Source organism: Chenopodium quinoa, unplaced genomic scaffold, assembly GCF_001683475.1.
Source record: "Chenopodium quinoa cultivar QQ74 unplaced genomic scaffold, ASM168347v1, whole genome shotgun sequence".
Taxonomy (NCBI): Eukaryota; Viridiplantae; Streptophyta; class Magnoliopsida; order Caryophyllales; family Amaranthaceae; genus Chenopodium; species Chenopodium quinoa.
In genome coordinates this window covers 1516442-1582944 of record NW_018744151.1, presented here as the reverse complement: position 1 = coordinate 1582944, position 66503 = coordinate 1516442, and the positions used below count along the sequence as shown (strand labels likewise).

At 35.4% G+C, this 66503-nt stretch overlaps 4 protein-coding genes across 5 annotated transcripts in view; all 4 read left to right on the top strand.

Moving 5' to 3' along the window:
* The first annotated feature begins 16369 nt into the window (after window positions 1-16369).
* Window positions 16370-23600, top strand: LOC110693526 (heterogeneous nuclear ribonucleoprotein U-like protein 1). Of its 2 annotated transcripts, none has more exons than XM_021870645.1 (10): window positions 16370-16845; window positions 19739-20499; window positions 20589-20786; window positions 20857-20965; window positions 21058-21116; window positions 21277-21487; window positions 21598-21659; window positions 21756-21821; window positions 22371-22644; window positions 23239-23600. In XM_021870645.1, exons 1-10 carry the CDS (start codon window positions 16734-16736, stop codon window positions 23331-23333), a joined length of 1947 nt encoding a protein of 648 aa, XP_021726337.1. In that variant the 5' UTR covers window positions 16370-16733; the 3' UTR covers window positions 23334-23600. The 2 variants fall into 2 exon arrangements, with proteins under 2 accessions (XP_021726337.1, XP_021726338.1); XM_021870646.1 differs by having other exon boundaries at window positions 16371-16845; window positions 20589-20777.
* A 5738-nt stretch (window positions 23601-29338) lies between these two features.
* On the top strand, window positions 29339-30759 carry LOC110693525. Its single transcript, XM_021870644.1, has one exon. It carries the CDS (start codon window positions 29417-29419, stop codon window positions 30671-30673), a length of 1257 nt encoding a protein of 418 aa, XP_021726336.1. The 5' UTR covers window positions 29339-29416; the 3' UTR covers window positions 30674-30759.
* A 16482-nt stretch (window positions 30760-47241) lies between these two features.
* LOC110693524 (external alternative NAD(P)H-ubiquinone oxidoreductase B2, mitochondrial-like) lies at window positions 47242-53895 on the top strand. Its single transcript, XM_021870643.1, has 10 exons — window positions 47242-47668; window positions 49830-50115; window positions 50196-50402; window positions 50551-50801; window positions 51261-51483; window positions 51645-51749; window positions 51929-52201; window positions 52296-52417; window positions 53117-53236; window positions 53350-53895. The coding sequence occupies exons 1-10, from the start codon at window positions 47589-47591 to the stop codon at window positions 53435-53437; spliced, it is 1755 nt and encodes a 584-aa protein (XP_021726335.1). The 5' UTR covers window positions 47242-47588; the 3' UTR covers window positions 53438-53895.
* An 8477-nt stretch (window positions 53896-62372) lies between these two features.
* The window catches only part of LOC110693523 (protein TRANSPORT INHIBITOR RESPONSE 1-like), a 6544-nt gene continuing 2413 nt past the window's right edge, over window positions 62373-66503 (top strand). The window contains exons 1-2 of the mRNA XM_021870642.1: window positions 62373-63756; window positions 65739-66231. Coding sequence (XP_021726334.1) covers window positions 63260-63756; window positions 65739-66231 — 990 coding nt within the window. The 5' untranslated portion in view covers window positions 62373-63259. The remainder of the gene's footprint in view (window positions 63757-65738; window positions 66232-66503) is intronic.

Below are 66503 nucleotides of genomic sequence, written 5' to 3'. Positions count from 1 at the left end.
TAATAATCAAAGGTAAGGATTACAGACGATGGAATAAGCTCGCTAGGTTATTTAGAAGAGCTTTACTAGCTCCAATATAAAATATAGTACATATAAAACCTAAGTATAAATTCCTCACAAGAAAAAAGCCGGATTGAACACCCAAGTTGCCTTCGAACATGCTGTAGGAGATACCAAAATTTTCCTGTGTTGACTATGGATCCCTAATTTTGTTGATGTTGGGAAGCGAACAGAAAGGCAGAGAACACGCAGTTGTTGGCATACATTAACTCGGCCTTAAAAAGATACAAAGAGTCTTTAACATTAGATAAATTAAAGTGATGCAAAAATCTAATCTAATCTAATCTAATCTAATATATATATATATAAATAAAGTAGGCATTTTTCGGGAGCATATGGCGCGCCACATAAGAAAAAGTATTATTTTGTCCAATGAAAAATTAGATTAATAATTTATTTTAGAATTAAAAAATTTACTCGTCACCTAAGCAAAAGTGACAAATAAGATTTAATAATTTTGACACATAAGTAAAAATAAAAATAAAAAGTAATAATTATCTTTTTTACATATATGGATGCAAATTTTTAATCGCTAATATCTTTAATCTCTCCCTAGAAAATATGGTAAATGTTTGATTTTAATAATGTACTCATTGAGACGGATAAAACTAAATTTTATGTGACTAATTTCCCATAATATCTTATAGTGAAACAATTATAAATGAGACTAACATTTTGAACCGAACGAGTATATTAAATAAATGCATGGGCAAAAGACTTATTTTGATCAATAAAAAAACGAGATTTGTCATTTTTTTTTTAAATTAAAAATTTAAATTGTCACATAAGCAAAATTAGTGAATAAGGTTTGAGATTTTAAATTTAAGCTTCACATAAAATAAATAAAACAACAAAAGTTAACTTTAGTGTTAAAATTAAAAATCTTATGATATTAGGAATTTTATCTATATAATTAATGAATGATCTTTCTAAATATACACAATTTTAAATTAAATAAAATAATTACTAAAAACGTGCATCGCACGGGCTTACATCTAGTATGTCAATAAAGCTCAACTTTATTCATAGTCATTCAAACCCAAATTAAAAGTGATGCAAAAATATGTCAATGTTCTGTTCTTAAACTTTTTTAATCACATTATTATTCTAGAGAAATGAGGCCGGATAAAATTAAAGCATTGTTGTGTTGACAATTAAATTTTGAAGGTGTTTTCTATTAATCTTATTTTCACATATATGAAGTTATAAAACTTAATGTAGTTGTAAATTTAAGTTGAACAACTATTATTAACTCACTTTTTTTTTTGAGCTTGTGCAACTAACTAATTATTCAAAAACTACTAATTTTTAACGATATATTACATAGAAACACTAGAAATCTCGATAATATTCTCTCTTTTATCCAATTTCATCATTTTCCAATTAAACTAAATTTAGAGGAGACTCAAAAGTAAAAACGAGAACATTCCCGTACTTTTTTTTTTCTCTAATATAATAGAAAGGTGATACAACTTTTATAAGACACCAGTGTTATAAACGGAATTGCACAAATAAAATAGTAAGAACAATGTTACCGAGAATAAGACTGAGTCGCGGACTATGTCGCTCTCTTTAGAACATTCGCGGCACTGCCTCAAACTTGTGCAAGCAGCTCGTACCAAACCGGATGCCCCCAGGATAAAACAGTCTTTCACAAGTATAAAATACCGGCGGTTTTGCACCGAACCACCGGACAACGGAACACCAGAAAATCAGAAAGAAACTGCTCGACTGTTTTGAGAGGAAGAGAAAATATATTTTGCAAAATGGTTTTCTGTATTTTTTCGTGTATTTAAAAACAAAGCTGGAACCGTCCTTTTATAGGAAAGATACGTAACAGCTTAAGCATGAAAACGGGAGAAAGATTAGCAACGTTTACTGCAATTAGTGTATCCGTTAAGCAAGAATCAAGGCATTAAATCAGTGTAACGGTGCAATGTTTAGCAGTAAAACAGCAACGAGAATCAAGCAATGTAACGGAAAAATTTAAACCAAAACAGTAAAACGTTTTGTAACTGAATATTAATCAAACCGGTAACAAAAATTAAGTTTGTTTAATAACCCAAACCCAGCCCGGCTCGGTTCGGCGCGCGTGTGATATATGGTTTACCATATAGGTCCTCCCTCTCCACAAAATGTGGGTAGCCCAAGGGCCACACCCCTTTAGCCCACTCTCTATATTATAAAGAGAGTAAAACTCTCATTTCCCACCAATGTGGGACTTTGAGTTTTTCCACAAAATTCACACACTACACATTTGTTGTTCCAACAACCAGTAATTGCGCCCTACAAAAATAACTTTAACAACGAAGTACAAATATGAGTCGCATGACAACCCCATTTAGCCAGAAATTGATTGTCCTACAAATTTATGGCTGTTATTCCATTTTGACGCATAATTGACCCTTCACACCCCCACCATTTTCATTTATTCATCTTCTCATTTTTGTTCTTTTTATTTATTTTATATATTTTATATATTTATTCATTTACTTATTTTGGTTCTTTTCTTCAAAAACAAAAACAACAGCCGCCTTTTTCCACTATACCAAAAATCCCCGATTTCTGTATTTGACAAATAATGTTAGGGTTCACATTGGGTCAACCCCCTATTTATTTTAACTAACTTAGATCCAAATCTACCACTTTAATTACCCACCTATAAATTAGAAAATAAATAAATTAATAATACCACTATTGTACCACTATTAGTACTGATGATCATAATTCATACTACTAGTTGATAATAGTGTATTAATAATAAAGAAATTGATGTGTAATTATGAATGAAAGACATAATTGTGGCTTACATTATTGGGGTATGTGGTTTACTCTTACTATAATGTTATTTTAGATCCACTTATGAAAAAAGAAAGTTATTTCTGATTCTTTTGTGAATATATCTCTAATCCCAATGTCCTATATCCAAATCATCCAATTTGTAATTTATGTCTCATGATTCTGCATTTTCTATATTTTCTAATATAAGAGTGCATATTACATTATTACTCCGTATTCCAATAACCTAAACATATATACGAAGTACTGGTAGTATTTATTTTAGTTGAATATTAAATTTCACATACTCCTTAAGGCATGTTCACATTTACTTAATTTCAGTTCAATTCAGTTTAGTTCAGCTCCAATCAGTTCAGTTCAGCTCCTAATTTCCCTCTCTCATAAAATATTCATTTTAGCTCAGTTCAGTTCAGCTTCAATCAGTTCAGTTCAGCTCAACTCCAATCAGTTCAGCTCAGTTCAACTCCAATCAGTTCAGCTCAGTTCAGTAAATGTAAACATGCCCTTACTTGTACTATTTTTCAAAACTTAACTTTCTTATACTTGTATTATTTGAGCTTATCAGCACTTATACAAACTTTTTTTACAAAAGATTTGAATAGGGTTCAATCAGTTCATCTAGTTATTATTTATTTCGGATCACCTCAACCCTTACGGTTTTTTTTGGTTCAATATTTGCGGGTCAGATACTTTAAGGGTCTGTTCTATTACGTTGAAATTTAGTTCAGCTCAGTTTAGTTTAGTTCAACTCAGTTCAATTCAATTTAGTTTAGTTCAGTTCAACTCCTAATTTCCTTCTCTTATAAAATATTTATTTCAGTTCAGCTCCTAATTTCCTTCTCTATAAAATATTCATTTCAGTTCAGTTCAGTTCAGTTCAACTCAGTTCAGTTCAGCTCAATTCAGTCAAAGAGAACAGGCCCTAAGAGTGATGGGGGAAGGGTAAGGAATCCACACCCTGAAAGTGTCAATCCTTACCACTAGACCAAGCTTAGCTTGGTAAAACACACCCTATAATTGAAGTGGATATATAGAAGTCATTGAATAAAGCATAATAATCAATTCTAAATATGCCAATTTTAGGAAAATTAAGAAAAAAAAGTTTCGAATCAAATTGCCAAATGAATACAACAAATTATATAATAAACTCAAAGATATAGAAAGTGAGAAATTGGGGAACAAAATCAACAAATAATTCCTTAGATCCAAACCCACCACTTTACCATTAAAATTAGGGAAAAAAAAAAAGAATTACACCACTGTTGTACCACTACTACTAATAATCATAATTGATACGAGTAGTTCATAACAGTGTATAAACAATAAAGAATTAGAAGTGAAATAATGATTGAAAGAACACCAAATGTGGCTTACATTATTGGGGTATGTGGTTTACTCTTATTATATGCTATTCTATATGCTTTTCTGAAAAGAATATGATTCCCTAATCCCAATATCATATCCAAATCGTCTAGCTACTTTGTATTATGTGATTCGTAATTTTGCACTCACCTACGATATCCTCTAATAAATTGGAATAAAGGACTAATAAGAGTTGCATAAATTTAAATTTGGGTGTGTTTCATATAACTGATTTTCATTTATTTTATCTTATTTGAACTAATAAAATAACACTTAGTTATAATTTATTGAACTTATAAGACTTGACATAATAAGTAAAAATATGATAAATATAAGCTCTAATAGAGTGTAAATAATTTATATATTTAGATTAGAACACCCTTATACTTTGTATATTATAAGCCAACATGTATAGAATTCACAAGAATCACAAACATCACACATATTAATATACTTTATGCTTTTGTAAAAAAAAATATTAATATACTTTGTATTATACATGTCGCTTTATAGATGATATTCCAATTTTAAATAAGGGTCTGTTCACATTTACTGAACTGAACTGAATTGATTGGAGCTGAACTAAACTGATCGGAGCTGAACTGAATTGAATTGAAATGAGCTGAGTTAATATGAATATTTTATGAGAGAGGAAAATTAGGAGCTGAACTGAATTGAACTGAACTTATTAGAGCTGAACTGAACTGAACTGAATATTTTTTATAAGAGAAGGAAATTAGGAGCTGAGCTGAACTGAACTAAACTAAATTGAATTGAACTGAACTGAAAATAATCGTATCATCAAAATAGGCCCTAAGTCTAGGTGACAAAGTTAATCACATATATTTGTCAAAAAAAAAAAAAAAAAAAAAAAAAAAAAAAACCACTCTTATGCTTGGTAAATTATACCATTACATATATAGATCGAGTTACTATATTGTACATATTATACATGATTAACTTAAGCTTTACCGGATTATAGATCGATGATATTCCAATTTTATATAAGTCTAGATGACAAAGTTAATCACATATATTTGTCAAATTGAACAAATAAGAAATTCAAATATACCAAAGAAGTAGAAATTAAGTGAGAAATTAGAGATCCTTGAAAATATGGTACTTATTGTTGAATTAAACATTTCCATATCTTTTAGTACCTAACTAGGTAGACCTAAGAAATACTTAAATTGTTTTCTCATTCATACAAAACTAAATCAAATCAAAACAAAATGCACGTACACACATATAAGAATAATTTACACAAATATCGAAATATATATCACAAATAATCGAGCATTCCAATCGATCTAATATTATTATTCCATTAATAAATTGATTGAGGAACTAGTACACCTAATCCTTAATCATGAAGATAATACTTACACATGGGCATTATTTATTAACAATATAATTTGTACTTGCACCACAAAAAAAAATAATGATGCTAATTAAAAATAAATTATAATGAAAATATATATATTATGCACTTTATTTAAGCAAAATAGAAAACAACAAAAATAAAAAGGTGTAAAAACTAAAAAGTATGGGAATCAAAATTGGGGATTAGCGAAGTTCGGCTGGTTTACAGATTATGCTTATCTTCAATGCGGCTAAGCATATGGGATTAGTATTAGATTAGAGTAATGTATGAAGTAGGCATATTTATCGATTTTGTATTTGTATAGTTATTTTATTTGGATTGAGAGTACTAGTGCTTAATTATTGGTGCCTCCTCTCTTTAAGGGCTAAAGGCTATGTTCGGCAATAATACCTTCTCTATGTGGTATATGCTTCACTAATTTATTTTAAGTTTTTAACGTATTTCAAATCCAATAAGAATTGTTGATGCTAAATGATAAAATCTTTACTACAGACACATTGGGTGGGGATCGGATTGTATTACCCTCCCCCCTTTTTATAGTACTTAGGCCGCTAACTTGGGTCGAAGGATTTAGTGTTTGTTCACATTTACTTAATTTCAGTTCAATTCAATTTAACTTCAATCAGTTCAGTTTGGTTCAGCTACTAATTTTCCTCTCTCATAAAATATTCATTTCAGCTCAGTTCAGTTCAATTCAGCTCCAATTAGGAATGACAATGGATCTGGACCCGACCCGGATCCGTGAATCCAGATCCGTTTTTCACGGATCTGGGTCTTAAAATTTTGGACCCGACGGATCCGGGTCGAATCCGCGTCCGATTGACAAAAATGGATCTGGATCTGGGTCTGGACCCTAGACCCGGATCCAGATCCGTGGACCCGTTTTTTTTTTTCCTATTTAAAAAAAAAACTAAAATTGTTTTTTCTTTATTAAAAATGTTGATAATGTTAGTAATGATAAAGACTAACCCTTTCAAGAGATGAATTTTGAATGCTCATATTATATACATCATCGTTGTTTTTTCACTAGCTCATATGTAACATCGTATTATAAGTTGGTTAATTTGGGGTTGAACTTAATAACCAACAACATAAGTTTGAAATAAATTTTTTGACCCGAACATTACATTTATTGCAAAAAATTAGGCAAAACATATTGGACCCGTTTTGGACCCGGATCCGTTGGACCCGATGGATCCGGATCCGGGTCTTCATTTTCTAGACCCGACGGATCCGGGTCGGATCTGGATCCTATATACAAAAACGGATCCGGATCCGGGTCCATCCGGACCCGGCCCAGATCCGACATGTTGCCATCCCTACCTCCAATCAGTTCAGTTCAATTCGGTTCAGCTCCTAAGAGCAACTTCAATGGTAAGCTAATTGTTAAATTAGCTTGTCATGCCACATATGATTTCAAGCTAACTTTCTTTATAATTATTTTGTGCTCCAAAGGTTAGCTACTACTCCGTAGCTTTCTAATTAAATAAGCTTGACTTTCTCAATCAGCCCTAGAAATTTAATTATTTTAATATATAAATCTCCAATCATTTTGGAAACTTTTTTATCATAAGCTAATTTACTTGGCCAAGCTAATTGTATTTTTTAGCTCTAATGGTCAAGCTAGTAGCTAGAGACTTTTAAAAATTGCAAGCAAATCCCTAGCTACAATCATTGGAGTTGCTCTAATTTCCCTCTCTCATAAAATATTCATTTCAGCTCAGTTCAGTTCAGCTCCAATCAATTCAGTTCAGTAAATGTGAACAGACCCTTATAAGAGGTTCCGACCTAATAAGACCCTTATCTTTATAAAAAAATAGAAAAAAAAAACAATTTAATTTATAATGTCATATAATTGGAAATAAGTTTAACTAATGTTGAAATGAGTTCACATATATAACGTGAGTTTTTTTTTTAATAATATAACATGAGTTTAAATAAGATTAAGGCGTTGTTCACTTCACTTTACAAAAAAAAATATTTAATAAAATAATTTCACTTCAATAAAAATAAGTTTAGTTCAGAAAATATAATTTCAGTTCAACAAAAATAAGATGAAGTGAACGGGGCCTAAATTGGTTAAAGTCAATTTAGTGGAACCAAAAAAAAAAAAAAAAAAAAAGTTTCCAATAATTTAAGAGAAGTTCACAAAAGTGAAAATGAAGTTATACATGTTATATACCATGCCTTTAATATTTTAGACAAATTTCTCAAATTAATTAGTTTTTGGTGTAAAGTAGCTTTTGGTATTTTGGAGAGGTAGATCATTAGATCATAGTACGTTGTATTGATTCTTTTGCCGATCGATCCATGCTCTTTAGTACTGTATTGATTCAACAATTGAAACGCAAAGTTTTTTTTAAGGTAATAAGTCAATCTAACTCTATATAAAAGCCAAATTAAACCGATTAACAAATATATCTGCCAAACATACTGTGGAAGTAATTAGAAATTTAGAACAGTGTCTTGATGTATTGGCTAGATTCCAAAATTAGAGCCTGAATAAAACTTCTAGGATACCTCTTACGCAGCAGTATTGTATTGTATTGTATTAAGATATACTAGAATTCCCTAATTTGCGTATCTGTATTAATTAAGGTTTAAAATGATGCGGCAAATGACAACATCAATCGAATCTAATTAATTAACTATGTAGTTTCAAATAATTAAAAAAAAAAAGTATGGTGATTTATAAACTTGATTAGAATTTGTGAGTGCACACCATTCATATGATCAATTTAGGGCATGTTTACATTTTTTTAATTTCAGTTTAGTTCAGTCCAGTTCAGCTCCTAATTTTCCTCTCTCTTAAAATATTCATTTCAGCTCCAATCAATTCAGACGGTTCAACTCAGTTCAGTAAATGTGAACAGACCCTTAGGACTTGTTCACATTTACTTAATTTCAGTTCAGTTCAGTTCAGTTCAGCTCTTAATTTCCCTTTCTCATAAAATATTCATTTCAGCTCATTTCAGTTCAGCTCTAATCAGTTCAGTTCAGTTCAATTCCAATTAGTTCAGTTCAGTTCAGCTCAGCTCAGATCAGTAAATGTGAATAGGCCCTTAGTCTATAAAGATAATTAATGTTAATTAATAGAGTTGATATTGCTTCATTGCATTATGTAATATTTGCAATTGCACCCCCAAAAAAATTGTATTATAACATTAGAGATCGACGATTTGGCTCATTTAGATGTAAATAGAGGATCATAATACACAAAATATTAATGTTAACTAGTTGAATTAAGGTGGATTAGAATAACAGTCTTAATACTAGTAGAGTAGTAGTGTCAAAATGAAGGTTGCTAATTTTGCTATTACAAATAAAATACTATACAAATACAAAATCGATTTACTGAATGAAAAAACTAAATTGAACTGATTGGGGCTGAATTGAATTGAATAGAACTGAAATGAATTGTTTTTGAGAAAAGGAAATTAAATTAGAAACTAAACTGAAATAATTGGAGCTGAACTGGAATAAAATTAAGCTGAACAGAACATGTCATAAATGTCTAGATTGACTTATGGAAGGACTCATATTTTCATTAGTTATAAAAAAATTTAGTTTAATTAATAGGAAAAAAAAAAACCAGTCAACTCAAAAGTCAACAATATTCCATTTATATCCAATATGACCCTATTAGAAATTTTTAAGTTCGAGTTAAAATATCCAATTAAATGTAAACTAGTATACCGCATACTTGTGTATATGATATTTGATTTGATTGATAATCCATCTCGAATCTAGTTCATCATTAATCCTCCCATAATCTCAATACGAGTAATAGAGTATAACTGTATAAGTTAAGTTAAGAAGTGAAATAAATAAATATAATTTACTCCAATGGACGTGGTACCAATTATCCATCATATAAACAGAGTTAAGACATTCTTAATTTAATTTTTAATTTAACACACAAAACTTAATACGCTTCACCTAGCCCACCAAATTTTACTCCTCAAATTTTTAAATAATTAAAAAAATAATAAAATAAAAAAGTCAGTTCACCTGTTTACCTAGAATGCCTTGAACTAGAACGAATCCGTGTATCAGAAGAGACCGACACAGCCGACCAACCTCCACGTCATCTTAACTCTCCCACGTTCTTTCCCCAACAAATCACCATCCTCCACGTGTTCTATAACGGCTAGTTTTTTTTTTCTCTTTTTAAATTCTCTCCTAAAAAATTCTAGACTTTTTTAGAAAACTGAAGAATTATAACCGCCATAGTAGAACAATATCTTTTTTTTTCCGAAATTTCTCGGTTCTTCACCACTAAGTTATAAAATTAAAAATAAATTAGAAAAATAAAAACACGTCTTTCTTTTTACTCATTTAAAATTAAAAAATAAATTGAGCATATCTTTTTCAATTCAGTTCAGCTCCAATCAGTTTAGTTCAGCTCTTAATTTCCCCCTCTCATAAAATATTCATTTCAGCTTAGTTCAGTTCAGTTCAGCTCCAATCAGTTCAGTTTAGTTTAGCTCTTAATTTCCCTCTCTCATAAAATATTCATTTCAGCTTAGTTCAGTTCAGTTCAGTTCCCAGCTCCAATCAGTTCAGTTCAGTAAATATGAACAGGCCCTTAGTCAAAGTGTGACAATTAAAAGTTAATGAAGGAAGTATAAGCTTGTTGGTAGTTTACCTCACAAAAAAAAAAAAAAAAAAAAAAAAAAGAAGCTTGTTGGTAATCCTCAACTTATATAGCTTAGAAATATCATTTTCAATAATATAAACTCAAACCAACAATTTAATTAGAGATAGAATGTTCAAGCTATTTGGATCATGTTTGTATTGATAACTACAAAGTCTCATTTGGCAAACCTTTCAAGGCTATTACTAGCAATTTCGAGTAATATGAGAGGTATTGTCAAAACATGACCAACCTACATGATTTGAACCGATCAAAAAAATACACAATGATTTAACATGACTGAAGTTTGAAAGTAGATCCGACCCAAACATCCAAATTGACACTTTTGGATATGACCGATCCTGCCCTTGGTGAAAACATTTAGATGACTGTCCTACAATTTTATTTTATTTTTTGGTGGACAAACAATGCATAATGGTCTCCCTACCTAACATAACCTACAATAACACAATCTTGATGTGCTTTAAATAGCCTTACATTTGGATTAAACATTTAAACATATAGCTGACAGTATATGTAAATGAAAGCTTTTGTTTGACAATGATACATAGCTAATTGTCTCCCAATTGAACATAACCTACAGAAACAAAACCTTAACGTACTCATATATATGGATTTTATGCTCATTTCGTAACAGGCACATAGAATAAAGACTCAAGAGAGCCCTACATACTTGCATAGTACTTGATAGTTACTACTTAGAAAACTAATCGATCCGTGGACTTATTTACTAATCTTTATATACTGGCTCACACGATACATATTGTTTTTGCTCCGGAAATCTTAAACTTGAGCAATATCGTTACTTTAATAATCTTGTATGTCTTGAGACCTCTTGACAAAGACAAATCGAGTTTTAGCAATAAAATAAATAAATAAAATAAATAAATAAATAAGGTTGCCTAGATTTTGTATATCTACTTTACTCTTCGAGCTTAGCCAATTAAATTACATGGCATTTAACAACAAACAACAAGTAGCTACTCTCAATTCCCTATGCAATCGGAAGGCACATCCCCCGAATACTAGTATCCACGAGAAACCGCCTTGTAGGAGTTATTGTTCACAAGTTCTTTTGAATTGCTATTTAAACTCAACTTATACTAAGGGTCTATTCTCATACGTTTATTTTCAGTTGATTCAGCTCAGTTCAATTTGATAGAGAATATCCATAGAATATTCTTATCTTAGGCTTAGGATATATTTTGTATAAAATTATCTTTGATATCTGTACATATCTTATGTTACCTAATATGATTAGGTTTCTCATTGTAACCCTATAAATATTGATCAATGGAAATCACTCTAATCAAGGAGTTTACATTATCTGACATGGTATCACAGCTTAGATGAGATCTTGGGATCATATACAAAAATTCTCACCCTGCCGGTGGGTTAGAAAATTAAACCCACCGGCGGGATATACACAAATTTTTTATGCTTCTGCAACCACACATATATAGATTTTTTTTTCTTTTCTCAAAGTTTTTTTTTAAAAAAAAAAAATCTTTATGTAGCCTTGCGCTTCCCACCAATAGTAGCAACCGCGAAAGCCGCCTCCATCATTGGTGGCAATCGCATACACTACCGCCTCCCACTACTGGCAGTAACCATATCTGCCAACCTACTCCATGTGCTACACTCTATTTCCACCTCCTCATGACCAACAATGATTCTTACATTGCCCCATTGGTTTTTCTACACATAATCACATAGATTTTGTTTTGGTGGTGGTATACCAGAATAACGTCAGCTTTTGCACATCTCTTTTGCTATCAAGTTGGCTCCTCTTATTGTTGCAGCACTTGGAATCTTTGTGGAGTATTGATTCTTGCTACCTAGGTTTCTCTTTTGAGAATTGATTAATTTCAAGCGGTGGAATTTAATCGTTTTCTTGCGCAATTTTATTTGTTTTTCTTCAACTGTGATTTCACGTAGTAGTGTAGTGTCTTCTTCCCGATGATGGTTTGATCCCTTAGCTTCTTCTTCTCTGGATCTGCAACTTAGCCCAAGTCTGTGTGCGGCTCTTCTCCTTCTCCTCCGGCCTAGCAGTGCTTATCTCTACTCTATGTGGGTCATGGCTGTTGCTTCTCTCGTCATCACCGGCACATGTCTACTACTTCCCTTTTGATCATGGGTTACCATACTATCCTTACCACTCGATGCGTGATTCAGATCCAGTCGTGAGCATCCGATTTTCTCCCACTCCGACTGCGGGGGTATGATAGAGAATATGCATAGAATATTCTTATCTTAGGTTTAGGATATATTTTGTATAAGATTATCTTTGATATCTGTACATATCTTATGTTACCTAATATGATTAGGTTTCTCATTGTAACCCTATAAATATTGATCAATGAAAATCACTCTAATCAAGGAGTTTACATTATCTGACACAATTCATCTTCTAATTTCTTTCTTTTATAAAATATTCAGTTCAATTCAGCTGAATTTAATCTATGAAAACAGGCCCTAAGACACTATATTATGTATTTATACAAAACATTATGTCATTTATACAAAACACTTCGATTAAAGAAGTAGTATTTGATTATAGTTGATAAGAATTTTATTTTACGACCTTAATAGTTAACTAACATGATTTCTATCTACTAATTTAACGCGTTTTATCTATAAGAGATATCGATTTTGTACGAGAGAATTCAAGAAGAATTTATGTTCAATTATACGAGAGATTGTGTTTGTTAATGTCGGACAACAAGATTTGGGGTTGAAATTTGAAAACCGGGGGTGTGTAACTGTGTACACATCTAGTACACGTGAACACGTCAAAGCAAGTAGAAGATGAGGCATATAATGGGCGGGCTGAGTTCTGATTATATGGGCTTCACCTATGGTGGAGAAGCACGAGAAGGGACCTTGGGCTTTATATGATGGTGCAGAACATGGGCTTTAATAATGGTAGATTTGTGTGTATAATGGTTAATTCAGCTTACTTTGATAATTAGGGCCTGTTCCGATTGACTGAACTCAGCTAAGCTGAATTGAACTGAGCTGAACTGAACTAAACTGAACTTATTAATTAGTGATTTTTAATTACGAATTAGTGATCTTTGATTATTTATTGATTATTTATTACTATACATATGTGTATATACAAATGTACATATTAATAATAATAATAATAATAATAATAATAATATTATTATTATTAATTATTGATTATTATTATTATTATTATTTATTGATTATTGTTACTATTATTATTATCTCAAAAACAAAAGTCATACAACCTACAATAAATTAGTGGGAAGCCGAGATACAATCTAGGCCCCCACTCCTCTAGCTATTGCAAATCCTACCCTACTGAAGATATGAGCTGCAGCACGAGCCCCAATGTCTTGCGTTGTCGAGAACCTCTGAATCCGCTTTAGTAACGCAACAACCTCTTTTTCTAATTCCCTAAGCGAAGAAAAGGAGAAGGGAATGAAACCATATCCAATCGCCTGACATCGAGCTTCATACTTAACCCGCTTTCGATGAGCTACATCAGCCACAACCCGCCCAGGAATGAAGTCAGATAGCCCTGACTGTGTCAAAGGAGAAGAACCTGTCAAATCAACACAGATATCGCGACCACGATCCCATGAATAAAGTAACACATCCGCGGGTCTGAGGGCCTCGTCGTTCCCTCCGGCCAACCCAATGTCAACCTCTTTTCTCGCTGAAATCCCAGAACGATAGCAAACATCAACAAGGTTATTATTATTATTATTGTTATTATTATTATTTATTGATGATTATTATTATTATTTATTGATTATTATTATTAGTATTATTATTTCAATTATTATTGTTGTTGTTATTATTATTATTATTATTATTATTATTTATTGATTATTATTATTATTATTATTATTATTTCAATTATTATTGTTGTTGTTGTTGTTATTATTATTATTATTTATTGATTATTATTATTATTATTATTATTATTTATTACTTATTGATTATTATTATTATTATTATTATTATTATTATTGTTATTGTTATTATTATTATTATTGTTGTTGTTGTTGTTGTTGTTGTTGTTGTCGTCGTCGTTGTAATAAAAGGTTAAAAGAATGAAATTTGGCTTTATATCATTAGCAATATCATTAGACGTAAATTAAGAGCTGAACTGAACTGAACCGAACCGAACTGAACAGAATTTCAACGGAAGAGAACAGGTCCTTACTCTCCCTAACCCTTTTCGATTGCTCCATAGACCAATGTTCAATGTCTTAGAAGTATTAGTTTAATTACGGAGTATTATTGAGTTCGTTTGCTAATGCATAGTTATGTTGATCATAAATACAGAGTATCATTTTTACAAAAGGATCTACTTTCCAAAAATATACTTCCTCCGTTTTCTTTTAGATACAACACACATTTTTTTACGGTATTTAAAGAATGTGGGGTTCACATGATATAATACACTTTAAAATGAGATGGGTGGTTGTTAGGAGTGTAATTTAGTGGGTCATGTGTTTTAAATAAGGGAAATAGTATAGTTTTTCCCTAAAGTAATTTTCCTTTTATAGTGTGTTGCAAGTATTGTGACATTTCTTTTTAGAAAAGTGTTGCAAGTAAAAGAAAACGGAGGAAGTATCATCATAGTTGCTAATAACGAGTAATATGAAGTAAATATACAATTACAGATCTTGATTAAATTAAATGTTACTACCTCCGTTTTTATTTAATTGACACGTTTTGACTTTAACACTATTCACACACCTCCCTTTGACCATGTTTTGTGCTTTATACGTAATGGGGATCTTGTAAGATTCGGCACGTTCGATACTTTCAAACTATCAACTTTTCATAATTTTTGCTTATCGATAATTAAATATATTAATGATTGAATAAGTGCATTTGCAAACGTGATTAAAGAAACGTGTCAATTAAAAAGAAACGGAGGAAGTAGTTAAGGAGTTATATCAAATGACACAAACACCCTTTCCCTTATATCAAGTTTAAATCGATTAAGAATATATACTACGTATATGAAATTATGAATGGGTAAATTTGATTGCTCCATAGAGCAAGGTTCAATTTACAAGGAGATTTCTTAATTAAAAAAGTTACTTCCAATATATTCGTGTAATTTTTGTTCTAAAACTGAATTATCATAGTAGTTGCTAACTACGAGTAACACAGAGCAAATATGCAGCCTCAGATCTTAATGTCATGATGATCAAGGAGTTATCTCAAACGTGCTTTACATACACCCTTCGTAACAAGTTCACATCAATGTTAAAAAAATCGTAACGAGAAAATTAAATTTGATTACTTGAAGTCAAATTTCGTACTCCCTCCGTCTCTAAATGATAGTCGGGTGAATTTTAGTCCCAAAATGTTCACCCAATTTGTTTTTTCAACAACTACTAATATTACTCCCTCCGTTCCAGAAAGAACGACCCATTTGGGTTGATTTCGCGGTTATTAAGAAAGTTAAATAAAAAAGATGTAAAAGTATATTGGAAAGATAAATTTACACGGAGTTTGTAAAAAAGTAGAGAGAAAAAGTAATAAAAGTATATAAAGAAACAAAATTTTATACGGGAAAGCTAATTTTGCACAAATATTATTGCAAATTGGTGGGCATTTTAATTCAAATGAGTCATTCTTTTTGGGACTAAAATTAGGCCAAATGGGTCGTTCTTTTGGGGACGGAGGTAGTAATTTTTTTACCAAAATTCCCTCCAATTTGCAACAATATTTGTACAAATTTAAATTTTCTATGTAAATTTTATTTTCCTATGTACTTTTATGGAGTATTATTTTCTCTTTCTACATTTTTGCATACCCAATGTCAATTTATTTTTTAAATGTACTTTTACTATTCTTATTCAAAAACTTTTGTATACACCCGGTTTACACTAATTTTACTGTGCATCGAGCAGTATAAAGGTAACTTTTACCTAATTTAAGGGTAATTTTTTGCTTTTTAGGTAACTTTTAACATAATACAATTTTTTATATAAATAGTCAATAAGAAAAGTTTTATAATGGTAATTTAATTACATTTAATCACAAATAATTGATTTTTTAGTCATTTAAAATGTGATTCTTTACTAATAATTTTTATTTGTATTGGATTACTTTTATGCGTATTAGGGTAACTTTTATTTATTTTAGGGGTAACTTTTGATCAATCTAGTCTGTCTTTGTAGTGGATATACAATACTTATTGTACACCCGATTTTTTTTTTAAAGTTTGTGATTCCTATTTGTGTTAATTAATTCCCGTAAAAAATGCCTATTAGAGACTATCAATAGTGGACAAAGTCCAATGTATATTTATCCTAAACTTTTTCAAAAAACAAAAATAAAAAAATAAAAAAATTCGGTAAGTCGGTTAAGACTTAAGAATCTCACTCTTTAACTTCCTTTCCCCTTTTCGTCCATTCCATTTACTCCGTACATTTCTTGGCTCTCGCAATAATAAGAAAGTAGAATTCTTTAATGGCGACGATGAAGCGCGAAAATCCAACAGCAAACGAACAAGAGCAACCCCATTCTAAGAGATTAAAGAACGATCTTCGTGTTGTCCTCAATCCAGCCGACTGTGATTTGGGTAATTTATCTTTTTAAACTCCATAATTCTTTGATTTCTGTATATTTTAATGTATTTTTTCATTATTTGTATGAAATTTTTGTTTTTGATTTGGAATTAATTTTTAATTTTGCCCCCAAAATTCCATCTTTTATTTTAAGTTAATTGTTGGGAATTTAGTGTTTATTTGTTTGGCTTTAGCCCTTGATTTCCCCCCTGAAAATCCTATGAATTGATTTGAACTTTTTTCTGGGGTTTTGATAAAATTTTAGTTAAAGAACATTATGCTAAAAGAATTTGATTAGTAATTGGACCTCTGAAAATTAGGTTGATTATACTGTTACAATCTTTTCTTGTTCTATGTTGAATTGAAGTTGAGATGGGAAATGTAAAAATGTAAAATGATACGGAGTATTAGTAGAGTATGGAATAGGTGCGCTGTAGAATTACATTTGGCTTTTTTGAGGGAGATGCTTTGCACTTGTCTTTAGAATGTGCTCTACACCTTATGAAGGTGCCATCGATGGCTGGGGTAGGGATTTTTTCTTTGAAAAGGGGTGTTTCCGTGCAAGATTTTTCGTAGTGTAGATGCTTCATTGCATAAAGTGGCTTGGTGGTATGGAGATGGTGCTGATATCTAGAGGCTGATTCATGTATGATCTTTATAGCATATTGATGGAGAGTTTTTGGTAATATGGTTGATTGTTTTGTGTATGAGGAAGTGGTTTTAAGTGTTGAAACAAATGATGGCTTGAGTTGTCAAAGTGTGGCATTATTCATGTAAGGTTTGGATGTTTTTGAGGGGGCATTATTATTCATAGATTTGGTGACGAGCCATAGACATCCTATCTTGAAAAAAGCTTATTTGAGGGTCATTATTATTCATGTAAGGTTTGGATGTTTTTGAGGGTCATTATTATTATTATTATTCATTGTTCGTGTATTTTTTTTGCCAAAGGGTTGTAGATTAGTGTGGGAAAGAGTAGATTTTTCTTTGAAGCTGGCGAGTGGCATTGGCTTTGAGGCACCTTACAAGCTGGGTTCATGACGGAATTCCCCAACCTACTTGGAAATAGGAGATTGTGAAGCTATGTGACAAAAAGGGTTGAATCATAATCTATATAGTTAAGAGACTGTTGTTACTTGTTGCGTAGATGAAGCAGCTTGAAACATCTCGTCTCGTAGAGGAGAATTTGAGTGAATTAGGTTATCAGGCTCTTAACGTTTTTTTTTTTTTTTTTTTTTTTTTTTTTTTGGAAATTATCAATGATACCCTCGTCGTTTTGACTTTTATCAATGATACCCTTCATTAAACTTTCATTATCAGCGGTACCCCTATAATTTTACATTAATTGCTACAGTAACCATGCCGTTAAACAAACGTTTAGTACAATCATTTGACATGTTTAATGGGGTGGGAAATGTCAAAAATAGTTAAATGCCCCTGTCATTCAATCTCTTTCCAAAACCCAAAAGTTTTCTCTCTTTTTTTTTTTCTTTAATTCCCTCTTTCCTGTATAACCTTTACCCCTTATATTTGCTCCTCCTAAAATCATACATTAGATCATTAAATGAAGTTGAATTCATAGTAGTACCAACTAAAATCTCATACACAACAACATTTGGACATGTCCTAAAGAACTTCATTAAGTCAACATCATCTATTGGCTAGTGTTTATCTCATCTATAAGCATAAGCAAAAATAGGGTTCAGTATAACTACTCCCTTTTTTTGTCACTTATCTTCAAATTCTATGATTAAATCCATTAAGTTACATTCATCAGGGTCCACTTCAATATCAATTCTATGCACCTTATACTTAAATCGAAACACAACCTTCTCATTCTCATTCTCATTCTCATTCATTCTGCAAAATCAGTATACAATCACTTTATTTAACCACACCAAAACATCACAATACAATTTCACACACAACACCAATTTTAATATCCGAAAAGATTAAAAATTTAGCAATTACTTTGCAAAATCAGAAATAACACTGTTACATGCAATCATAAACACAATTTCACACTCAAATGTATTTTAATATCAGAAAAAAAAAAAAAAAATTAGCAATCTAACATGATCATATGTAAATAACCATAATTCAGAGCTAAATTTAACGTTTGTTTAACGACATGGTTACTGTAGCAATTAAGGTAAAATTATAGGGGTACCGCTGATAATGAAAGTTTAATGAAGGGTATCATTGATAAAAGTCAAAACGACAAGGGTACCATTGATAATTTCCCTTTTTTTTTTTTTTTGGGGGGGGGGGGGGGTACACCAGCCTAGTCCTTCAAAAGTTCAAATGAAGTTTCCACAAAAATATTTTGTTGGTGTCTTGGTTAGAACCCTACTGAAAAGGTCTGGTTTATTTGCAATTGTTGATCAGATCAGAGAAATGATCTCATGATGCTTTTAGAATCCTTCCTCTACAAATGTAGTCTTGGGGTCTGGTGTATTTGCTATGTTGCTGTTGCTTGCTAATCTTGTGTTGGAGTGAATGTCGTGGAATTGGTGAAGAGGATAATTTTATAACCTGATGAGATTTGTCTCACGTGTTGGCTAAGTTAAAGAAATGTGATCTGGTAAGAGAAAAAATGGGGATAGATGCACTGATTTCATTAGGTTTATATCCTAATGTTACATTACCTACGTACTAGCTTTGAAATGTTGTGTTTATTTTCTATGTTTGAAATAATGTAACATTTAATTTTACCTTAATTTTCTAGACATATAAATGATGTCTCATGACTATGTACAATGCTTAATTGAAGAATTTTTGTTTTTATCTAATTAACTTGAGATTTCAGAAGATTGTGCTTTTTCTCCATACTTTCTTGGCTTCATGTTGTCTACTGGTTTATAAGTATGTTTGCTGTTGGTGTGGCCTTACATTTTTTTCTTCCAGCTTTCAACATTGAAGCTGATGGCCTCACAGGGCATGCTCTTTACGAGCAGGGATTTGCTTATTGTTGGTCTGGTGCTCGGGGAAATATTGGAATTACTGGAGGGAAGTACTATTTTGGATGCAGAATCATCTCTGATCAGCCTGTGATAATGGAAGAAACTCCTCTTGACCAACAACATGTTTCTCGCATTGGCGTTTCAAGAGGTGATGCTCCTGTTGGAAACCTTGGTGAAACTAAAGGTAGTTTTGGGTACGGTGGAACTGGGAAATTCTCAACTAATGCCAAGTTTGTGGATTATGGTGAGAGGTTTGGCATTGGTGATACGATTACTTGCTTAGTGGATCTTGAAAGTAAACCTTGTGCTTCAGTGGAGTTCTCTAAAAATGGGAAACGGTTAGGTATTGCAAAGTATCTTGATGAAGACCCTAAAAGTCCTGGAGCGGTTTCTCCAACTGGAAATTTATCATGGAAATCAGCCCTCTTTCCTCATGTTCTGCTGAAGAATACTGTGGTTAAGATGCAATTTAGCACAGAAGACGGACTAGTTCCTGAAGAAGGGTACAAGCCATGGGCCTCTGCTGTGAACGATGGAAATGCAGTGATTGGACCTGCTTTTTCCGACTCTCAAGCTTGTGAGGTGATAATGATGGTTGGATTACCTGCTTCAGGAAAGACTACCTGGGCAGAAAATTGGGTGAAAGAGCATCCAGAAAAACGTTACATTTTGCTTGGAACAAACTTGTCCCTTGATCAGATGAAGGTTCATTTGCTGTTTCTTTTACTTTTCGGATTCCTCTCTTTTTCCATGACTTTTGTTTAATGCTTGAATAACATAATAACATGCCACAGGTTCCAGGTTTGCAGCGAAAATCCAATTATGGTGAACGCTTTGATCGGTTAATGGATCGGGCAACTGGAATTTTTAACACATTATTGTCAAGGGCATGTAAAGTACCTAGGAACTACATCATTGATCAGACTAATGTTTACAAAAGTGCTCGAAGGCGGAAATTGAAGCCATTTGCAAACTTCCACAAGGTATCTATGGTAATTTTTTTCAGGCAATTGATGTATTTTGTTCTTCTTTCAAGTTGTTAATTTTCTTGTTTATCAATAGATTGCTGTAGTGGTCTTCCCAAGACAAGATGAGCTAAAGTTTCGTGCTGAAAAACGATTTAAAGAAATGGGTAAGGAAGTACCTCCTGAAGCAGTTAATGAGATGTTAGGTATGCCTATTTCTATTCATGTTGATTATTTTTATTCTTACCCCTTATATATGAGATGTAAACTTTATGATCCCTCTTTTTCATTTTGGCAGCTAATTATGTTTTGCCTATGAGCAAAGACATGCTTCATACGGAAGAGTATTTTGATGAGGTAAATGTGCATGCTGTACTTGGTGTGGATATTGAAGCTAATTGTAGCTGTATTAATGGTCAATTTAACCCTTTGGTGTTTGCTAAATGGCCAAGTATTTGCCTAATGTATTTAATAATATTCAAAAATCTTATTTTTGATGATGATATTACTGTACTAGGTCATCTTCACAGAGCTCAGTAGGGGTGAGGCACAGCAGCAGCTTGATGAGATGAAGCGTGCCCCTATATTGTCATCTAGCATGAAGTCCAAGGGTGATCATTCATCATATTCCCGTGAAAGTTCTGTCCATTCAAATTTTAGGTTGTCAGCTTGTGGTCCTGGACAACCCTACTCACAATATTCAAGCCCCTCGTTAGGACTTCAAACAGGTATTTTACTTCACTCGATTGCTATTTAATTGACATACTCGATACGTTTTTCCCCCTCCATTTTCTTCATACTGACATTATTTGTTTTCATGGATCTTGCTCCATCTAAGATTTTGGGACAGGCTCTTGGATTGGTCCTCCTGGACATGCTTTGCAGCCAAATCCTGCCAACGTGAGTTCTAAGGCCTGAATCATGCTAAACAAGTCTTACTCTGATTTTCTATTTTATGTTCTAGTTGGAAACTAACCTAATTTCTTCTTAACACAGGCAATTAGAGGATATACAGGGCAATCTGTCGCATTAGAGTCAGTGCAGCCTCGTCCCTTGAACTATGTGAGTAGAGAGATTCATGCATCTGTGGGTCTTTTTCTTTTCTTCTATGTTTTTCAATTCGAGTTTTGGCTTTATGTGAGGTGGTTGGGTTTCCTTTAAGTGTTTGGGATAGTGTCTAATCTATTATGATCTCTGTTCAAATTTTATTTACATCATTTTAGCTTCCTATTATTGATTTTGTGTTCTGCTTTACCAGTCCATGTTACTGGAAGGACACTTTATGAAGGTGAAGGCTTTTTATTGTGGAAACAAACTTTGAAAATTATGGAAACCACTTACTGTAATATGACCCTCTTTTAAATTATTCTCTTTTGAATTTTTTTATACTTCTAATTTTTTGCTTTTCCTTGCAATCTCTCTTTAAATAACCTAAAGGTGCCCAAAATTTATTACATGCCTTATTGACTACATGCATAATTACCCGTGTGCATTGCAAATTTTCCACATTTCTTACCCACCTGAAAATATATGTTTTCTTGTTACCTTTAATATGTATTCCAAATTTGACTCTACAACAATATATAAAAATGATATTTACTGTTGATGCAGGTAAATACCAGATATGAAAGCCCTGGATTTTCTGGCAGAATAGAAGCACCAGGGTCCTGCTCCTATCCTGGGAGTTTGAATTCAATGCCTCCCAGGAATTGTCATCCTGGAACATATTCAAGCTACAGTAGTCCTGCTCTCGGGAATAATTTCACGCAGCTTGACGGTGGAAACTATTTGTATGATCCTCATAGAATACATGAATCTGCCTGCTCTTATGGAACCAGATACGGAAATAGTGCAGAAGAAGCAATTTTAGCTAACCAATTTAATGGTTAGATTCCTCTTCTACTTACGTGATTGATGTTTTACCTCGCACCACCACTTTTTTACCAGTGAGATGGATATGTGATTTGCATCACTAGTTCTATAAAAAATTATATACACTCGGATGTAAGGTGCACCCAAGGGCATTTTCCACTGAATCAGCAAAAAAAACTACCTTTGGGTGCATCTGCGGCTTATATCTATGTGCACCCGAGTGTATATAAAAGGTGGTGTGTATGAGATAATTTGCTCTTGAAGGACCCAGACCTCTGTGACTAGCTTTACATCACTGTTATACTCATTTACACCTGTAAATTACCATAGTCGGCCACAGCATGATATTTAGCAAAGTATAGATTATCATTCAAGCAAATGTAGGTGGTGAAAAGTGAAAACACCTAGAAATAAAAGAGATCAAATTATTTGGGAAAGTCAAATTATTCAAATGGATTCCTGATTTCTTGCATGTAATCGTTGTGGACCTGTGTGATTATCTCAGCCTTTAGGCAACTCAGGCCCTTAGCAATGAAAAAGGTGGACATGTTATTTTCAGCATTGAACTTGAATTGAATATGTTTCTTATGTATATCTATATTTGCAGTTTCGCAAACCCCATACTCAAGGCCTCAGGGAAGTTACTCTGCTGATGTGCGGCATCCTGGAGCTGCACTATACCATCCTCCTAGATATTACTAATTGCTGGTGCTGCTCTCAGGAATCGAGATAATACTTAGCTTTGCTGATCATGGAGACTGATGTGTAAATGTTTTGTGGATAACTCTTTAAAGTGAGTACTATTGGCTTATGCGCCATTTGATCCTTTTTGTTCTTCCTATTTTGACTTTTTTTGTCTCGCAAAAGGATTCTAAATGGGAAGAACAAAAAGGATCAGAGGAAGTGACATATCTTGTCTTGTCACACAATTTTATTTTTGTCCCATAATAATAGTTGATTTTTCTTATAGTCCCCATTGAAATCTTATTAACACAGGGTTTTATCACAATCTTTTCATTTTTTGAGAAAGTGAAAGTCATTATCCTTTGGGAGTTTCATGTGGATTAAGAGTTTGTTTCACCAAGCTTTTAGAAGGTTTTCGTAACGTCTATTTCCTCGAAGTTCTCCAAAAATAATTTCTATAAAATGTAGGAACATCGAACACCTTCATGTAGTATTAAGTGTATTTTTTTAATGTTGGTTTACCCATTGTGTATAATATGATATTATAATAATATAATGTACTATTTTCTTTCCCAATTGTTTGAGTAGAGTTGATTAGGTCAAGAGAAAAGTAGTTGAACCTAAAATGTAGTTTTGTGAAAATATAATTGTGATCTTAATGGACATATATTTTAGGGAATAGGGACAACTTAATAAAAAATATGAGGCAATCTTTAAAAGACAGAGAAGTCTAAAGTTAAGGCCGTCATTCAATTAGTTGAACAAATTAGATGCGCAATCGTGTACATAGTTATTTCCATGTAAGCTTGAGTAACATACTAATATAGAAAAGAAACCATAGAAGACCTTTCTTACAGTTTCCTATAGAACTCAAAATAGAATTTCAGAATCTAATCATGATGGTGAAACATGTGCTAAATCCCACGCCCTAAATTAGAAGCTTTTCCCTAACTCCAACTAACTCAACATTTATGTGGTCAAACAACAATCTTGACTCTTGAGTTAGTCGTTACTAGTATCTAAACTCTAGATTCAAGTACAAACTTTCTAAAACTCTAAGCATAAAATTACTTTACCTTATATTTCTTGGAAATAAAGCTCTTTTTTTATGGTAGTTCAAATGTGGTTGACCCACTATTATGTTTCTTCATTGTTCCTACATCAGCAAATTGTACACCTAAAGTTCTTAGTAGACCCTATGTTTTGTTTAAAGTATTACACTTTATCATATCGATGCTTTTAAATTAACTACAGTATAACCTCGCTATTTTTTCTTAAAGTTTTTTATTACTTCATTAGCTTTCTTAACATTTTATTAAAGAGCAGTGGAGCACTTTATATGAAGTAGTAAATTCAAGTGTTCTACTCAACCTCTTTAAAAATTTGTATCGATTAAGCTGTAACACTTATTAAATAATATTATTATTATTATTATTATTATTATTATTATTATTATTATTATTATTATGAAGGCGTGCGACAGCTCATATTTTCACTAGGATAGGCTTTGCGATAGTTAGAAGAGTGGGGCTCAGATTGTATCTCGGCTTCCCACTAATTAATTGTAGGTTGTATGACTATTATTTTTGAGAAATAATAATAATAATAATAATAATAATAATAATAATAATAATAATATTTTTTTTAAAGAAAAAGTTGCTTTTTATATCTTTGCTAAGCTTTTCTCTCCTTTTGAACGAAAAACAATAAAAATGGGCACTTAGAAGAATGAAGACACCTAAGTTTCCATATGTAGGGAGGCCCAACCACGTGATTGGTTTTGGTTGGAAGAACTAATACATCATCATATCTCTACCTCTTTTCTTTTTCATCTTTCAATTGCATGCATCATGTTTCTTCATTTTTATTTTATTTTATTACAAGAGTATATAATATATAATGCGTTAATTTTTATATTATCGACCCAACTATATTATGTGTCTTGTTAGTTGATGTTTGACGTTGTATTATTTTGTTAAGATTACAAGTTTACATCTGTTGGAACTCTGGCCAAACACTATATCATAACAATAATAGCACTAATACAATAGTTAATTACAACGCACTGCACGTAAAATTCTCGATATTCTAATTATAAAATTACGTAGTACATACTCCATATAAAACAATATTACCACAAATAATTTGCTTTTTATGTTTGTAAAAATTGTGACAAACTACGAAGTAATGGTTATACTAAATCAAAACTAAGAAAAAAAAAAAAAAACCTAAGATAGTATTTAGTATATACAAAGTACAATATGTAAATTTTCATTAGGTTTTCTCGAAGTTATGTGAAAAAAATAATCACCAAGAATCTTTAGATGTAAACAAAGTCGTAAATAAAACAAAGATCATATGTCAAATTGCCAATGGCTAGGACAACATAAATAGGATTTTAAAATAGTTTGCTTTGTGCAAGTTTCAACACATATAAATAGAAGGAATAAGGGTTGTAAATTATATTGCTTTTTCAATTTACGGGCCTGTTTTGATTGACTAAATCGAGCTTAGCTGAACTGAAATGAAATGAACTAAACTCAACTGAACTTATTGAGCTGAACTGAACTGAGTATTTTATGAGAGAATGAAATTAAGAACTAAAGTGAACTGAATTGAACTGAACTTATTAGAGCTGTACTAAACTGAAATGAATTAAAATAATATAAAGAGAACAGGTCTTCATACGGACACAATAGGATATCAATCCATTATTTTTACTAGATAGCCTTTTTTCCCTAGAAAATTAGATAAAATTCTTTTGGAACTTGATCTCCAAAATAGGTCTTTTTACTCAAATACCAAGATCAAATTCTTGAGATATATGTTACATGTATCTAATTAATTTCATCTAGTATCTTACTACCAAACAAAGATCAACATAATTTGTTAGAAAAAACCTTTTAAAACAACTTTTTTGTTCAGAAAAACCTTATAAATTTTTTTTGGCAATTTAAAACCTGATTGTAAATTTTTTTTGTTGAAGACAACCAAAGGTCATTTTCCAGCATTTACTTCTTCTTTCCGGCATTGACTCCCATGTGACATGCACATGCTCATTTTTTTTTACTAATTCCACCCCCTTTTCTTCTTTGTTCCCTCTAATTTACCTCTAGTTCCCTCTTATTAAACCTTGTTTAATTATTAACCACCAGTCCACCACCATCGCTTCCACCACCACCAACTAACCCTCCCTTCTCCTGTCAGCAACCCCTCATCCCCTATTCCACATGCCGTCCAAAACTCCTCACCCTCCACTGCCGACCGACCTCCCACCGCGACTACCCAGACAAACCCTAACCCCCGACAACCCTCTTGCCTCCCTTCTCCCACCACGAATTTCAGAAGGGGAAAGGGGTTCGAGTTGAGAGAAGTTCAAAATAGTACCATTTGAAGAATCAAGGTCTTTGATTTCCCAAATTCTTTGGTTGAATTCGATGTTGAGGACATCTTTAATAGTATGATTATTGCCTTTCACGAATCGCCCAATTCGAACTTTAGAGTTGAGCAATAGGGTCGGTCGCCAGTGGACGCGACTCGCTAGGGGTGGGGAGATCTGACGGCCGGTGGGATGGGGGAGGGTTAGGGTGGTTGGATGGTGGTAGAGGTGGTCGTGGGGTTTTTTTTTCTTTTATTTATTTATAAATTAATTTATATGTTAAGTGAGTTAAATTAGAGGGAAATTAAAAGGTAATTAGAAGAAATGGGGTGGGAATAAGAAAAATAGACATGTGCAGGGCACATGAGGGAGTCAATGCCGGAAATAGTTTAGTCAACGCCGGAAAGTAATCTTTGGTTGTTTTCAACAAACAAAATTTACAATCAGATTTCAAATTACCAAGAAATTTTTATAAGGTTTTTCTGAACAAAAAAGTTACTTTAAAAGGTTTTTGCTGACAAATTTTCCTAATTTTTAATGACATTCCTTTCAATGAGTTCATCATATATACCCAATGCATAGATGTACTTGTCTCTGAATCGGAGAGATTGAGTGATTGACCATAACGTACTATCTACCCAATTAACTACATGTCTTATTTATTGATCATTTATGGAGTATTATTGTTTTGTAAAGACTCAGACATGTGTTCAACATTTGGTCAAATACTCAGTATTGCCAAAATAGTTGATACTTGCTAGTACTTCTATCTCAAAGCACTAGTCACTTTCGCTTTTCATTATTCATTATAATTTTAGGGTAATGCTACACATATATATAGCCCTTAAGGCTATATATAAGCATTAAAAAAATTCTTGTAAATTGTATAAAATTAGGAATTCACGACAAAAACACGCGTAGATCAGTGTAATTAGTGTGAATTTGTCATGATTTTCTAAATTTAAACAGTTTTTAAGAGTATTTTTAATGCTTATATGTAGCCCTAAGAGCTATGTATAACATTTTCCATAATTTTATTATCTTCTTCTCAAACTATATACAGTCACATATATCGTTCTAATTTTGAACATTAGCAAAAAATTAAAAACTTTACGAGTAAATTCTCATTAAATTAGTATGTATGAGAAATTAAAATCAAAAGTGAATCTTGTTGATTTCAGTCTCTATAAGCATTTTTTTAAAAAAATCTTCTAGTATGTAACAAATTAGTGCATTGGAGACCATGTATAGGGCCTGTTCATATTTAATGAACTGGGTTGAACTGAACTGAACTGAATTAATTGGAGCTGAACTGAACTGATTGGAAAAATTAAAATGCATAAATATATATGAAAACGTTTATGAAAATTAATGATAATATATATAGTGGATTGTGGAAAATATAAAAGTGTTATAAAAATAACTCTGTATTTTAAATTATTATATTTTAAATTATTAAATTTTGTTACATTATATTTTAAATATATATATAAATAAAAAGTATTCTTCAATATTTTACTGTAGTCAATCGCATATGCTGCAGTTTCTCAAAAAAAAAAAAAGCTACTTTCTTTAATTATTAAAAAATCGTTCAACTATATAAAAAAAATGTGACCATTTTGAACGATGAATATAATTTATAATAATAATAATAATAATTATTATTATTATTATTATTATTATTATTGTCGTTGTTATTGTAATATGCTAAAACATCTAAAACAAAAAAAATAAGAATTGAACTGAACTGATTAGAGCTAAACTGAAATGAATTGAACTGAACTGATTAGAGCTGAACTGAATTGACTTAAAATAAGTAAATATAAACAGTCCCTTAGATGCTAATAGTTCAATACAACGACGTCTACCCTACAAAGTTTATTTGAAAAAAATCTAAAAACATAGAGTAGCAATCTTATTACAATAATTATAACCTTTGTATAAACATCAAATTCTAACAACTATTTGAAGACACAATTCTTCAACATAACAATGAAATGACTGTTGTACAACTGAGTAAAAAAGGTGTCCATTAAATTGATGTATATGCCATTATATAGAGGTAGGACATGTTAATTAATTGAATGTAGTGGACAAGAAAGAAAGGACTTATCATTTGTGTCATCATAAATAAATATCTAAACTATTACTCTTTCGTAGTCTTAATTTCAATAATAACCAACCCTCAGAATATCAAAAGCTAATGTTTTCCAACATCTTTTTATCACAAGACAACGAACTTTAATTCATGTCATAGAAAGATATGTCTATCTACCAGATCACCAGATGGTTGAAAAGAACGCCAAAAGGACCAACTGATAAGATGTATTGTGTTGCCTAGGAATTAAATCGATCTACTGTACCAATAAAAGTTTGAGGTTTAAATGTTGGGATCAAAAGTGAAAATTAGATACTCGGTAATCACATAAGTTCAATATCATTTAAGGCTTAGCTTGCTCCGATTTACTGAAAACAACTGAATTGAACGGAGTTGAACTGAACTAATTTATAAGAGAAGGAAATTAGAAACAAAACTGAACTGATTGGGGCTGAACTGAAATGAAATTAAGCTGAACAAAACAGGTCCTTATGAGGAGGAGTTCTTAATGTTTTCTTTTTTCGTACCCTTAAAAAAACACTTATCAAAGTATATACTGTATAATATTAAATCTAATCTAATGACGATATACTAATTACGGAGTATTATTAACGCTTAATTAAGATGAATGTACAAAGTACCATAAATCTCCCATTTGGCACTAACTCTTTAGTCTTTACCATTCCATTTCCACATGCCTTTGCTCTCACGCATTGTATAATCCAAAAGCTGTCCCAAAACACTAAATCCAACTTCCACTATTCATCCCCCACTTCACTATATATTCCAATGCTCCCTCACTTTTTTCCTACTATCTTCTCCCACTTTCTTCTTTTGTGTTATGGGCCTTCTCCAACTTTCTTCTTTGCTAATTATGCTTCTTTCACCATTTTCTCTTACAAATATAATCATAATAACTTACAACCCATGACATTTATTCTTTTTCTTCATTTATTCACACCACCACCACCACTTATGGCAACTAATTCTTCTTATCACTCTCTCTTTTCTTGCATTGTCTCTCTTTACACCCTAATTTTTCTTTACTTCCCTTGTGTTTTCGTAAAATCGTTACTCTCTCCTCTCCTGGTCTCCACTCTAGTCCTCCTACTCACCCTGTTGCGACTAGGCACGTCGCAACAACTTAAGCAAGAACAACAGCAACAACAACAACAAAATATAGATTTTGCCGAGGGTGTAAAGACACCCCGGCAAGTTATAATTCAAAACGACTTGGAACCTAATCTTAAGCCCGAATCCGGCCCGATACAAGAAGAAAGAAATGTTGTCAAAGCCCGTTCTACAACTGAGCCCGGCCCGAAACCGGAACATCTCAAACATGTAACGTGTGATCCAGGTCGGTCAGTTGAGATTATTGATTCGTTTGAAAACCAGGAGCACAAGAAGGAAAAGGGTTGGGCCGGGCCGGAGAGTTTGGAATGGGCTGAGCCCGAACCCGAATACGGGCCGAAGGTTTTCCTAGATTGGGACGTGGGTGCGCCACTAGAGGTTATATATGAAGCGTATGAGGGGGAGGAAGAAGGAGAAGAATCACAAAACGACGTGTTTTGTAAGGCGGGAATAATAAAGAGGTACCCATCACTTTCCCGGTATTACCCGGAATCGGAATCGGATTCGGGTTCGGATTCGGATTCATATTCGTATAGTTCTTCGTCATTTGATGAAGAGGAAAGAGAGGGGCTAATTGAGATAGCTCTAGATGATTATGGGTATAATTATGGTGATAAGAAGATGATTAACATGCTAATCAAGCCTAAATCAGGAGATCAGAAGGCAGTTTATCATAATTTTGATGATGAGGATAATTTAATTGAGATTGAAATTAATCCCACAAAAAATATGTCTGATTTTCCTTGGTGAGTTTTAATTTTAATTTTTTGGTGGGTGTAGTTGTATAATTTATTAATTTTGGAGTTAAATTAAATTCTAGTACGGAAATGATGTTACATGTTTTGCATGTTTCTGTTAATATATGCTAATTATTAACTACTACATAATTAATAGCTTGTTGAACGTCAACACTCAATAGGGCTTCTAATTTAATTGAAAGGTATTGTGTTATTAGTAAATTAACTTGTACTTTCATTATCATAATTGATAAAGTAAGGATGTCCCATCATCAAATGAAATATAAGAAGTGTAATTTTCAATGATGATATTAGACACTTGTCACACTTTAGATTAGCTCCATCTAACCACGTTTGTATGAGTACCTATACAAGGGCCTGAATGTTCGTTAATGGTCGCATGTTACAATAATATGCGCCTTACGTTAGAGAGCAACAATTGAGAATGAGATTTGGCATAGAAGTTGTCCATGTACGTAATCCCTAGACTCAACATCATAACCTAATATTTGATATGCCGAGAAATGTATCTCATGTGCATAGAACTATAGGCGTATCAAGTAAGGGGCTTGAGTGACACTTTTCCGCCATTTTAGCTAGAACCTAAATTATAGTTGAATGAATAATTTAGGATCCTATGGGTATTATTTACGAACACAAAGAGCTAATACTCCGTAATCACCTAGCCATTATTTGAAAGGATTATTGCTAGACAACCCTCCTCCTTAATTCAAACAAAGACTCTTTCGAATGTAACCCCTCGAATAAAGCTTCCGTTTGTTTTGCTCGCATCACTAATAATGGGTTCAAGTGTTCAACGAATTTGATACTGTATTTAACTCCGAATAGAATTTATGAAGTTGTAAAAAACAATAGAAATTCCTTAGGGAACTCTAAAATCCAAGAGATAGTAACTTGGAGTAACAAACTTACAATCCAACACCAAATAAGTGAATAACCAATCTTTTATACATCGATAATGATATCAACACGTACCAATTTTAATTACCAACACAAACAATCAATTTGACCAAATAGTCCACAAAATGTTCCCTCTCCCGTCTTTAATGTTCTTCATTCTCATTTTGATTGTGCATGTTTGTCAATATATTAGTTTGACCATAAATATTTTTAGTTATTTAGTTATATATTAGTGAAAAAGTATAAAAGTTGAATATTAATAAATTGTTCATTGAGATGAATTAAAAAAAAACACAATATAACTACGTTTTGTTTATATATTAAGAGTAATTTTGAAAATTTTCTGATCTTGAAAATGTTGACAAGATTTCGAATGGAAAGAACAAAAAGAATCGAAAGGAGTACTAATAATTACCAAATGTGAGGCCAATAAAATCTAGTTTGCTAATGAAATGATGACCTATAACGCGATTATAAGAAGAAAAACCAAGTTGCTAGGGAATTAGGGGAAGATGTACATTATTATAGATCGATCATAATAATGCTACAATAATATGATTGTACTTGAGTCGACCAAATGGATAACACTTCCTGTTTGGGTCCAATTTAGTCCAATTGGGCCTAGGCATTAAATGATCCAATTAAAAGCCCAAGGTCAAGGTTCATCTCTCCAATTGTGCTAAAGTCAAAGATCAGTCCTCAAGGCAAGCCAATTGGGCTAAGGCCCAACTTCTTCATATATGCAAAGGTATAAAAACCATCAATATTACATTTGTACAGGGATTCAAGAAAAGCCTCAAGCAATTAATTCTCTTGCATAGTGTTCTCTTTCTACACACTGTACTGACTTTAGCATCGGAGGGGCCTTCCTCGGCAACACCCCCGAGGCTAGTTTACGTGTGTTTACTGTGCAGGAAACCTTCGGCCCAACATCACTTGGACCGAATCCAGTCTTCTCCATTTCATCGGACCTTCGACAAGGTCCCATTGTTTTCACCCGAAACAATTTGGCGCCGTCTGTGGGGAAGACTTTCAAAAATCTTTAAGCCAAATTCTAACCAAGATCATCTTGCAATTATCTTAGTAGCAATGGCTAAGAACCGCAAGAGCAAAGGCCTCCGTCAAGGAGCAGGCGAAAAGCCTAAAACCCCTACACCATCACCCTCGCCGGACCGGAACTCTCCCAAGGGGGCCAGCTCGGGGGGAGGATCATACAGGGAGGATTCCCTTTCTCCCGTAATTCATAACTCTCATCATAGGCCGAGTCACTCTCGGTCTAGCAGGGGTGAGTCCGATCATAGGACACATTCAGTGCCCCAAAGCCAACCATCGACTGTGCGCCCTCATTCCCATACTCGGCCGAGGACCCCTTTGACGGGGCTCAACTCGGAGGATGTGGCAAGAGCGCTGGCAGTGCTCATGGAGGCAATGAGGGCACAAAATATGCCACCACCTCGTGATCGAACTCCTCCGCATACCCGGCATCAACGGAGGAAGCTAGACCATGATGGTGGGAAGTTTCCTTCCTTCCGGGAACTGGAAGAGTGGGAAGAGGATACCTGGAAAACTGAAAAAGAGAGGAAAAAGAACCCTCAATTTTTCAAAGGATCCTCATCCTCCCGACCAGAAACGCATAAGAGCAGCAGCTCAGCTTCTCGGCCAGAATCTACTGACCGAGGACAACCTGAGACTGTTCGCCGAAGCGTCCTCGACCGACTCGGCGGCAAGGAACCGAGCGTGCACAGTCGCCTCTCGTTCCCTGCGGCCGAGGCCCAGACTTCCCAGCCAGGGACGAAAACCACTCCTACCTCTCTAAGAGGGCGGAGCGCGGTCCCTTCGGCCAGGAACAAGGGCAAGGCCGTTATGCTACCCGCCAGTTCGCCATTCGAGCAATGGATACTGGAAGAGCGCGTGCCCACGGTTAAAATACCGTCGCACATCACATATGATGGGACCTCGGATCCGAAGGACCACGTGGCCTCGTATGAGACTCATATGCATCTTTGCCCAAGATCCGAAGCGACTTGGTGCAAATATTTCCCAACCACTCTCAAGGGGGTCACGCAAGCGTGGATCTCCAAGGGAGTAAAGCAAGGCTCCATAACAGGGTGGGATGATCTGTCCTCCAAATTTAGGAGCAAGTTTTCCACGGCAAACCGCCGAGAGAAGACTACTGCAGAACTCATGAGTCTGCAACAGGGGGAAACCGAAAGCCTCCGAGACTATCTGACCCGTTTCAGTAACGAGTCATCCAGCGTCTCTCAGCTGGACCAGGGGCTAGCCGTTTTTGCAATGCAGAATGGCCTTCAGCCCGGGAAGTTCCTAGACTTCATGGTCATGCATACCCCGCAGACCTTGGAGGAAGCTCTGAATGCCTCGGATAAGTTCATCCGAGCCGAAGAATGGAACAAAGCGAAAACCCAACCTCAATTCGGGGGAGGGAAACAAAAACAAATACCCTTGTCTGAAGGCCAAGGCCATAAGGCAAAGGGAAAGTCAAAGGCCTCGGAGCAATCTTCGGCCAGCGACCCAAAGAAGGAAAAATCTGCCTCATACACAGGCAGATACGAGTCCTACACTCCGCTCTCTCTTCCACGCGCCAAAATTTACAGCGTGGCGAAGGAGGAGCAGAGTTACCGAAAGCCGAGACCACTCCCAGAGTGGTATCAGCGAAAAAATAAAAATCAGTGGTGCGAGTTCCACGAATCTCCGGGACACAACACTGAGGAGTGTATCCAACTGAAGGACCAGATAGAGGACATGGTCCGGAAGGGATACTTGAAAAAATACATCGCGGATCACCGCGAGAAAAAAGAGTTCGAGAAGTCAGCAAAGGACTCTCGGCAAGACCTCGACTTTCCCCGGAAGAACAGTAAAAAGCCAGAGGGGAAATTCTCTCCGATCAATGTTATCTCGGGAGGAATATGCTCTCGGAGGGAGCACAAGCGACACCTTAGGGCTTTGACTCACCAGGTGAACAACGCTGACATTCAGTCTCCCCAATCGCCGGTGCCGAACATGACGTTCACAGCCGCCGACTGCCGGGGGGTAACGTTCCCTCACGAGGATCCGTTGGTGATCATCGCCACGGTGGCCAACCACGACGTCAGTAAGGTCCTTGTTGACGGTGGCAGCGGAGCAAACATTCTGTTCCGAAAGGCCTACAATCAAATCAAGCTGAAGCCCAAGCACCTTACGCCGGTACCCTACCCGGTATCCGAGTTCAACGGGGCTTCAACTTATCCAGATGGGAAGGTGACACTTCCTATTACCATCGGCTGCGATGAGGCAGCCAGGAACGTCATGATTGATTTTTTGGTCATTGACGCTCCTTTAGTGTACAACGTGATTTTGGGGAGACCCATAATTCATGAGATCCAAGGGGTCGTCTCAACTTATCATCAGCTGATGATTTACGTCTCAGACGCTGGCTTCCCCGAAAGGATACAGGGCAACCAAAAGGACGCCCGAAGGTGCAACTACCTCAAGCCATCCAGTAGTCGCCCAAATGACGACAAGGATGAGGAGGAGAAAGAAAAAGAAAGAGAGCCAAGCACAAAAAAGCCGAAAGGCCTAAGTGCTTCGGCCCAAGGATCTGTACCCAGAGGTAAAGGGCCCAAAAGGGAAAAGGCTAACTCTTCAGCTGAACAGCAAGACTCAGAGAGTCAGCCGAAGAACAAAAAGACTGGGACACCTGCTGACATAGGCAGCAGGCCAGATTCTGAAGAGTCCAGTCCATCAGCAATGGACATGGACCAACAGACTGAAACAGTTGAGTTGGCCGAAGGAGACGTTGAGAAATGTGTAACAATCGGGATGGACCTTGATCCGAACACCCGTTGTGAACTTATTCAGCTCCTTCGGGACAACAGAGATGTGTTTGCTTTCTCGGCAGCTGATATGCCCGGGATAAGTCCAGACCTCATCTCCCATAAGCTTAATGTTGACCCAACGTGTCGACCAATTAAGCAAAAGAAGCGGAATTACTCCGCTAATAAGAACCGAGACATCGCAGCCGAGGTCAAAAAATTGCTGGAGGCAGGCTTCATCGAGCCTTGCCAATATCCAGAATGGCTGGCAAATGTGGTGATGGTTCAGAAGGCCAATGGTACCTGGAGGATGTGCGTTGACTTCACGGACCTAAATAAGGCTTGTCCGAAGGATTTCTATCCCTTGCCGAGGATCGATCAGCTAGTCGATTCGACAAGTGGCCATGCCTTGCTTAGTTTCATGGACGCATTCTCGGGGTATCATCAGATCTTCATGCACCCCGACGATCGAGCAAAGACGGCATTCGTCACGAACGCTGGGGTGTACAATTACAAAATGATGCCCTTCGGATTGAAAAATGCGGGGGCAACCTATCAAAGGCTGGTGGATCAAGTTTTTGCCGATCAAAAAGGCCGAAACATGGAAGTCTATGTCGACGATTCGATCGTCAAAAGCAAAAAATCTGAGGACCATGTTAAGGACCTGGCTGAAACTTTCGCCACCTTGAGAAAGCATCAAATGAAGCTGAATCCGAAGAAGTGTGTCTTCGGCGTGAAGTCAGGGAAATTCCTTGGGTTCATAGTCAGCAAGAGGGGGATTGATGCCAATCCCTCCAAAGTCAAAGCAGCGCTCGACCTTCCTGAGCCGAAAACAAAGCGGGATGTTTAGCGGCTCACCGGATAATGGCAGCCCTCTCGAGGTTCATTTCCAAAGCTTCGGATAAGGGGTTACCTTTCTTCAAAGCCCTGAAACTCCCGAAAACAAAAGAGCTCGTTTGGGAGGAAGAGCAAAAAGACGCCTTTAAACAGCTTCGGGAGCATCTGGCTCAACTCCCAACGCTGGCTAGCCCAGCAGAAGGAGAAACTTTGTACCTGTATGTGGCCGTTAGCCCAGCCACCATCAGTGCAGTACTGCTGAAGGAAGAAAGCAAAAGTCAGCAACCGATCTACTTTGTCAGTCATACACTGACGGATGCCGAGACTCGCTACCCTCTACTCGAGAAAGTCGCTTTCGCGGTAGTAGTAGCTGCTCGGAAGCTGAGGCCCTATTTTGATTTCCATCAGATAGTGGTCTTAACTGATCAGCCGTTGGAAAAAGTTCTCGGCAAAGTTGAAAAATCTGGTAGGCTAGCCAAGTGGGCATTTGAGCTCACCGAATTCAGCATTAGCTACCGTCCGAGGGCTTCCATTAAGGCTCAAGCTCTAGCGGATTTCTTGGCCGAATGCTCATACCAAGAAGCGCTAGACAATGAAAAGAAAGTCTGGACCGTGTTTACGGATGGATCTTCCACCGAAAACGGTTCGGGGGCAGGAGTAGTGATAACTTCTCCCGAAGGCAAATCCTTCGAGTATGCACTAAAATTTTCTTTTAAGGCCTCGAACAACAAAGCCGAATATGAGGCAGCAATCGCCGGCCTAGAATTGTGCATCTCCCTGGAAGCCGATCATGTCTGCCTGAAAACAGACTCTCAGCTAGTTGCATATCAGATTAGTGGCGGCTACGAGGCCAAAGAGCCCTCCATGATAGCTTATCTTGCCAAGACCAAATCAGTCATTGCAAAGCTGAAAACGTTTGAGGTTCAGCTGATCCCAAGGGGTCAGAATACTCAAGCCGATGCACTCTCCAAACTTGTCAGTTCAACTCTTACCGAGCTGAACAGATCTGTATATGTGGAAGTGCGTCGAGAGAGAAGTGTCGACGAAGCACCTGAAGTGTGCTGCGCTGACCCAGAGCCTAGTTGGATGGACCCCATCCTAGCTTTCAAACTTCGGGGAGAAACTCCCGAAGATAAAGCTTTGGCCTCCAAGATGAAGAGAACCAGCTCAAGGTTCATTGTCTTCAGGGGGGAACTTCTGAAAAAGTCCTTCTCAGCCCCATTGCTGAAATGCGTGGGACCAACAGATGCTGATTATATCCTACGGGAGATTCACCTCGTCATCTGTGGGAACCACATTGGGGGAAGGACCTTAGCCCACAAGGCATTGAGGGCTGGATATTACTGGCCCACCATGATCGCAGATGCTAAGGAGCTGGTCCGGAAATGCGAAAAATGTCAAAAATACGCTCCAGTTATCCACCATCCAGCAAGGGATCTTCAGCCGATCCTTAATCCACTCTCGTTTGCCCAATGGGGACTGGATATACTAGGACCATTTCCAGAGGCTGTGTACCAGAAAAAATGGCTGATAGTTGGTGTTGACTACTTCAGTAAATGGATCGAGGCCGAAGCAGCCCCGAACATTACAGAGCAAACTGTCAGAAAATTTATCTGGCAGAATATCATCACTCGTTTTGGCATCCCGAGAGTATTTGTCTTCGATCATGGGAGGCAATTTGATAAATTACCACTGAAGCGGTATACAGATCAGTTCGGCATCAAACTGGCATATTCAGCGGTATGCCACCCGCAAAGTAACGGACAAGCCGAAGCTGCAAATAAACAGATCCTAAATGCCCTTAAAAAGAGGGTGGAAGATCAAAAGTCCAAGTGGCTGGAGGAGCTCCCTGGAACCCTTTGGTCCCTTCGGACAACTGAAAAAGAGGCAACGGGCTATTCACCTTTTGAACTGGTGTATGGTGCCGAAGCCGTTCTTCCAGTGGAAATTGGCTCTGAGAGCCTACGAGTGCACCACTTCTCGGCTGAGAATGAGCGACTGATGAGGGAATCTCTCGATTTCCTCGTCGAAGTAAGAGACTCAGCCCGAGACAGAATGGTTGCTTATAAGCAGAGAATCAGCAAATTTTATAACCGAAGGGTCCATGCAAGGCCTCTTAAAGTTGGAGACCTTGTCCTTCGGAATGTTGCTGCAGTTCAGAAAGGCCGAATCCTTGGGAAACTCTCAGCTGCATGGGAAGGGCCTTATGAAATCTGTGATGAGCTTCAGCCAGGGACATACCGACTTCGGCAGTTGGATGGAACTGAGTTGAAAAATCACTGGAACACTGATGTACTGAAAAAATATCATGTGTAAACCCTTCGGGGCAGAACAATCTTTGTAAGTACATTTTGAACTAATGAAAGGCCTTAGAGCCGCCATTTATATAAATATTTGCAACTTTTTATCCTTTCAAATTTTTCCTGGTTCTATCTACTCTTTAAGGGTTTTTTATTCAGCCTCGTCTGAAACCTTCACCTTCGGGTAACTGGGTTTCAGATTGCTGACAAAACTCGTCTTTTTAAAGAACACTGGTCTTTCAGCTGAAGTCAAACTTTAGTAAGACTTGTTCTCCAAAGACATGAGTCCATGGACAATTCTGGGATATTGCCTTAACTGAGCCTTGTATCCCAGAAAGCCATTATCCGAAACATTGCCTTCAGTTGGCCCTGTGTTTCGGATATCCATTTTTCAATGATAAACAGAAAATCAAGGATAACAGCAACTGTTGGAAATTGTTTATTCAGCCTCGTCTAAAACCTTCGCCTTCGGGTAACTGGGTTTCAGATTGCTGACAAACTCGTCTTTTTAAAGAACTCTAGTCTTTCAGCTGAAGTCAAGCTTCAATAAGATTTGTTCTCCAAAGGCATGAGTCCATGGACAATTCTGGGATATTGCCTTAACTGAGCCTTGTATCCCAAAAAGCCATTATCCGAAGCATTGCCTTCAGTTGGCCCTGTGTTTCGAATACCCATTTTTAAGAAATAAAGAAATTGTTTATTCAGCTGAAGCCATACTTCAATTTCTGGGGGGGCAAGAAGCACTACCAGTGCAAGTTTATGTTCAGCAGAATTGAAGAAACAGTAAAGCATTTAAAAACAAAGCAGCTGAAGAAAAGCATCAAATTAATAATTCATGCTCAGAAATTGAGCTACAAGTTCAAATAAGTTAAAAAACTATATCGGCAGCCGCCCACAAGCGGAAAATAACAGCTGCCGAAATACGTACAGAAGCAAAAAAAATAAATTGTTTTGTATGACAAGGCAAGCTGAAGCAAAAAACAAACAAGGCAAAAATTCAGAAAGCGGCAAGTCTAAAGTTGAGCGCATGATGAACCGCAAGATTCTGAAGACGACTGCCCGAGTTCCTATGCTTCAGCCCGAGGATCAGACTGGTCAGCATTGTTGAGCCCCATGATGGTGTCAGCCCCAGCAGCAGAAGAAGCAGGCTTTGCACTCTGCCGAGCCTCCCTTTCCCTCTGTTCAGCCTCCAACTCCATTCTCTCAGCTTCTTCTTCGGCTTCCTCAGCCTTAAGAATTTCAGCTTCGACTGGAGTTGCATACTTCATATGAGGGTCTTCGGGATCCTGGACCCATTCAGCACATTTGGACCAGTCCAACTTCGGCTCAGCATGAAGGCAGACTCTTCGAAACACTCTGAACCCGTTTCTGAAACCCATTTCATATTCTTCCTGGGTATAGACACGGACTTTAAGTAGAGCCTCAGCATCAACCAACTTCTTCTTTGTCTCCTCCAAGTCTTCCTTGGATTTCTTCAGCTCATCGGCGAGCTTGGAGGAGGAACCTTTCAGCTCATTCAGCTCCTGCTGAACTTGGGAAGCCTCTGTCTGAGCTTGGGCCACTTCTTCCTTTTTGGCCATCAGCTGATCCTCAGCTTCTTGGAGCTTAGCTCTCTGAGCTTCAGCAGTAGCAGCACCCTCTGAGAGTTGGACATCCCTGGCTTGGAGTATCACTTCAGCAGCCATTCTGCTGGCTTCAAGAGCTTCTAGCTGTTGCTGCACTTCAGCTTGTGCAGCAGCTCCTTCCTGGATTCGGCTCTCAATGGTAGCCTTGAATTTGGAGATGTCCACTCCCATGTGCTCTTGGAGGAATTTTTCCCCTTCCATCAGTGGGGGAAAAACTTCCTTCTCCATAGCATCGCAGAAGGTTTTGAGGGCTTCAGCAGCTTTTTTCTCATATTCTTCACCCTTCTGCTGCTTCTCTTCAGCTGCTGCTTGCTTTAGCTTAGCAAGCTTTAACTCTTCTTCGGCTACCTTTTTGTCGTGCTCGGCAGCGTCCACCCTATCTTGTAGGGTATCTATCAGCTCTACAGTGAGAGTCTGATTGTGCACGAACTGAAAACAGGAGCACAAGTTAAAATAAAAAATAATAATAATAATGATAATTAAAGAGCTGAATTTTAAAGGAGATAAAGGCAAAGAAAATCACCTGCATCATCAGCAGTTGGTTAGACCTGGCTGGGTCAGGAACTGATCTGCTGGATTCGCCCATCCCAGCAGTGGCCTTCAGCGACCAGATTCTTGCCCTATCTACTTCGGACATGTCAGCAAAATCGCCGAAGTAGGCTGCAACACCTTCTCGGTTCTGACCCCATATGAGATCCCAGATGTGATCTGGGATTGGAATTCGGGGGGCCGAGAAACCAATTTCTCCAGATTGCAGAGTCTGGAAGGAAGGAAAGGATGACGATGGAGCTTCTTTAACTTTGGATGGCTCAGCATCCTCCTTCTTCTCAGAAGAGTCAATTATTATGACTTCTTCTTCTTCAGGGGTGAGGACGAAGGCCTCAACCTCTCTTGCAATGTCTGCCGTGAAACCCTCAGCACTGGGCATCACGACATCCTCATTCTTGTGCTCAGCAGCACTCTCTTGAACTTCTTCTTGGAACCCTCCCTTAGGTTCGGGAGTCTTCTGATCCACCTCCATCTCGGGAGGTGGCGGAGGGGTCTTTGGAGGTGATTGAGGTGGTGGCCGGGGAACCCTCGGCGATCCATTGCCTTCCTCGGGTTCCCTTATTTCGACGCCGATGGTCATCGGCCTCCGCTGAAAGTCATGGGGGCCGATGATGGCCATTCTTCGGCGCCTTTTCTGAAGCGGCTGCTCGTCCATGTCTGAGTCTGAGGACTCTTCTTGTATCTGGTCTTCGGGACGAACAGGGGCTTTCCCTTCTCTGTGTCTATTACTCTCTTCAGACTGTAAAAGACAGGGGGGGAGGAAGAATGTGAGTAAAAAAAAACAACAACAACAACAAAACAACAAACAGAAACAGACAAAATTAAGTCTGAAAGCTCACCGAGGTCTTCAGCAAAGCCTCGTCTTCTTCAGCTGCCCTAGCTGCAGCTTCTTCTTCAGCAGCCCTGGAGGACCCTTCTCCTCCTTCACAAGCTTCAATAACCCGTGCAACCTCTTCGGCCGTACGGGCAGCTTCAGCTTCTTCGTCCAGCAGCTGAAACCAGGGATCTCTCTTCTTCCACCAAGGCTTCTGCCTCTGATACAGAGCAACAACCTCAATTTGGAAGTGGGAAGAGTCTAGATGGACTTCTTTATGCCTCGGTTCAGTGATAGAGGGGGCCCGATCAGTTACAACTCGTTCTCGGTTGACACCAAGACGAGCGTAGTTAATGCCGACGTTGGTCTCGTCCCGCTCTGAAAAAGAAAAGGGGAAAGGTCAGTTCAGTTAGGTTGGCACAGCATAAAAAAGCGAAGTGAAAGAGGAGAAAAAGAGATAATTAAAAGGCCTCGGCCCCAGCCGAAGAAGCTTACCATCCTTAAACTTTCGGCTGAGGCCGACAGCTGCTAGCATGTTCTCTTGGAAAACATAATGCGTATCGGGGAGCCAAGTCTCCGGGATATGCTGCATTCGGCCGCTGCCCCCCCGGTTCGGCAGCTTGCCGAAGATATTCTGTTGATTAAGGTTCGGATCTGGGCCGTTATCTGCAGGGGGACCTAAACTTCCCATGTCGGGATCAGGCTCTGCAAGGTACCGGGGAGCGCTGAAGACGCAAGGGTGGCCCGGGTCCGTGGGTGCCCTAACCCAAATCCATTGACCTCTCCAGTCCTTTTCTGAAGAGTCGTTCGGCCACATGGTTAGGTACTGGGGCCGAGACTCAATCCGGTACCACCCAGAACCATGACTTCCGTGCCCACTTTGAATATTTGGCACTAGCCGATGAAGCTTTTTGAAGCAGTGCAGGTTCGGCACATACCTGAAGAACTTGCAGACCCATAAGTATGTCATCACCCTTCGGATGCTAATAGGAGTTAGCTGACATAGGGAAATATTGTAATGGATCAGCAAGTCTCGGACGAATACGTCCAAAGGGAACCTCAGCCCGTACTGAAGTTGTCTTGTGTACACCCCCACATACCCCGGGGGTGGACGATGGATTCTATCGGATGTTACGGGCATTCGGCACCAATACCCATCAGCTTCAAGGATGCCGTAATGCAACTCAATTTGTTCGGCAAACCGATACTGTTCGGCATTCTCCACCCACCATGAGTAGGGGCGGTTCTTTATCATGGCCGAAGCTACTTCGGCATTCTCTCACTCTGAAAACCCGGGAAGGATATCCCAAAGGACAGCGGGAACTTCATCGTCCCGCCCAGAAGCGCTCGGCCCCTCCGTTCTCTGAGGAGGAGCCGAGGAAATTGGAGTCGCCCTAATCCCTTCAGCAGGGTCAGACTCTGCTCTTTGTCCATTCCAGGTCCCAATCTTGTTCCTGGGATCGGGAATTGGCCTTGCTCTTCTTGGAGCACGGGCTCTACCCCTAACTCCTCGCGCCATTGATAATTTCGAAGAAAAAAGTCGAAAAAAGGGGAAGGAGTTCAAATTCGAAGAAAAATAAACTAAAATCAAAGGAATTTACCTTAATCTGAAGCGAAAGTTGCCGATTTACGAATTGGTAGCGGCGAGTCTCAGTTTCTAAACTTAATGCTCGAGGAATTTGCGAAGTTTTGATGCGGGTTCTTGGGTTCTCTCGAGAATTCTGGGTTTGTGTTGGTGAATAAGTGAGGAGAGATGACGCGCCTCTAATTATATCTCCAGAAATGGGAATACGGGGAGTCCGCGTTTCAATTTCTCTTAAATACCCCACTAAGTAACCGTTAAACATACGACCTTGCGATTAAACTGCCCATTATCCGTCCAACTTCCACAATTATCCGCCTTAACTGTTGTTATCTCATTAATTACGGATTAATTACGGTTTAAATTCAAATTTTTGGATTAATTAAATCATTCACTTCCCACCTTTTCTGATTAAATCAAACCCGACCCATCATCCTTCCAAATCGGGTCTGGGGGGCAAGTTGTTTGGGTCCAATTTAGTCCAATTGGGCCTAGGCATTAAATGATCCAATTAAAAGCCCAAGGTCAAGGTTCATCTCTCCAATTGTGCTAAAGTCAAAGATCAGTCCTCAAGGCAAGCCAATTGGGCTAAGGCCCAACTTCTTCATATATGCAAAGGTATAAAAACCATCAATATTACATTTGTACAGGGATTCAAGAAAAGCCTCAAGCAATTAATTCTCTTGCATAGTGTTCTCTTTCTACACACTGTACTGACTTTAGCATCGGAGGGGCCTTCCTCGGCAACACCCCCGAGGCTAGTTTACGTGTGTTTACTGTGCAGGAAACCTTCGGCCCAACATCACTTGGACCGAATCCAGTCTTCTCCATTTCATCGGACCTTCGACAAGGTCCCATTGTTTTCACCCGAAACACTTCCTTTTCTTCTTTGTCACTACCGCATTACTTGATAATGGAAGTATGATGTGTGGTTGAAAATAAGAATGGTGACAATTGTTTCAAAGTGGACAATACACAAGAAAGGCATGAAAAAATGGAGCAGTTCATATGTACAAGTATATTATTTGTCTAAATTTTCTCTTGGAAAGCGACTTTGTTGTGGAAACTTGCATTATTTGAGGATTTGAATACCTAATTATCCTTTTCTTGAATGTCTCTTCTAAATATAATCAACCATGCATGTGGACAACCCAAAACAAGGAGGAAGAGAGTTTGGTCTAGATCATTTGCAAACAAGGTTTGAGAGCTTCCATAATAAAACCAATTGGCAATAGCAGAATGTGCTCTTCTACCTTATAAAGTAACTATCGCTCATCTTTCTCCAATATGGGACACTCACAAGTGAGCTACAGTGGATTTCAACACATATTACTGGTAATAAGCTAGGATTTGTAATTAATCATAAGATGGAGGAGCATGTCGAAGCACTAAGTTAAAATTAATTTTGTTGTGCATAACTTTAAAAGTTGATAAGAAAAAGTCATTTATTCAGTATTTGTATGGAGTATAATAACATATATAACAAATACTACATATATTACAGGGCATCTCACTATTAAGTACTACGAGTACGAAATACATGTGCACACTGTTATCATACTTATCAAGTATTAACTACTTCCTCCGTCTATTAAAAATTACCGCACATGCTATTTTTAGGGTGCCCCTTTATATTTGACACATACGTTTTTAGGTATATATGCCTCTTATAGTCTTATTAGAGATGGATGAAGTATGGCTTAAACAACACAACATCATTACATCAAGTCATCAACACATAAAATATGAATGTTCTTCACCCGACTCACTATGTGTGCACTTCCCTACCAAATACACGCATTGGAATCCTCAAAGTTAACATAAAAAGGAAGTGACGACCCATTTCTCGTTCATCATCATCAAGCACGAGAGTCGGCCTAAATGATCAAAATCACGACCATCACCATATAGCTAGGGATATGACGGTTCCTTGATACAATTATTGGATTCTCCAAAACTCCCCCTTAAACCTTCTCAAAAATATTAGGCACTAAAATAGTCTAGATGAAATGAACAGAACAACTAGCGAACAAAATGAAAGGTAGGGATTTGTTTCCCACTTTTTAGGTTCGCTTCATGGGAAATTGTAATGCTTCTATTTGGCTAAGATGAATGTACATTTGGTATTTTCGAGAACCCTATTTTGGATTTGGCCCAACTTTTCATTTGGGCTATTAGCCATTCCTTTTTGTAAAAAACGTAGACAATGCTCAAACTGTCAAACTTGCTTCAAAACAACAACAAAAAAAAACCTCAAGCTTTAGTTAGTTCATCTTGACTTGTTGACAATGCTACTTAAATTTAACATCTAACTCTCAGATGTTCGGGCCTAGTGATTTATACCACCGCCTCCAATTTTTATTAGTTGCAATTTTGAAATATTTTATATCTTATAAATACTCGCAAGTTGCAACTAATAAAAATCGGAGGTAGTATCTAAGGTGCATATGTATTATATTTACCTTTTTCTTATATTTATCTATTTTTTGTTTACAAATGTTATTGGTTTTCATAGGGTACTCTTGAGATTAATCATTATTTTTAAATTACCCTTGTGTTTTAAAGAATTCCAACTTGGATTCCGCCCTTTCACTATTGTATCACTTTGACACTTTCTAGCCAAAACCATCCCATGAGGATATGTGACTTCGATTTATTCCCTTTTTCTTTTGTAACCACCATATTCTCCACCCCAGCCACGCCTTACTACTAACAAACCAGTCCATCACCATCCTGCCCTTGTCACCCACCACCATAGAACCGTCACACAAGTCGCAACTCCGCCGGCATTGTACACGGTGTAAAAGTACAATACACCCCATTGTATGACGTATAAAACTGGCATGAGTACATTATTACTTTAGCACATGAGAATCGTCATAGTTTAGAATATTCTATGACAATAATATAATTAAGCTTAACAATCAAAATTGACCAATTCTAATAAAATAATGGTACTAGTGCTAATTTATTTTAAAGAATCTAAAATAGTGAACGAGTAGATCTAGGTTGATGCTGAAGAATATGGCTTTAATACAAATTTGACACCCTCTATTTCCTGTCAAGTGTCAACGTATTCTTTTATTCTTTACGCCAACTTTTCCTTACCACTAAATTGGAGAACATCAACATTCTAGAAACTCCAAACTTAACTGGTCAAAAGGTCAAACACACAAACTGCTTACGTTATGTTTCAGCCGTTGGTTGGTCCGTCATTATTTAATCCTAGCCGTCTAATCAGACTGTTTGCTGGAAATAGATTTGATTTCATTATTTTTGCAATCATCGCCACCTTTGTAATTTGTTTCTCTTACTTAATAAACACATGGCATTTTTATGGCATGCAATGTGGATGGAGAAATATATGGGAGAGAATATGGGAGATTTGGGGCCCAACTCTTGATTACTCTAATTTTTTAGAATTATTTTAATTAATACTCCGTATAAAATTATGAATATTGTGTCATACCGAGTATTGTACATTGTATTACGGAGTATATGATATTTAGTATGGAGTAATACATTTTGAACTTATATTATGTCTACTAGTGCACGGGAACCTTGATTTTAAGCACATATCTACAGAATAATTTGCAACAAGTTGATCGTAAATCTTGTAATTATTTTTGTTATAGTTATGCTATACGATTAGAGAAATAGAGATTGGATCTCCTCCGCATGCTAATAGTTTAGTCAATTATGCTTCCTTTTTTTCACACGAGGAAACACCTGACGTATTTAAACAAATATAGTACACTTCTCACGATAGAGTTCCCACAATTATTAGGTACAAAGTACAATGTATATATAATCATAAATTTATTAACCAGTATAAAATAACTAATCAAATTAGTGTTTAGCCCGGGCGATGCTCCTGTCTATAAATTAAATATTATTATATTATAGTTTTCTTGTATATTATAATCTTTATACTAATAATATGTTTTAAAAAAAAATCATGGTCTATATTAAAATATTTAAGAAGAATAATTTTGTAAATGTATTAGATAGCAAAGATGATATGACTTTTTATTTATTTTCTAAAGGACCTAAGTTCAATTCTTGGCGTAAAACCGTGTATATTTCTAATTGTATGATGTGGCATCTTCTTGGTGAGGGTAGAATGTTCACAAATACGGAGTACACCATTTTTTTTATTTTTTTTGGAAGCTAGTACACCGTATTATCGTATATTGTATAATATACAGTGTATCTTTATTCTTTAACCGGCCAATGCCACGCGTAACCAATTGTCTTAAGCTCCAAGCCAAGGCTGATTTCAATGACCCTAAAAAAAATGGAAAAAGTAAAATAAAAAAGCGACTTCATCACGTTCATTTTACACCAAATTCCTTTTCCAATTTTATTGGTTGGCCTCTCTTCTCACGCTAAACGTCATTTTTTGCTCTCTCCTTCTACAAACTTCTGGTAGGAAACCTAAATCTCTCACTACTTTCTCTTACCTCCAATTTTCTCTCTCTACCTGTAACAATGGCGTTCTACGAAAAAGCTTCTAGAGCCTTCTACAATTATCCGTCGCTTTCCAAGCTCCTCGTCGTCGTAACCGTCAGGTATTGCGTCCTCTGTTCTTAAATTTTTGTTGCTTTTTTCTTGTGATTTGATTTCGTTACTGTTGTATTTTGACCGAAAATTCTGGTGAATTTGATGTATGTTGATTGAATATTGCAATTGTTGATGATTTCATCATAAATTTTTGGTGAATTCGCTTAGAAATATCGTTGAATTCATTTTGTGATGTGAACTCTGTGATTTTGCGAGATGTATGAATCAATTTTTTTTTGTTGTTGTATCTGTTTAACTTTTGAGAATTTTGTGGTGATCATACAGTTGATGTTGATTGTTTGTCGTATTCCTGTTTATTTTGATGATTTTGCTGTTAGTATGATTTACTTGATTTAATTCGTGTCTATATAAGACGTTTTAATTCTTTGTTTTGTGTGCGAAAAAATGTTAACCTTATAATATTGATTAACCTAATACTACTGATTTGGCAAGACTGCCGACTTCCAGCAAAACTTTTGAAATTTACTAATTTAAGCTCAAATTTTGGAGGAATTTGGAGATTTCGAGTTGAACCGTTAGATCGATGACCATATTGATCCTTTCTTAGCATTATATACTTTATCACTCTCAAGCTGATTTGTTAAATTATGCTTGGAAATGATCATAAATGGATATTAAAGCTCAAAATTTGGAAGACTAGGATATTTTTGAGATTAATCGTTGGAATAATGAAGATCATTGTTGCTAGTATTTGATAAGCCATGTATGATTGGTAGTGCTTGATACTTTGATCTTGTATCAAGCATTATGTGTAGTGTCGTAGTAAGGTGTTAAAATTAATTATAGTCCACTAAATAATTTTAGGTGAACTTTTTAAGATATTCTTCCTAGATGCACTCACTAAAGCATGGTGATATCACTTTGTAACGGAATGTCATTTTTAAAAGCGTACAAAGTAGGAGTTGAAAGTAACTTACAGTGCCAATTATTGGAAGAAATCAAACAGACAGAAAGTTAGACAAGAAAAGAAGCTCAACAGGCCATTGGGTATTAGGTTCAGGACTTCAGGCTAAAACAGCTCAATGATTATCCAGAGGACTCTTGGATGATATACTTTCATCTCCTGGAAGTCAAAGGAAGTAATAATTCAGCCTTGTGTTGGCTTATTTGCTTGGCTCTTAATTCTTGATATCTACTTGTATTATATAAGTTATAGATGATTTGGTGATATTGATTGATAGTGAAATGTGTTTTGAGTTACTTGTATATTGCTGGTGTGCTTGGTGAACTTAGATAGACAATTTGAGTTGTTTCAATGGGCTATCTTGCTGAACTGTTTTCTAATTTTAGAAGCTTGTGAATTAAGTTGAATCATGAGTCGTTCTTCCATAAATGCTCCGTGGTCCTTACTCTCACCTGTCATTTAATTTTTGATTTAAACAAGGTATGACAAATATTCATCCGTACTTTGTAAAAAGAAGATTTTTTGTGAACAAAAATAATTAGCAAGGATGTTTCATTAGGTTTATGTGAAATTATTCATGGTTTAGGGGCTAAAAAAAAAATTGCATACTGCACCAAGCTTATGCATAACCTGCAAGATTTGGTGTGTTTTAGATGAACAAGTCAAATATTTTTCTGTGTCTTTACTTTCTGTTTCGGGTGAAAACAATGGGACCTTGCCGAAGGTCCGATGATGCGGTGAAGACTAGATTCGGTCCAAGAAATGTTGGGCCGAAGGTTTCCTGCACAGTAAACACACGTAAACTAGCCTCGGGGGTGTTGCCGAGGAAGGCCCCTCCGATGCTAAAGTCAGTACAGTGTGTAGAAAGAGAACACTATGCAAGAGAATTAGTTGCTTGAGGCTTTTCTTGAATGAATGAGAATGAATGTAAAAATGTAATATTGATGGCTTTTTTACCTCTTCATACATGGAGAAGTTGGGCCTTAGCCCAATTGGCTTGCCTTGACGACTGATCTTTGACTTTAGCACAATTTGGAGAGATGAACCTTGACCTTGGGCTTTTAATTGGATCATTTAATGCCTAAGCCCAATTGGACTAAATTGGACCCAAACACTTTCTTTTACCTATTATGATTATTGAACTTGATTTTTCAGTAATTAAATCGTTGTATATATTATTATTTTTGTAATTTATTTTATCCTTGCTCACACATTTTCTTAATTGATGCTGTTCTCTCTGTTAGTGGAGGTGCTGGTGGGGGTCTTTTGGCTTATTCAGATTCAAAGCCACACAATGTTGAAAATGCTGTCATTTCCCCTGAAGCTGAGAAAAAGAAAAAGAAGGTGGTGGTACTCGGAACTGGTTGGGCTGGAACTAGTTTCTTGAAGAATCTGAAGAATCCTGATTATGATGTTCATGTCATAAGCCCTCGCAATTACTTTGCATTCACCCCTTTGCTACCTAGTGTCACTGTTGGTACAGTTGAAGCCCGTAGTATCTGTGAACCAATTCGTAAAATGGTTAAGAAGGTAAAGAAAACAGAATTTGAGATCGCCTGTCTGCTTAATTTCCAGATTTTTTGCCATGTCCTGATACTTTGATTTTCCAGAAAGATGTTAGCGTTAGCTACTGGGAAGCTGAATGTCTTAGTATAGATCCTGTAAGCAAGACAGTAAAATGTCGATCTACTCAAAATGCTGATTTGAATGGGAAGGCTGATTTTTCTGTGGACTATGACTACCTTGTAATTGCTATGGGAGCTCGTTCTAACACATTCAACACTCCAGGGGTAGAGGAGAATGCTCATTTCTTGAAGGTACATTATTAGATGATGCAATCTCTTATTGATAACTGTGCAGTATGAATATTTAGTATGCCCTGTTGTCTGAAGCAATTTGCCTTAGCAAGTCTAGTTTATCAGAAAACTGTTGAGGATCAGGAAAATAACTGTGTCTCGATTGCAGGAGGTGGAGGACGCTCAAAAGATCCGTCAGAGTATCATTGATTGCTTTGAGAAGGCTGCCCTCCCCACACTTAGTGATGAGGAGAGGAAGAGAATACTCCATTTTGTTGTTGTTGGCGGTGGTCCAACTGGTGTCGAGTTTGCTGCAGAACTTCATGATTTTGTCAATGAAGATTTAGTGAGATTGTATCCCAAGGTTAAAGACCTTGTGAAGATAACACTGTTGGAGGCAACAGATCATATATTGAACATGTGAGCTCATTCTCTTCCCATTTGGATGCAATACTGGTTTTTCTGTTATGTTACAGCTGCTGAGCACATGCCATTGCTTGTTATTAGAGAAGTTTTATCTGTAGTGTCTTTGATAATGACAGTTCTTTTTACACTTAAACAAGGTTGAGCTGAGCTTTCACATATCTAACTTATAATAACTAATTAGTTTAAGAGGATATCAAATATGGTAGAATTGAACATTGGACATGCATGTTAAAGCCATAGAAGACTACTGAATGCATTTGACTGTTGTGGTCGCAACTTAAGTTTGTTTCCCAAATGGATATTTTGTATAAAAAGTATAGATAAATTGTGGCTGATTACTGAAAGTGAACTTCCCTCTCTCTTGCCCCACATTATTTTCAGCTAAGTGAAATTGTACTGATCTGATTCCTTGTATATGTGTGCTGTTATAATGTTTTTATTTCTTTTTTGCAGGTTTGATAAGAGAATTACAGCATTTGCTGAGGATAAGTTTCACAGGGATGGTATCAATCTTCAAACTGGGTCAATGGTCGTGAATGTCACTAACAAAGAAATATCAACCAAAGCACTGAAGAATGGTGGGACAATATCCTCCATGCCCTATGGAATGCTGGTTTGGTCTACTGGCATTGGAGCTCGTCCAGTGATAATGGACTTCATGAAGCAAATTAATCAAGTATGTTTTCCTTAGGACTCCAACTATGTTTTTTTTTAGCAAACTAATCAAGTGTACAGAAATTTTCACTGGTGTGACCTAGAGCATCTTTCAAATTTGCACTTTCTGGGTCGTCTTTGGTCTATAGCACATGAAATTAAATTTCTATTTTGCATATGCAGGGCAAAAGGCGTGCCTTGGGAACTGATGAGTGGCTTAGAGTGGAAGGAACTGGCGAAATTTATGCATTGGGTGATTGTGCAACCATAGTCCAGCGCAAAGTCATGGTACAATTACTACAGCCATTATCTGCACTTTGATCTTATTCTTTAAGAAATTGTATTTGCCACCAGTTGTTATAGAATTGAATTGAGAAGATTATTGACACTGTAAAGTTTCTCGGTGATCTCCTTATGCACCATACTGTAATCTCCTATCTTAAAGTTGGTCGTTATATTTTTTACAGGAAGATATTGCAGATATATTCAAGAAGGCTGACAAGGATAATTCTGGAACTCTTACTGTAAAAGAGATGCAGGAACTGGTTGACGACATTCTAGAAAGATACCCCCAAATTGAACTTTACCTCAAGAACAGGAAACTGAAGAGTATTGTTGATTTGATGAAGGAAGCCAAAGGAGATGCAACCAAGGAATCCATTGAATTAAACATTGAAGAATTCAGATCAGCTCTCTCACAAGCTGATTCTCAAATGAAGAACCTTCCGGCAACTGCCCAGGTGCAACTTCGTCCATAAGATTTCAATAAATATACTGTAGATACTGTCTTGTTGCTGATTCTCATTTTATATTACTTTTGCGACTGCAATACAGGTTGCTGCTCAGCAAGGTACTTATCTAGCTGACTGCTTTAATCGTATGGAAGAGTGTGAAAAGAACCCTGAAGGCCCTATCAGAATCAGAGGAGAAGGTCAACATCGGTTCAAACCTTTCAGGTATGATATTTCTACACGATTTTCTTCTTTTCTCCATCTATATTGTTATCATTTTTCACCCATGCTTAAACACCCACACCTTGGCCATCCCACGGACTGTTACTAGCTAATGCTTGTGAGTAATCTATATATTAGTATTCTTAATCTTAGTTAGATAATACGGAGTACTTATTGGCCTGACTGGAGAACATTAAAGCTCACAAATGCTAATTTGCTTTTGGCACACAGTTCATACCCCACAGACTTTTAATAAATTGCGGGGTATTGATGTCTTGATTCAACACTTGCTGCTCCCTGGGCATTTTTGATGTTACCTCTGTCCAGTGTCCACTATATCATTGGTCTGAAATCTTACCTACAAGGCAACAACTAAAACATTTATTTGGGGAAGAAGACAAAAACTCAATTGCAGTTGTAAATATGAGCTGGAATAAAGGCTTTGACTCCGACTTTATGTGTTACTGTTACTGTCTTCTCTATGAGACAGTGATCTGGTTTTAATATCAATAATCTTGTTTATATATAATCTTCATGATATTAGCGTTCATGGTTTAGGGATGAGTTGTAAAGACTAAGGAAGTGACGGTTTATATGATCCCTCATGTCATTTAGACCTGAATTGGCATGATTTACTGCAAAAGGCAAAGCCTGTCATGAATTATGTACCGAGTTTGGTGCTGAAAATTTGTTTGCTCACAGGTATCGGCATTTTGGTCAATTTGCTCCACTGGGAGGAGAGCAAGCTGCAGCTCAACTTCCTGGAGATTGGGTGTCCATTGGACACAGCACTCAGTGGTTGTGGTACTCCGTGTACGCCAGGTACAAACATTTTTAAATTGCTTCCCTCTTGAACTCTATACATGCTGCCTATGTGCAAATTTCTTCCTATACTTATAATTAATAAACTGACATCATTTGTTCTGGAACTTCAGCAAACAAGTCAGCTGGCGTACAAGAGCTTTGGTGGTTGGAGACTGGTCGAGACGTTTCATGTTTGGTCGGGACTCAAGTCGTATTTAGATCTGCTAATGGTGGATTGCTCCAGGTTCTGATAGTGAACAATATTCGTATTAATACCAAAAACAATATTGTAATCACACGTGCATTCACGTGTCGCCATTGGAGGTGGCAAAATTTTGTCTAGATACCTTGATTCATATTTTTTGGCCCTCTTAGAACACTAGAACTTATACATTGATGATCGATACAAACTACCAACAACAAAGTGGTGAGATCAGATGCTCAAGCTGGTGTTTCTATGATAAAAAAACAGTCCTCGGCTTACACAATTTTTGGGTTAACAGAAAATTTTAGTTATTTTTCAACAGAATTTAAAGATATACTTGTATCTTGTTTGATTTTGAGATTCAAATTGCATTTTACTATGCTAGTGTGATGTAAATTGCACAGTTGCAAGAAGAGTGTTCATTCACTTCATCGGGCATTTGGGCTTAATAAAGTTACTACTCGTAGTACGGTATAATTTTTATGAAATAATAATAATAATTTCTGTATGTTTTTGTTCCTCATGTTATTAAGCTTCTTCAGGCATTGGCCCAATTGCGTGACAGTACTCTTATGGATGATTGATTATATAATTAATTAAAGTTGTGTATTGACAATTGACAAACATAAAATCTAAAAGCTGAAAGTTAATAATGGAGGAATTAACCCGTATGTGTTGTAATAAAATAGCAACATAAGTATTTATATGAGAAAATTTTTAATGGGGAATGTAGCTACATGGCCTACATAAACTCAAAGGATTCTTATATACATTCTGGTTAAATGGCTGATTGTAGATAACAATCTTTACATCAACTTCGGTAAAATTACGGTTTTAAAATTATTTGTTAGATGGTAATTTAGTTTCAAAGATGGACACTTTGCTCTATTATCAACAACCTTTATTTATGATATCTTGTCCTCAACAAATATCTCAAAAGATTATCTAGTCTCTTGAATACCTTTTAATCTTTTCCACACAAACGTTATAGACTTATAAATGGAAAGATCAATTTGATGAATTTCATGAAATTAAAAAAGTTACAATAGTTATTATTAGAGATTCATTCTTTTGACTCATCATAAAAGCCTTATTAGCTCAAGCAATAATATTTGAAAAATCCTCAAATCTACTATATTAATAATACTGGTCTTACTAGTTCATGCACTAAAGATAATATACAAGTGGTTCAATTCTCATTATTATTTTGCAAGGTACTTCTCAAATAATATGGAAGCATTACACTCTTGTCAACACGAAGACATCGAAAGCCTATTGGATCCTTGTCACGTCCTCAATATATATCAATAATGTTATGTCTATTATGAAATAATAGAGTTAACGGCTTTCTCATAACCATTCCTTAGCAAATTTCAAGCCGTTACTAATCAATTAAGGACATATAAGTGAAATCCTTTTATTTCAATATATATATACATCGTAATAAAAGAAGGTAATTTTAGATCTGCAGTATCCTATAAAATACGGGAGTTATAAATTTATTTATTTTTAAAAAAACTTGTTTTTACTTCATTTTTTTCGTAGAATCTAGAAAAAAAAAATACTCTGTAGTATACGTGTAAGTGTAAAATAACGACGTGGTTATTTTTTAATTTTAAAAAAAACAATAGCGACTCCGACGTGGTTTAAGAGTAGAGCGGATAGCCATCTTTAGTTGTCAATCATGTAAATCTTAGTGTTCCTATAATAGTCGTACATGCCTGTAAATGATGCGGTATTTTAATAAGACAAAAGGCTTATCCCTGCACTAATAATTCTCTATTGTGTGTGCTCATGCTATGTGCCTGTGCATGAACTAATATTTGCCGTTTACTTTAATTGTACTAAAGTGTCAAACCTTCTTATTTCTAAACTAATTTGCCATCATTTAATTTAATGGAAAATTGGTACTATAGATTACTGTGATAAGCGATATATGTTACTCAGCATCATGTTACATTTTTGAGTAATTTTTGTATTTTCAAAAATGTATATAAGTGATACGAAGTATATGTTACTTGTTTGGACGTTTCAAAAAGATTTATCCATATTGATCGAATATGTTCCATTTTTTACTTAATTTTTTTGGAATTAATTGGTTGTGAATAATTGATGACATAACTCCCGCCTTAAGAGGTTGTATAACAATGTACTAACACAATTTTTAAATCCTAATATGGAGTAATAGTTAGACATAAATAAGATTTAATAAAGCTTAATTAGGAGTATTGTCTCTTCCAACTTTTATTTTCCTTTTTTTTCCCCAACACCTCATACACCAAATAAATTAAAGGTTGACAAATAATATACATTTCCCCTCCATTTTCCTTTTGCCCAATTAAGAGATTGAAAGTTCAATTCTTATCTAAGTTTTATGTCTTTCCTAGCTAGAACTCAAAACAATTGAATGAAGAATATAATATACTAAATTACTAATATGCCAACATGAGATATCCATTTAAAGCACTTGTAATTACGCGCTCCGATGGTGGCTTAAAGGTCATATACCATGAAGGATTTAAATCTTACGTAACTCAATGCCCCTATAAAGGCTATAATTCATCACGCAAAAAGTATGCGAAAATATAATTATAAACAAAAAAACCTCTCTTTTTCAATGTTTTAAGTAACGAACATAATATTGTTTCAAAAAAAAAATAACGAACATAATAAATATGGAGCTAGATTCAATTTTGTATTACTAATACGAGAAAAAGTTGACATGCTTTATGATTATTTCTTCTCAAAATTTTGAAATGTTCATTATTGCATGTGATAAAGTAAATGAAGTTATATCTCATGTTTAAATTACAATCTTTCAGCCCATCCAAAACTTACCAAGATAACTTTAAAATTTAAACTTTGTGCATGTAGGACAACTATAAATAACTCATTGTTGCTTCTATAAATTATGGAGGATTATATATTACACTAACAATTACGAGTGTTGATGAACACTTTTTTAAAGCATTTTGTGAATAACTACCCGTTTTTTAAAATATTGTTTAGAGCTACCCATAAGATCGCAAAAGTTTGTCTAACACTACCCATTAACGGTTTCCGTCCAATTAAACCGTTTGTGGGGCCCACTTTTACGGATTCCCACCCAAATAACTCCCCTCTTCAACTATCTCTCTTTTCTTTATACTTTCCCTCCATTTTCGATCACTCCTCTTCTTTTACCTTTCACCATTCACCATCTTAAAATAACCTAAGTAAAATTGCAAATTCATCCCCATTTTGGAAAATTAACAAGGCCTATAACCCTTTTCTTTGTTGTCTTTCTCTTTTCTCTTCATCTTCTTGTTGCTTTGGGTAATTACATGTCAGAGAGTGAAACTATCAATGGTTAAAGGAAAGGGCAAAGTAAATGCTGAAAAATACTAAATGAAAAACAAAGATGAACGAGGTAAAATGTAGTAATTAATGTGAAATTCGTGGCTTTTGAATTATAAATTGTTGAACATGTGGAAAACCCTAAATTTTTAATTAACAAAATAAGCAAAATCCCTAATTCAATTCAAGCCATAAACCCTAGAAGTTAAAATCCCCAAACTGAAATGAAGCCCTAAACCCTGAATTGAATCCCTAATTATGTTAATTGAAGTAAATAAAGAATCCTAATTAAACCAATTAAATATACCAAGAATTGAAACAATAGCTTAAAACATCTCCTAATTTAGTGATAAATTGTGTTGAATTTAGATTTTTGGATGAATTTAGAGGGAAAGTAATGAAGGAGGAGAGAATTGAGTGGGAAATCGTAGGAGTGGGTCCCAATAACGACTCAATTGGATGGAAACCGTTTATGGGTAGTGCTAGACAAATATTTGTCATCTTATGGGTAGTTATAAACAATATTTTTTAAAAAGGGTAGTTGTTGACAAATTAGCGTATCTTTAGGGTAGTTTTACACAAAATTTCCTTTATAAAAATAAGATTCTCATTAGTCATCAGTTCATCACGCTTGATAGGTAAATTCAAAACTAAAACGATATAGTGAGGCTCAATAGTTCCCCAAAGAGTAGGGTAACTTTAATTTTATTATACAATCATTTGTACCTTACAATGGACAATAAGTTATCATATATATTTGCTCGTTACGTTTGTGCAAAACGAGTAAGATCATTTTCCTTATTTGTTTTGCTACTTACGGAGAATTTCACTTTTTATTGCATTGAGCAATTTTGATTTGTTCACTTCACTTTGTTTCTTTTCAAAATTAATTACTTAACACAAAGTATATTATCTCAAAACTAATTAATTTAAATATGAAATGGTCTCATTATGTATAATCCGTAGTTTTCTCATGTTGATAATGTCTTTGACTTGATCTAATTAATGCTAACTTTTGCTTTCCTTGCAAGCTAGAGTTGTAGCCTTTAGGTTCAATGAAAATATGATTACACTTGTAGAATAGTTAGATGCCAAGGCCACACATGATTGTTAGTAATTTGCTTTAATTGTTTCTGTCCTTTGTTCACCCCAATGTAATCCACATCAATCAATAAAGCCCGTAACAAATCATGTCCACTAGTAATTGTACTTAGATAAGGTCATGATAAGATATGAAATTCTTCTTAGATCAACAAAACAATTATGCCCGTTTAAACAATAAGCTAAGAGAGAACCACTAAGCGAAAACAATAATAAGGACAAAAATATCTACAAGTATGTACAGAGAATGATATGATTCATTTAACTTTTCGGGTAGCTAATAACCTCATAAGAGATATCTGATCCATACCGCCATACGTAAAAAAAAAAAACAAAAAAAAAATGCAACAATCTAATGGTATACACACATATACGATATATATTTTTTCTTACTATCTTTGACCTTTTAACAGTCGCAACCACAAAAATATGTCTAGCCAGAATAACGTAGCCTAACCTAATATAATGAAAACTGTCAACGAGAACCTCATGCTAGCCAATTGCTAGGTTGTTCATAAGAGAACATGGAAAAACATATTCAAAGCATATTCTAACATCAACCCTAGCTAACCCTACCAAGTGTACGTTGATAAAACATTAACCAATGATTCAATGAATTAATCTTATGTACAGAAGTAATTAAAACAACCTAAGTACAAGTACTAAGTATAATTAATACATAAAACTTCATGCATCAAAACCCAAATAAAATCATACAATCTGTTACCAGCTGTTTCTTATCTCTTCATGCAATGCTAGCTTGCTACTTACTAGTTCTTCTCTGACTTTGCGTTGTTTTTTGGATTAACATGTAGTAGTAATTAAATGATTGGATCCAAATTCTAATTAATTAAATTAAAAACAATGGTTTTTAGGAATTAGTGACTATAATTAAAACCTCTACTCGTGCGGGTAAGAGAAGCACGTGATAAATCACATGAGTGCACACGTTTGTGTCAGAAGACCAGCTAGATTTAGCCACCATCTTAGTGGGCTTAATTTGCTCTTAACCATGTTATAATACGCAAGGGACGGCGGACTAATACACATAATTATTTACGATAATACATAATATGTTTGTATGTGCATAAATATAATTAATTAAGGTGTATGATTAATATTTGCTAACAATCTTGGTCATCTATGTATTGGATTTATCAAAATAATCATATAGTATGAACTTTTAGGTGTACGGGAATTTAAGATTATTAATGCAAATACATTATCCCATGTTCATAGAACTAACACTTTAATCAACATATGAATAAAACAATAAGATGGGTGTATCTATTTATTGTCTTGTGTAAATTGATAGTATATGATGAGTTGATTACATTTCATTTTGGGTTGTAATCAATATTAGCGAAATTTGCAATGATATGATCATCATCAAGTGGACTTGTTTAGGGCTAATAATCAAGCTTATGGTGATGCTTAGCAAATGTACGTTTTGAATCATTTAATTTCTTGTAAGGTGTTTGTGCTCAAAGTTCTTTTTCATTATGTAATGTGTTGTCCGTTATATATAGCTCATTCTTGTAAAATTAATCTACACTCAAACCATTGCATGAATCCTACGATTACAATTCTATATCAATTATACTGGTATGGATTTATTTACAACTTCAGTATCTTATTATTTGCAACAAAGAGGTATTAAAAAAAATTAAATAAAAAATCTTTAATTACAAATAATAATATGTAGTATTTTTTTTTAACTTAATATTTATTTTAAGGAAAATGTTAGACATAGCCCTTAGGGCTACATATAAGCATTAAATTTATACTTGTAAATCGTAAATAGTTAAGAAATCGTCAAAATATAAACACTAATAACACTGATTTACGAGTGTTTTTGTCATTAATTCCTAATTTCATACAATTTCCAAGAGTATATTTAATGTTATATTTAATGCTTATATATAACCCTTAGGGCTACATATAACATTACCCGAATTGTACTCGTATTAAACTAACTAGAACTTTTACTCCTATATGAAGTATATACAATAGGGTAAGAAATTATTATAAATAAAGATACAAGTCAATTATTATTATTGCTATTATACAATGTAGGACCAAGTTTAATTAACTTTTTCTAATTATACTTTATAAATAATAATTGAAGGGTAAATTTGAGATGACACAATGAAGAAATAAGAAAATTGAAGGAATTATTGAAGACTTTTGAGGTGACAAGTGCCTACTCGATCGAAAACAAAGGAGGTCCGCTTGACCCAAAAATAAGTTGTTAGAGGATAAAAATCAAATGATGAACAAGTAGCTAGATAGCTAGTAGTGAAACAGTAGTATTAGCAATGTTGATAATACTAGCTAATACTGTATAATCCTATCCTTTAACATAACCATGCAACCTATTATTTTCATTTCATATCACATCTTTATTAATCTTTATATCAACAATGTCGGTGAGTATTAGTCTTGGACTTTCCATCACATTATTATTTCCATCAACATTTATACGAGTACATTATTAGTTATTAATTACTATTACTTATGATCATTTATTAAGTTATTAGCTCAACAGAATACATTAATTAGTTCCAAACTTAAAAACTATTTTTTTTTAATCCCATAATAAAGTGCATGCTTGGTTTGTTTCTATGGTCAAACTTAAGTCTTGACTATAAATTATCATGAATAATACCGAGTATATATATTTTTATCTTTTAAAAAGTAAATGAGATAAACTCTAATGAATAATGCTTGGACTTTTTTGTCTTTTTTTACCAAAATAATGTATGGACATTATAATCTTTAAAATGTTTATTTACTTATTTGTCTTCGTTAATGTTAATTGTTGTTTTTTTTTTACACTTAAAAATAGTATGTGGACACTTTATAATGGTAGAAGAGGAGAAAGAGAGAGGTGAGAACGCAGGTGAGATTGAAGAACAAAGCTCGAGGTCTTGAAGCACATCAGGTATATAACCTTTATCTCTATCTTTAATAGAGATTGTTTGGGCCAAGTCTATTGTCCTAACCCAATGACATAAAATTACGAAAATACCCCTCCATGATCCAGCACATCATTAATCATTGCAAAGTACAGATTTACCCTTAATCTGTCCTATTAAGTACAACTTATGCCACATGAAAGTACAACTATAAATAGCTCCCCAATCATTAATGATGGTATTTTTTTTTCCTAATTTTCTCTCCTTCTCTCTCTACTTTCTCTCTCTAAGTACACTCTCTCTAGAAAGTACATTCGTTGACTTAAGCATCGGAGTGGCTTTCCCGGGTCACACCCCTCGGGGTAGCTAACCTTCCTTGTTTTGCAGGCCGAGCTCTCGGAAATCATCAAGGTAGAGCCCTCGGATATACCCTTGTTAATTAGGCGGAGTCGAAGGACATTTGGACATTCATTGGACTTAGTCTTCAAGGCATCTTGTTATTATTACCCTAATCCTGAGGAGTATTGTGTTTCCAGAAACAGAGATTACTGCAATTTTGATTGTTTTTATTTAGACAATTAATTTGAGTTGGAAATAAATTAACTACTACTTTTTTCTGTCAATCTACTGTTTTCTTGTATGATGGCTTAGGTTGACGGTTACACCAATTATTTTTTCTTTGGTTAATAATATGTGAAACTGGTAGAAACAGGTAATTGTTGTAAAGTTTAGCTTAGGTGACTTGTTGAAGTACTAAAACTACTACCTTATTTGCATTTTACAATGTGTCAAAATTTAGTACATAAATCGCAATTTTTTTGTAAACTTTAGTACCTTCTATTTGTATTAAGTCATATAAAATGATATCATCTAAACACAATGTATGTATCATGTTAGTATTAAGGAAGAAAAAACATAAAACGTGTCTGATGTCTTACAAATTACAAATATAAATTACAAATAATTACAATTTTTTTTTTTTTTTTTAAAAAAAAAAGATAAAATCTTGGACTTCCATCCTCCACTCATGTTATTTCCTTGTAAGTTCATCGCCGCACGTGTTTTTTCCCTCTTGATTTAGGGTTGTGGACTTAAGGGTCTCCTATTCTACAAGCGGCCATCACTACTCATGCTTAGAGAACTCTCAATTCTACGAGGCACAATTAACACAAGCTAGTGACATATTTAAAATATTGTAATTAATAATATGGAGAAAGATTATTAATTAAGAAATAAAATGAGTATTAAAACTTTTTCAAACAAAATAGTAGTTCGGAGTTTACATAATTTAAACTATTGCTTACCTAGTTGTCTCAATACCATGTAGCAAATCAAGGAATTACTTTCATAAACTTTCTTCTAAAGTGTTACCCAAATGAGTGAATGAGCCCTTGAACAATTTGTTAAAGTTAGAATAAACTAAAATCACCACAAATAGTAATACTTGCACATTAAAACACAACTACTACTATAATTATTTCAAAAATAAAATAAAACACAACTATAATTCCCACATTCAAATATAATTAAAAATTTTAAAATCCATATTTTTACTTTTTTGGTATTATACGCCAATTAGTGATTGAAAATGAGGAATCCACAATCACTCCCATTCCTTTTGGTTTCTTTTGGGCTCTTGGAATGCTTCAAAGATTCAATTAAAAGTTAACCCAATTACATTTTCTTATTTTAATTTCTCCAAATTCACAGGTAGATTGATTCTGAAATGGCAGATCTCAGCTTCCATTAACCTTCTTTTTCTCTCTCTTACGTCATTAATCACCACCTTCATATTGGGTTCCTTTTGCTACTATATAAATCAACTCTCATCCTCTCCTTTTTTTCTCTCCCCTTTTAAAATTGCTTGTCTCCTCACAATTCTACATGTCTCTCCTTCTACCTCCATTCCGATTTTGTTTGTTATCGAGGGTGTATCTTACTCGATAATCTAGAGCCTATTAGATTCCAACTAATCCAAATTCAAGTAGAGTTTTAATATACCCTCGTTGAGGTGAATGCACTCTATATAAATCATTTTTGTTGTGATTTTTTTTTTTCAACGCCCAAGTACAAAGCACTTAGTGCGCTAGGTACAACTACTGCTTCTTCCTCTCCTCGTTGTAGGTCCATCACCTTTTATAATTTTCCTGCTCTTTTCTATTGATTATTGATATGGTTTTGGGCATTTTCCCCTTTTTTCATTATTAGCCTTTTTTTTCTCTCTCCTTCTCCCAATTGGTTTTCTTTCATTGAAATTTATCCAATTGGGTTGTTTTTTATTTCCCTTTTCCCTCATTTTTTAAAGCATTTTAGTTTGGGTTTTCAATTATTTTAGAAATGGATTGAGAAAAAAAAAAAAAAAGCAAAACCCATCAGATTTGCAAAAAAAAAAAAAAAAAAAAAAAAAAAAAAAAAATCAATTTTGTGATAAATTTCCAATTATTTTCAAAAAAAATTTGTGGGTTTTCAATAATTTCATAGATGGGTGTAAAAAAGAGCAAAGACCCATCAAATTTACCCCCAAAAATCTCATCTTTCCCTGATGAAGTGCTGGAAAAAGTTCTGGGTATGTTAGAATCTCACAAAGACAGAAGTTCAGTTTCATTAGTTTGCAAAGATTGGTATAATGCTGAGAGGTGGAGCAGAACCCATGTTTTTATTGGGAATTGTTATTCTGTAACACCTGAAATTGTTGCTAGAAGATTCCCAAAAATTAAGAGTGTAATCTTGAAAGGAAAGCCCAGATTTTCAGATTTTAATTTGGTGCCTGAAAATTGGGGAGCTGATATTCATCCATGGCTTCTTTGCTTGGCAAAAGCTTACCCTTTTTTGGAGGAATTAAGGTTGAAGAGGATGTGTCTTACTGATGAAAGTTTGGAGTTTTTGGCTTTGTCTTTCCCTAATTTTAAGAGGATTTCTGTTCTTAGTTGTGATGGGTTCAGTACTGATGGCCTTGCTGCTCTTGCCACTCACTGCAAGTATGTAAATTTATTTATTTCTTTTTTACCATTTTTTTGATGATTTTTACTGCCCTTTTGTTATGCATTTTCATGTTTTTTATGGATTATCTGGTTTTGATATATTGTGGGTTTTGTTTGATTTTTTTGCTTAATTGATTGTATGGTTCAAATGATTGATAAATTAGAGATCTGGGTCTCGAATTGGTGTAGTATATAATTTGTGAAAGATATCATCATTTTGGTACATTTAGTCCTGATTCTTGTTCATGTATAAAATGTTGGAAGAATATTGCATATCGGGAGAGTTGTTACGTGGTCGGGTTTGTATTGGACTCAAATTCTTGTATCAGACGGTCTCACGAAGTCGTATTAGGTACACAAATGGAAAGGGATGGAGTGTTTATCTTTTGCTTTCAATGGTATTGTGATGTATACGGACTGACATTATTGGTGAGTTAAAGATTTTTTGGATCCTTTTCAATTCTATTCCCTACATTGGTTGATATGACATTTGCCTTAATTAGTGATAATCAGTTGTCGCTTTTAATGTCATTGTCCTCATTAATATTGTTAGCAAGAGCCATAAAAACCACATGTTATCAGGCCATCTAATTAAGGCTTAGCTTTCTTCCTTACTCATTCTCCTCCACCCCCCACAAAAGATAAAAAAAAAGTGTTATCTTCTGAAAAATTCCTCATTCTCTTGTGTAGCTTAGTGACTGTTTGTGGCTTATGTTTGCTTGTTTCATGTCTACCTATGATCAACTAAAGATTGTGAACTTTACGTAATGAGTATTAAATGGATCAATTTCTCGACAATGTATACACTGTTTAGATTTCTCTTTCTCTCTCAAAAAAAGATTTGGGATTTGAGTGCCCTTTTTGTGGCTAATCTTATCTTTGATATTGCTCCAATAGCAAGAATTCAACATACCTAACATAGACGATATCAAATTAGGGTTAAAGTAAGTTGCGGGGTTAATTAATACACCCTATATAATTTGGACATACGTCGGGATTTCCCAAATAATCTTTCAGGTATTGTTGGTGTCTCATAATTTTGCCTTATATATAGTTGCCTTTTAAAGCTTGTATTTGGGGCTATATCTCAATACATGTTTTAAACGAGTTGATGTCTACCTATTTATTAAGTAATAATGTATAACCTATTTACGTTGTAGTGCAATGGTTGGTCTTCACATGCCTCTGAAATGGAAGTGCAAATCAAAGTCTAATGGTTGTGTAAATGCTGAGTAAATTTACAATTAAAGTAGGAACAATTTCCATCTTAGTCCGTAGCAAACATTGTGACACTCAAGCTTGTGTGTTTATTAGTTGAGTATACATTGATGATTATGATGTCTTGTCCTTTGGACCATAACTCTAGGAACTTTATGGTTTTTATTTCTTTTGAAGCTCCAATTCCATTATGTGCTCTTTGGCACTTCACCTAGCTTATGTATAAACTCTAAAAGAAAGAAGAAACGAAAAACTCCTGACATGTGAAACCTAATATTCCTATTAATTCTTGTTAGCATTTAATTGTTGATTCTTGATTGAAAAATGTCTTACACCTAGTCATTTCCGCTTCTCATTAGAGGATTTTGTAGTTATAGTCCTGATAACATTACCGAATATGTGGCCTGTTGTCCCTTATTTAAGTGCCATTGTGCTCTATATATTCCATCTTTATTTGTGTATACGGCATCGACTAGAGCCACAAGACTTCTCTACAGTCCTGTACTCCTATAGATGAATTGCTGCAAAATTTAGTTGCCTAGGGTGTTTGGCTTTCAGAGTTTCATGCTTTTTATTTATTTATTTATTTATTTATATACTCCGTATTTTTTTCTGCTCAGTTTTGATTTGTATTATAGATACAACCTTGTCTGCTGAAGTGTTTACTCTTCAGCTGTCTTTCTAAAATTCAGCATGGCATCTAGTGGACTTGACTTCATTTTAATCAAATTATAATGTTTTTTTTATTTTTTTTTTGCCAGGAACTTAGTTGAGCTCGACATTCAGGAAAACGGAATTGATGACCGCAGTGGATGTTGGTTGAGTTGCTTTCCTGAAAACTTTACTTCATTGGAAATTCTAAATTTCTCCAATCTTCATTCAGAAATCTGCTTTCCGTCCCTTGAGAGACTAGTAGCTAGGTGTAAATCTTTAAAGGTCTTAAAGGTGAACCGATCTGTGAACCTGGAGCAGCTACTGAGGTTGCTTACTCATGCTCCTCGGTTGACACAGCTAGGAACAGGTGCCTTCTCACAGGAGCTCCAGCCAGCTCAGTATTCTAGTCTTGAGAGCGTGTTTAACAACTATCACAGTCTTCAAACTATCTCTGGTTTATATGAAGCTAATCCACTCTATCTGCCTATTCTCTATCCTGCTTGCTCAGGAGTAACATTTTTGAATTTGAGCGATGTACCTTTACAATGTGATGATCTTGCTCAGCTTCTTGGTAACTGTCCAAATCTCCGACGGCTTTGGGTAGGCATCTAAATCCTTTTTCTAACATGAGACGAGATCTTTATTTTACTTGCACAGATAAGCAATCAAATCAGCTGCTCTTTCAAAATAAATTTGCTCAAATGATCTCGACATTGTTTTGTTTATTGGATGCACTGCTTGGTTTATTCATACATTTAAATGAACTTGATTCTTCTAAAGCAGTGACAAGTCTTGTCTTTGATGCACTTATGTCATGTGGATTGCCTTTCATTATTGATGACATTTGCGGTTTGATTGGTTTGATAGATGAT

Coding starts and splice junctions, on each gene's coding strand:
- LOC110693526 (XM_021870645.1), top strand. CDS start 16,734: ATGGCGACGATGAAGCGCGAAAATCCAACAGCAAACGAACAAGAGCAA. Junction 21,822..22,370: donor AGCCTCGTCCCTTGAACTAT/GTGAGTAGAGAG, acceptor CTGTTGATGCAG/GTAAATACCAGATATGAAAG. Junction 22,645..23,238: donor TTTAGCTAACCAATTTAATG/GTTAGATTCCTC, acceptor CTATATTTGCAG/TTTCGCAAACCCCATACTCA.
- LOC110693525 (XM_021870644.1), top strand. CDS start 29,417: ATGAATGTACAAAGTACCATAAATCTCCCATTTGGCACTAACTCTTTA.
- LOC110693524 (XM_021870643.1), top strand. CDS start 47,589: ATGGCGTTCTACGAAAAAGCTTCTAGAGCCTTCTACAATTATCCGTCG. Junction 50,116..50,195: donor TTCGTAAAATGGTTAAGAAG/GTAAAGAAAACA, acceptor TTGATTTTCCAG/AAAGATGTTAGCGTTAGCTA. Junction 50,403..50,550: donor AGAATGCTCATTTCTTGAAG/GTACATTATTAG, acceptor TCTCGATTGCAG/GAGGTGGAGGACGCTCAAAA.